A 70,477-nucleotide genomic window follows, 5' to 3' on the forward strand; every position below is an offset into this window, starting at 1 on the left:
CATTGTGGAGTTCAGCAACTGCAGGTCCTAGAAGTGGGGAAGGAATTTTAAAAGAGAAATTGAATTACAATACAGAAGGAATGGCTGAGGGATCACTGAAATATATATATATACAAATTCCAAAGACTGAGTCCATATAGAAACAACTACCTTTCATTTTCAGTATAAGAAAAAAAAAACATTATCTTCCAAAGCATCATAAAATTGTCCCTTCTTCCAGACTCTACTTCTCTCTTGTAGTAGTATAGCAGACCTTTCCAGGTGAGCAGATCACAGAGTCCGAAATGAGCTTCCTCCATCAAGCAAAGTACCTGAACATGACTCTGTCTTCATAAAAGCGCCCCTGTAATAAAGAAATTAAATCCGAAATCAAGAGGGCAGTTGCCTACTGAAATACAAGAAGTCATCAATTTTAACCTAGCAACACATTAAAGGTTGCATCTATACAAGTACGATTCTAGAAATGCTCACCAGATTACGTTTTAAGAAGGAACTGCGCCTCAGGTTCCGCCGAGATCTTAACTCGGATGGCAGGATTCAGAGTCCGGAGTGCGGACTGATGGCGCACGGAGGGTCCATATACTGTGGATCCCTCAGTGATCTTCCGCGTGTTCAAACCGCCAGCGTGTGACTCCCCTGTCCCCGTGACCTCATTGCTCTGCTCTCTCCTCTGTGCAGCTGAGCCCGACTCACGGTAAAATGGAAAAAAATATGCCCTCGACGTGAGATTTATTCTGGAGCGAGCCAGTGTTGCGCATAGCTGCCTTCAAAGCAGTTAACCCAGGTTCGATTCCCAGCCAACGCAGTTGCGAATGTTTTCAAATGCTGTCATGAGCCTTGGATTGTGACTAGCAAAGCGAAGCCTTTTGAAAGAGCTAAAGCACTGCAAAACGGAATTGAAGGAGAATCTTACAGGGGATTCTGAGCAGTGTCTGCATACATGCAGTCAGATAAAGGTGCTGAAAGCTTGAGCTACTCTCAATGTCATGCTGCCCTTCCCCGGAGTAAATCTGTTACATTGAAAGAATGCTTCTGGCAGGCTCAAAAAGGGAACCTTGTTAATTGGAGAAATCAATGATTTCGAATGAATTCTGTATGCGTTAAAAGACAGCTATACACAGAAAACATGCAGGACACTGCTCATGATGTTTCCCGAGCCGAAACACAGTGCGTTTTTTCAAGCCATTTGACAAAGCCCACCCACTGAAAACTGCAGCAGATCGTGTAAAGACGTTCAACTTTGTAACTACTGCACGCACAGGAAGCAGAATAAATTCCTCTTTTCAAACTGTCAAAGGTTTGCTTTGCGAACGCTGCAGGACATCGCACAATCTCTTTTGAATGGGGACAAACGATTTCTTATGGGGCGCAGTAAGTACAGACGTTTAAAATTCTCCACTCATGCCGACGATGCAGCATGAAGAAGTGCAACCTAACGTTTGACAGACAAAAGCCAGGCGCCGCTACGAGCAATATGAAATCATACTGACAGCACACGGCGTTTCGCGCTGACACAAAAGTAATCTCGACAGACGCTGTTCTCTGCATAAAGCTGAAAGAGCTAAAGAGCGTTTCTGTTGAGACGTAACAAGCTCGTTTCTTTCTACCATGATATCACCGTGACCAAATCTGTCTTTAAACACCTTGCGCTGATGTGCTTGGTCCAAAATAAAGGCTAACCTCGATAATCAGCCTAAAGAACGCAGACTACAGCAAAACGACTGACTTTGAAAAGGGAATGAACGTCCGGAAGGAGTAGTGGAACTAGCTTGAGATGCTTCTCCGGACCCCTAACTAAAAGCCAGCGAGAACCAGCAGCGGCGTCCACTCCTGTCGAACCGGGATCCTTCCACAGCCACGCAGCTCGTGGTGTCCTAACCCTCCCGTATCTGATTTTGGACCAAGCACATCAGGGGAGAGCGCGAACGCAGTCCCCCACTACCAGAAATTATGCAGTCGAGATTCCCACATTTGGGGAATTCGCAGGGGTCAGCACAGCCGGAGTGCAATGGTCGAGCCTCGCCCTGGGTGATCCTCCTTCTTGATCAAGGTATCTCCCCTGCCAGGTAAGTATGAGTTGTACAGGCCCCTGCAAGCGGGCCGCACCCACAGCACAAATCGCGCAGCCTAGGCCACCTCCTCGCCCCGCACGCCACCGCCTCCTGCTGGGCCCACTCTTTCACACACTCACACGCCACACTAACACTCAAAAGTGTGGGCAAAACGAGAAAACGAGCGCGCCGTTTCCTACACATCTGCAGTCGCCGTTGCGCATTCGCAGCATGTCCCGGGATGCAATTCGGCCTCATTTGCATAACTCCAGACCGGCAGATCGCCACGCAAGCTCGCGACGTGCGCCTGCCACACACCGAACAAACCTTTTCAGCAATTTCCAAAAAACGGGCCTGCTCGCCTGCCCACAAGGCTCCGTCTCATACCTGCTCTCCAGAGCCTGCTGCCTTCTCTGCTTTTCTCTCGGCACCGCTGCAGTGCACACAACTCCTGCAGCGGGAGGGGGGGAGAAAGTTCCCGCGCTCCGCCGCAGGGAAGGCTCGCTCCGTGCGCACACGTCCTTTCGATGCCAGTCCAACAAGTGCTCCGCATTAGCTGCGTCGGGGCTCCGGCGTGTCGCACCTCACCTCACCTCGCACTGCCCCCTCCTTGAATGTCTGCCGCTGGGCATGCCCCGCTCTCCTCCGCCTTATCTTATCGCGTGTGAGCACCGACAATGGCCACAATGCCGGGGAATGGCACCTGTAACGTGCTGAAATAAACACGCGAAAGCCCCGAAATGTTTCCAGAGTGCTGTGCACTGGAGGTTTTTGTCTTGTGAAGACTTGCCTGGTGCTCCTCCGTGCAGATTGTTTGTCCTCCTCCAGTGCGGGACGAGCCAACACAAGGGAGCGCATTCGCCAACATCCAGGCACGCAATGCGATTTGGAAAGCAGCTCCTTTCCAAAGAGTTGCACACGAACGATCCTTCAGTCCCGCTCGGGGGGCACGGAGCCCCCGCCACACACAGCTTCAAGTAGCGAGTCAAGCACCAAGGCTTTCGCTTATGGCCACACCACCCTGAACACGCCCGATCTCGTCTGATCTTGGAAGCTAAGCAGGGTTGGGCCTGGTTAGTACTTGGATGGGAGACTGCCTGGGAATACCAGGTGCTGTAAGCTTTTGCTCTCCCGGCCAGCAGGGGTCGCCGTTGGTGCCGTAGGCTTTGGGAGGAAAACCTGCAGGATGGAAAGGTGATCTATAGCCTCATCTCTAGAGATGTTTTGTTGCTGTGGCATGTGTGTGACCCATATTAAAAAAAAAAAAACAGTCTGTTAAACGAATATCGAAGCTGCCTCTAAATCTGCAAATGAAGATGAGTCGATAAACCACTCGTTTTTCGTATAACTAGACATATATTCATTTGTTACCGATTTCATTCATTGAGCACGGATACAATAGAGGTACAGCCATTCACTGTTTGACATGTCTGCACTGGGACAGAACCGAGCAATCAGAAAACGGGTGAAACTGTCTTTAGACTCAGCATACAGTACCGAGGCCCCCCATGACCAAATAAAGGCTAACCTCGATAATCAGCCTAAAGAACGCAGACTACAGCAAAACGACTGACTTTGAAAAGGGAATGAACGTCCGGAAGGAGTAGTGGAACTAGCTTGAGATGCTTCTCCGGACCCCTAACTAAAAGCCAGCGAGAACCAGCAGCGGCGTCCACTCCTGTCGAACCGGGATCCTTCCGCAGCCACGCAGCTCGTGGTGTCCTAACGCAGTCCCCCACTACCAGAAATTATGCAGTCGAGATTCCCACATTTGGGGAATTCGCAGGGGTCAGCACAGCCGGAGTGCAATGGCCGAGCCTCGCCCTGGGTGAACTGATTTCGATTTTTCGATTTTTAAGAACTTTATTTTCTTTTCACAATAAAATACAGGACATCACAAATCAGAAAGCTTTACATTAATATACATACTTAAAACAGTATATATGATCACATCTCATTACATTTTGACACGGCAACAGTTACATAGTAACAATTTCTTTTTTTCTGGTGCAAATCACATTCTTTACTTAAACATGATAATGTTTTTCACAGTCTCTTGAGATATTGACCTATGCTCTCTATTTCCCACAGATTTTCTGCTTCCTCCCTCCCTTCTCTCCACAGATCTCTGAGGTAATAGTTCTCTCGGGTGATGAACAGGGCCAGGCTACCTGCTGCCTTGACTGGGACCTCGATGCCTTTGAACAGCCCCATGTTCCTCAGTCTCCACAGGGCGTCTTTCCCACTGTTCACCACGGCCCAGATCCTGTCAAACACGTCAGGAGGAAGTTTGACAGGAGAGATGCCGTATATGACGAAAGCAGCGGTCAGGGTAAATTGGGGCGAGAGAGCCTGCAACCAATCTTCAAACTGTGCCCAGAAGGCCTTAGCAAAAAAACAGGACCACAGGAGATGGGTCACAGTCTCCTCCTCGCCGCAGTCCACCCTAACGCAGCGAGGGCTGGGGGTGAGGCCCCTACGGTACAAGAAAGTTCGTACCGGTAAGCACTGGTGGACGACACTCCAGGCTAAATCTCTGTGAATGTTGCACAGAAACTTAGAGGATGTGTGTTTCCACACCTTCCTTGTTTGGGCTGATGTTAAAATGCCCACAGGCGTCTGCCTATTATTCTGGGGTGCAACGAAATCTTCCAGTTTTTGGACGCTGACATCTCGGAGGGGAATATGGCCAATTGGGTGAGATCTTAGAAAACTTTTAACTGTCCCATAAATTGCAGGGCATGTGTCAGAGAGTGGGACATCCAGCTTGGGTCTGACACCCCACACTCTGAACACCTCCCTACCTACCCAGAGCCTGGAAAAATAAGTCCAGGTACGCGCTGCAGGTGCTGTTGCAAAGCCTCTCAGCACAGAGGCCAGGAAAATGCACAGCAGCTTCGTAGCAATATCTGGGACAGACTTCCCCCCTGAGGGTAGCGGCCTGTACATTATTTCCCTTCTGAGTCTTTCCTGCTTCCCACCCCATAGAAATTGAAACATCAATCTCCTCAGCACCGCCGCAACACGGTGTGGGATTGGGAAGGTAGAAGCCAGAAAAATCAAGACAGGCAAGAGCTCGGCTTTGATGACCAGCAGCTTCCCTGTCATGGTGAGGTCTCGGTCCTTCCATTGCATCAGTTTTTTGTTTAAGATTGGCAATTTGTTCTGCCAATTTACTGTTCCCATCTCTTCTCCAAAATACACCCCCAGGACCTTAATTCTCTTCTCTTGCAGCCTGAGATCATGTCCTTCTTTTGGCTCCCTCCAGTTCTGATAAAAAATCTCACTCTTAGATTTGTTAATTTTTGCAGAGGAAGCCAAGTAGAACTGATCACAGCACTGCAGAGCTCTGCTAATTGAGGCATTGTCAGAGAGGAGCAGGGTGACGTCATCCATGTATAGAGATGTCTTTACCTCTCCTCCCCCACTTCCAGGCACTGGTATCCCATTAATGGCCTGATCCTGGCGCAAGGCACAGGCTAAGGGCTCCATAGCCAAAACGAATAACAAGGGGGATAATGGGCAGCCCTGCCTCACCCCTGAACAGACTTCAAAGGGGCGTGATCTATTGCCATTAACCATGACTCTGCTGTTGCTACCTGTGTACAGCAGGTTAATCCACTTTCTCATGATGGGGCCAAACTTCATGTGCTCAAGTACCGATGTTAAGTACTGCCGGTTTAGGCGGTCAAAGGCCTTTTCTAGGTCTACACCTAAAATGCACAGAGGGAGGGAGCGATCCTCTGAGTACAGACAGACATCCCTCAACAAGGCCAGGTTGTCGCTCATCAGGCGTCCTGCTATCCCACAAGTCTGTTCTTTCCCTACCAGTGAGGCCACTACATTTTGTAGGCGCAGGAAAAGGGCTTTGGACAGGATCTTAGTGTCCACGCCTAACAGGCTGAGGGGTCTCCAGTTCTTTATGTCATTCTTTGCTCCTTTCTTAAACAAGAGAGAGATAGTGCCTTCTCTTAAGGAGTCAGGCAGCAATTCTGTCTTATAGCTTTCCTCGAATAGGAGCAGTAGCGGATCCTGAAGCAGATCCCAAAAGGTGCAATAAAATTCTTTAGGGAGCCCGTCAGCACCCGGAGTTTTCCCCTGCTGTAAGCTCTCCATAGCCTGTCTCAGCTCTTCTACTGTCAAATCCCTCTCAAGTACTTCCCTATCTTCTTCACTCAAAACGTTTTCTAGCTTTGAGGTAAAAAAATGAATTTCTTCATCCTTTACCTCTGTAGAGCTGTACAGTCTTGAGTAGAAGGCCTCGGTGCAGGAGAGGATAGCACTCGGCCCTGTTCTCTCTCGTCCCTCCTCATCAACTACACTTTCCATGACAGACTTGGAGCCTACCACTTTCCTGAAAAAGAGGCGAGTACACTTCTCATTTTCTTCCAAGAACTGCACTCTGCTTCTTAACAGCACTCCTCGACTACTTTCTTCGGCTATGCTCCGGATGTCCCTTTTTAAAAGGGTGATATCCTCGAGCACATCGAAGCCACTGTGCAGCATCGTGTAGAGACGCTGCAGCTGCCTCTGTTTCCTGGCTAGCACTCCTCTCCGTCTGGCAGCAGCCTTCCTTCCCTCAGCCATGAAAAAGGCCTTAGTCCTCACCTTCACCTCCTCCCACCACTCTCCTACTGACCCGTACAGACACTGCAAGGACAACCACTGTGATAGTTTCTCCTTGTAGCGGGATACTACCCCCTCATTCTCTAGCAGCTTTGTGTTGAGTTTCCAGAGGCCTGTTCCAAAGACAGTCCCGCCCTGGAGTTCCACTCTACACCCTAAAGCCTGATGATCTGAGAAGAAGACAGGCTGAAGAGTGACCCCAACAACTTTCACTCTCTCTGAGACAAAGCAATAGTCAATTCTGGAGCTGCTATTCCTCCCTGACCATGTATATCCTGCTGTTGTGGGATATATACATCTATATGTGTCTGAGAGTTTAAAGTCTTGAACTAAGTTTTGCAGGGCCAGTGAGCTGGAATCCAATTTTATCGGAGAGCTAGACTGCCTGTCTGTGTGCTCTAAGATACAATTAAAATCCCCTCCCACTATCACGTCTGTGCTACATAACAATAGGGGAGAGAGTGCCTTGAGTAGCTCCACCCTTCCTCCCACGTCAGTAGGACAATACACATTGATTAGCCGCAGGTTAACGGTCCCCCATTCCACATCCACACACAGCAACCTGCCATCTATGACCCTCTGAATACTTTTCAATTTGAAAGCCCATCCTTTGAAAAGAATGGCCACGCCAGAGGCTCTGTTGTTATTGTCCCCTGACCAAACAGAAGGCCCTTTATCCCACCTATCTTCAAAGCTTTTATACCTCTCTTGATATGCTAAAGCACACTCCTGCAACATCAACACATCTCCCTCTCTCTGCTGGAGGTAATCAAAGACAGACTGGCATTTAACTCTGTCATTGATACCTCTGGTGTTAAGAGAAATTATGTTTAGAGCCATATTACATAAGAAAGTGGAACCAGTCTTTACAAAACACATTTCTCTTCTGTCTCACCTGTTACCTTCTTCTTTTTCTTTTTCTTCTTACCAATTTCCTGCCAGCCATCCTCTGAATGAGCCTTCATCAGGGTGGCAGCAGTAAAAGCATTCACGGAGTCCATTTCAAGGAAGGGGGTAGAGGGAGGGGTGGAGGGGTTCTAGCTGTCCCCATCGCCATGCTCTCCTTCCTCCTCGCTCGGGGAGAAAACAGAGTCATTTTTCCTTTTCCTCAAGTCCAGCTCCTGGGAGCACTGAGGGGAAAGGGGTGCAGCCGATGCACCAGTCTCCTCTTCCCCCTCACCCACCAGCTGCTGCAGATCCTCCGTGATGGACTGGATGGAGGAGAGGAGGGCATCTGTAGCACTTGCAGAGTCTAAGAAAAGCAGCTCCGCTGAATCCTGGGTATCGTCGCTGGACCCGCTCCACCGGGGGGCCCCACACTGGCCCTCGTTCTGAGGAGCAGGAGTGGGGGAGGGGTCCTCGCTGTTCTCTGGGGTTTTCAAACCCTCGTGCTTGTCTGGTGCAGTCTGCGGTTGTGGGAGCGTAGTGGATTTCTCTTCCACCGGCCCCGGAGCCACAGCAGGACTGATCCTGGCTGGAGGCTAAGACTCTTTGTCCAACAAGGGTTCTTTGTTTGACTTGTTGTTTGCTTTGGCTTTTCGGGCCGGTTTGGCTGAAACAAGCACTGCCTCATCCTTTCTCATTTTGAGTTTATTGGCGTAGGCGTGAGGGCAGTTCTTAAAAATGTGTCCTTCCGAGCCACATAAATTGCACTTTGGCAGCATTGAACAGTCAGAGGCTAAATGTCCCTGTTTGCCACAGGTCTTGCAGCATTTCACAGTGCAGGACGATGCCAGGTGTCCCACAGCACCACAGCGCCGACACACCTTTGGTTGTCCCACATAAAAAACATAGCCATTGCAGGCGCCCAGCCGGATTGTAGAGGGCAGGTGCCTTAAGCCTCCATTTACATTGTCCGGTAGCAAGCGACCCTCGAATTTCCTTGCTCCTGTTTTTATACCGTCAACATCTCTAACCTCAGTTCTATGGTGGACGGTGCAGTACTGCTTAAGCCAGGTGTGAATGTCCTCCGTCTTTGCCATTTCCGAGAACATAACAACATGCACCGTTTTCCTCTCTCTCTGTGTCAGAGGCTGCAAGTTGATCTTCTCAAGAGCAGGAACTTTCCCTCTTTTTGCCTCAAACACATCCACACATTGTTCAAACAGAGAATAGGTAGCAAAAACACCCTCAAATGCTTTCTGACCTGGGAGAGCGAAGATGAAATCCAAGTGCCGAGGTTCAAAGCCAAGTTCCTTCTGTAACACTTTTCTGCTGAACTGCATACGATCCATGAAGAGGTCATCCAAAAGCTCAAAACTTACAGCATTCTTGCGGGATCCAAAGGTTGCCATCTCAAACTGCAAAACAAACACTGCTTCCACAAAACAAGAAAACAATCCAACTACTCCAGGCTGATCAAGGTATCTCCCCTGCCAGGTAAGCTGAGAGCCGCAGGCGATGAGCCCGGAGCCGAATGGGCCCCACTGGCTCGTTTGTAAGGCCAGGTGCATTGCCAACCACGACTGGCAGGGCAGAGGACTTGAGGGCGGCCTGGGCTCCTGCAGCTGTCCAGCCACGCACTCTGGTTTCTCTTCATGTCGTACAAATCTTTTGTCTTTTACTAAAGATTTCCATGGAGAGGAGCATGAATGAGTTCCATACAATTTTTGTGCTTCCCTGCCTTCGGGTGGGGCGCAGCTGGGCTGGTCAAAGAGAGAAAACAAAACCGCTCACAATCGCTCTTATTACGGCGACTGTGGCCGTCTGCTCTGCGAGTCCTCGGTCTCCGCCTGTCTGATTGGCGCTCTTTTCTTTGGGGGGCGGGAAGTGTCCGGCCGCAAATATGAAGCGTTACAGCAACGACATGCCATCAGACGATTGATAACGATTTCCATAGGATCCCTGCGGTTGCCTGGCAACCGTCAGCTTTGCGCAGTGGCAGTATCGTAGCCTGTGAGGTTTAGCCGAGGCGCGATTATTGCTAGTTGAAAACTTTTCCCAATCCCCCGCTTCCGCCGGTTTGCAATACAATCGGCGAAAGCAATTTTTGACAGTCTCGTCAGAGACTGAGCAAGGTGTTTAAAGACAGATTTGGTCATGGTGACATCATGGTAGAAAGAAACGAGCTTGTTACGTCTCAACAGAAACGCTCTTTAGCTCTTTCAGCGTTATGCAGAGAACAGCGTCTGTCGAGATCACTTTTGAGTCAGCGCGAAACGCCGTGTGCTGTCAGTTTGATTTCATATTGCTCGTAGCGGCGCCCGGCTTTTGTCTGTCAAACGTTAGGTTGCGCTTCTTCATGCTGCATCGTCGGCATGAGTGGAGCTTTTTAAACGTCTGTACTTACTGCGCCCCATAAGAAATTGTTTGTCCCCGTTCAAAAGAGATTGTGCGATGTCCTGCAGCGTTCGCAAAGCAAACCTTTGACAGTTTGAAAAGAGGAATTTATTCTGCTTCCTGTGCGTGCAGTAGTTACAAAGTTGAACGTATTTACACGATCTGCTGCAGTTTTCAGTGGGCGGGCTTTGTCAGATGGCTTGGAAAAACGCACTGTGTTTCGGCTCGGGAAACATCATGAGCAGTGTCCTGCATGTTTTCTGTGTATAGCTGTCTTTTAACGCATACAGAATTCATTCGAAATCATTGTAAGATTCTCCCTCAGTTCCGTTGTGCAGTGCTTTACCTCTTTCAAAAGGCTTCACTTTCCTAGTCACATTCCAAGGCTCATCGAACCCGGGCTGTTTCCTCCAGCGGTATAGTATTGCAGTGAGACAGCACGATGCCTGCAAGACTATGTCACGCTAAACGCCACAGATTGTGTTTGTCCGTTCGTGTCAGTCGTCCCGCAGCCACGGGAAGTGGGACACAAACATGCTGCAATGCTTTCAGGACGTTAGGATTTGTTTGTGCAACATCCGAGAAGAGTACTTGTGGCTTGAATGTGAACTGTACGTGCCCGCCCCCTTTCCTCTGTAGTGCATGAGTTCCACCCGGCGTGCCCTTCGTCATTGTTCTGTCATCTTGTATTTAAAGGGTTGTATTTCTGCTGCTGAAAATAAGCAACGGTTTTCTCACAACGCCCTTTGTTCCCGACGGAGCCCTTGTCTGTCATGAAATTCTTTAAAACCTCAAGCTAGAAGAAGAAGACGACAAATATGAAGCGTTACAGCAACGACATGCCATGAGTCGATTGATAACGATTTCCATAGGATCCCCGCGGTTGCCTGGCAACCGTCAGCTTTGCGCATTGGCAGTATCGTAGCCTGTGAGGTTTAGCCGAGGCGCGAGTATTTCTAGTTGAAAACTTTTCCCAATACCCCGCTTCCGCCGGTTTGCAATACAATCGGCGAAAGCAATTTTTGACAGTCTCGTCAGAGCGTGACATAGTCTTGCAGGCATCGTGCTGTCTAACTGCAATACTATACCGCTGGAGGAAACAGCCCGGGTTCAATGAGCCTTAGAATGTGACTAGGAAAGTGAAGCCTTTTGAAAGAGGTAATGTCGACGCTTTTTTAACAGAGCACCAAAAAAGCATCTTTTTTGAAGGCCCGGGCACTGAGCATTGTTGGTTCAGTGGTAGAATCCTCGCTTCCCACACGGGAGGCTCTGGTTCGATTCCCAGCCAAAGCAGTGGCTTTTGCAGCGAGCGGCTCCATCACTTGCATCCCCTTGCAACTCGCAACTGAAAACCCACTGAAGCAAAGCAGGTGTTAGCCAGGTCAGTACCCGGATGAGGGTGAGCTACAGGGAAAAACAAAGTTTCCAGCTGGAAGCGGTGTTAATGGTGCCGGTGGGGGGGCGCTCACCCTGAGGTCTGTGCGGGTCCCAATTCCCCAGCATAGTGACGGAGACGCTGTGTTGTAAAAGGGCGCTGTCTCTTGGGTGAGATGTAAAACCGAGGTCACAGCGCTCTGTGGTCATTAAAAATGACCACAAAAACCTTTGATGGTAATTGATGGTCTTCAATAATGCTTCTCCTTTAGGTACATTTTAAATCAGCTGAAAAATGCTGTGAAATGGGGGGTCACTTCACGCCAGTGTAGGATTTGGGTTACAAGAACCATGAAACTGCACGAGAAAGCCCGTACACTGAATTACACGGCTTTCTATTCAAAGGAGGGCAAAAGAAATTCCCTGAGTTCGATTTTTTGCAGCACAGAGAGGATTGCTGTCATGAGGCTGGTTAGCCAACTGGTTAGCTCAGTTGGTTAGAGCGTGGTGCTAATAATGCCAAGGTCGTGGGTTCAATCCCCGTATGGGCCAGGTCCTTTTCTCCTCTCTTACAAAAGCTGTTAGGTTCCTTTCCGTGGTGAGATGGGTTGTCATGCAACGCTGCCACATAGTGCCGACAGACAATTAAATGACAAAAATGAAGAGAGTTAAAGCAGCTGGAAAGGTTTTCTTACAACTTTTGAGCTGACACAGTTTTGGAAAATGTTTTCTTCACGCTGCACTGTACCACATAGGCAGCCAAGAGTCTCCAAAACAAAACAGAATTGACAGTCATATAATGTCCATTAACCCCGGTATTAAACACAGCATCATGTCTGCCATCATAAGAATATGAGTCCAATATTTTAGAATATAGTCAGAATGTCTTCTAACCTTACCTGTGGTGTCTTTAATCCCTATTGCTCAATGCATGGTGTACGTACTGCATACATGTGTCTTGAGAATGAGGAATGGGCCCCTGAGACATTTACCTGTTTCACAAATGATCGTATTTTACTAGAGATTCTGTTTGGGATTCAGATGTGCATTCGGACAGCAATTCCTTTCAAGAAATGATACGTTCTGGATGAGGTCAAAGTTGCTGGAACACTGTATTTAGGATGTGTTTGCAGTGATTGTGTCTCCTGCTTCAACGCAGTGATATATAGATGTGCTCCTGTAATTTATTGGTACATGCCCAGGGCAGTAAGTAGTCTGAGGATTTATTTCCAGACGGCATAGAGCAGTGAAGCAGTGAAGTAGTGCAACACACTGGATCATTATATTATTAGAATCTATTCTACTTAAATTATTACATTATACACAACTTGAGTATTCATTTCGATTTCAAAGAAAAAAAAAACATTACCTTCCAAAGCATCATAAAATTGTCCCTTCCTCCAGACTCTACTTCTCTCTTGTAGTAGTACAGCAGACCTTTCCAGGTGAGCAGATCACAGAGTCCGAAATGAGCTTCCTCCATCAAGCAAAGTACCTGAACATGACTCTGTCATCATAAAAGCGCCCCTGTAATAAAGAAATTAAACCCGAAATCAAGAGGGCAGTTGCCTACTGAAGTTCAAGAAGTCATCAATTTTAACCTAGCAACACATTAAAGGCTGCATCTATACAAGTACGATTCTAGAAATGCTCACCAGATTACGTTTTAAGAAAGAACTGCGCCTCAGGTTCCGCCGAGGTCTTAACTCGGATGGCAGGATTCAGAGTCTGGAGTGTGGAATGATGGCGCACGGAGGATCCACATACTGTGGATCCCTCAGTGATCTTCTGCGTGTTCAAACCGCCAGCGTGTGACTCCCCTGTCCCCCTGACCTCATTGCTCTGCTCTCGCCTCTGTGCAGCTGAGCCCGACTCATGGTAAAGTGGAAAAAAATATGCCCTCAATGTGAGATTTACTCTGGAGTGAGGATAGTTGTTACCTTCTTATCGTTGAAACGGATGTATGTGATGTGGCGACTAGGTTCTTCTCCGTTAGCAGGCTTAAGGTTAAAGAAAAAAACATTGCTGACTCTTTTTTTTTTTGCCAGCCGCGAGCACTGATTAGCGATGTTTGTATTTCATGTTTTGCAAGTTGCATCCATTTTAAGAAAAACAAGTCGTTTAAGACAGGAAATGAATACTTGCATTTAATTAAGTCTAGACGTATGCGGTTGTCCATAATGACCAGTTCTGTTCGAGAACACAGAACAAAAAAAGGCACCGCTGGGATTCGGACCCAGGATTTCCTGTTTACTAGACAGGAGCTTTAACCAACTAAGCCACGGCGCCCCAGGAGCGCTGTCCTTTTGCAGCCACTTGGACACACCACTCAGACACATCTGCATTCGGTGTGTGCTCCGCCTGCTTGCTGAGCAAGTTGCCACCTTTACATACAATAGCAACATCGACACCAAGAGAAAGGATGACAAATGGCTTTTATCTGGAACTTTTCATGTCCAAGGAGCTCAATGTGCTTTCTGTGTACAACAGGGCCACTGAACTCCACACTGGCCATTGAACCACAGCAGTGGCTTGCTGGCTTGACATCTCCCAAGGAAAATGTTGAAATCGCATGTGGAACAGGAAAATGACCCTCGATTACGTGGGAAAAAAAGAAAAAGATCATCTGGAGCGCGCCAACCCATGTCCGGACAGCCCAGTTTCATTGACGAGGTGGCCGAGTGGTTAAGGCGATGGACTGCTAATCCATTGTGCTCTGCACGCATGGGTTCAAATCCCATCCTCGTCGTGCTCCATGTCTGACACTTGTGCCCGTTCGGCGTTGGCCCTCCTGTCGTTTGCTCCGGTTCTAGAGCCGTACATTTTCTAGCGGTGGCTGAACATGGTATAGTAGGCTAACGTCGGTATCGAGCAGTAACAGTAACGGTATTTACATGCCGCTGCTGCCAAGTAGCTCTGGTTTGAGACCGCATTTTCACTCACTTGCAATGCAAACAGAGAAAGCGATTTTTGACAGTCTCTCGAGAGACTGCGCTAGGTGTTTAGGGATAGACTTTGTCAGGTCCCCCTGGGATGGTGGCCTCTCAAATAGTTTGTGATTCCTCTAGAAGTTTATACAGTAGAAGCCTGCTTCGTGGCTTAAATCCAAGCTAAGGAAACGAGTTAGAGGTCTGATGCAGAACTGCGAATTCAATGAAGGGGAACACTACAGTACATTGCACTGTATGTCTGAGGAAAGCTGCCCCCTTCAGTCCCTTGTTGACCGAACAGAGGACTGTAAAGGATACCGCCAAGAAACTTAAGGATGGTGGTTGGAATCCAGCTCCAAAGAAGCCCCTTTGGGTGTTATGTCATCAAAAAGTAAGAAGAGTGAATCTCCCTTTGATCAAAAGCGCAACAGAGCTGTTTTCTGTGGAGCAGGTTTCAGACCCGTAGACCTGTTTTATTTGTAGGGCAGGGCGCATTCCCAAACGCGAATCTCCTGTTTTAGAAATGCTTTGGGCGGCGTGAAGTGAAAATAAGAAGTGGGCTCCAGATGCACATGGAAGCAATCAAGTGTTTCATCCGAGCTGTTTCAAAGACTGCCCAAGAGCTTTCCTTTCACAGAGGCGCAACGATTAATGATGGGGGTGCACCCTTCAATGCGCCTTACGACTCTAGGGAGTGATTGAGACGATTTGTAGCGTGTGCTCATTTCTCTCTATTCCCCGTGTTGCAGTGGTAGGATTACGTAAATTACTGCTTCGACACGTAACGGCATTATAATCAAGTGCAGGAGCTGAGCCACGTCGCCCCAGGAGTGTTGTCCTTTTGCAGCCACTTGGACACACCTTTAGAAAAACATTTTGTTAACAGGCATTCTGCCTCAGCCTAAACACCTATAGCTTGCAAAGCGCATGCTATTAGACAGGCACCTCTGCAAGACCTTAAGAGTCTCTTAAACTAGTGATAGTAAGGTGTTCCCAATGGGCGATGTTCAGCTTTCAAATCATCTCTCCGTGGAAGCGCCGAGATGCAGCTGTTTAAGGCTTAGAAGCAGCTGACTGTTTCACTACCTAGCTGATTACTGTCAGTCAGGGAGCTCAGAGGTGAAAAGCCTGTCTGAGAGACAATTCGCCGTCGATCAGTTCAATATGTTCCGTACCAGCTCGGCGCACCCGAGATCATCTTGGTAGCCGTGTAGCTCAGATGAGTGAGAGCGTGTGTGTGTACCACCGTGACTGGCCCTTCTCAGGTCACAGTAAACCTTCTGCTCAAAAAACGTGAGGTAAAACCTCACTCTGCACAGTAAAACCTCAAAAAAAGTGAGGTTTTATTTAATCTCTGACCAAGGGAAACGTTTCATTTTTTCAAAGAAATGTTTGTTAAAAAATGAAGTCATAGTTCTATGGGATTCAATCATAGACCGTGTGACGTGGAAGTCAGGAACCTAACCCACAGCGCCACCAGCACAGTCACATGCTGAGTGCTGAAAAAGCACTACAGAAACATTATTGACAGACAATGTACAGCGTGTACTATTCTTGTGTTGCGGTACATGAATATAATTATATCGTTATTAATTTCTAATTTATAACTTTATTAACTTTATAAATTAACTTTATAAATTTATTAACGTTATTAATTAATTTCACGACGCACAGACAGGGCACGGGGAGCCGCCGCCTGCAAACACAGCTCCAGGCAGGACTCCACTCCGCAGGAGCCGCAGAGCAGAGGAGATGGGCAGAGACCTGAGCTGCTGTTGCTGCAGACGCTGTCTTTTCTGCACTCGGGGTAGGAGGGAATGTTGAGTTGCCCTTAGAAATGAAGCAGAGCACTTCAACGGCACGGGTGTGTGTGTGTGCGCCCTGGTGATTCTGGGAGACAGATTGAACCTGGGCTTAAAGAGAGGGGGCTTAGCCCTCTTCCATTTGCTAGTTCAAAGTTGTACAACCCATTTGTATCTGCTAGGCGGCGCAGTCGTCGTGCACAAAGAACGCTTTGAAAAGCGTCAAAGGCAAGTCATTCCGAGTTGGTCGTTTGTGTTCAGACGTTCAGACGCGAAATGCTGAAATGATCTCTCGGCTCCTCGGTTGTCATTTCTGCTCCGTAAAGGAATCACAGCACGCATCGGCTTCCAGCACGGTGGGTCGGGACACGATGCCGGGGGTCGGAGAGAGCGATGTCTTCCTCGTTAGTATAGGACCTGTCCCCACCTGTCACGCGGGAGACCGGGGTACATCAGGACGCGCATTGAAGTGAAAGCAGGATGCGCTGCGACATGCACTGTGCAGATCCCGCCACACTAAGAGGTGAGTGGGTCTGTTCGATCACAGCGCTAGGCGAATCCCCAATCCCCTTTTGTGCGTGGCGACAAAAGAAGTCTGAAGTCTGTTTCCACCCGGGGACCTTTCGCGTGTGAGGCGAACGTGATAACCACTACACTACGGAAACGGTGGTAAGATGTGCCCAGCGGCCCAGCGCTGAGCTTCGCCAATGCGATTCAGCTGCTTCCAGTGCCTTTATTGGAGTGCGCTGATGGACCGTGCTCTCTCTCCAGAGTCCAGCACGCCTGTCATGGACGGAGCAGGAAAGTCGGCGCCACATTCTACAGCCCTCTCTACGCAATCGACGAAATCGGGCTACTGAAGTGCAGAAAATCGCCTCTCCAGAAAGTGCAAATATCATCTTGGAGAGTATAAATACTATTGCCGAAGGTCAGCCCTGTCTACCAGAGTAACCCTCCCACCTCCTGCAGCGATGGTCAGCTCGTCTCACACACGAGAAGTTTCGGCTGGAAACAAGCGCCCCCTCTTCTCGCACGTTTTGCACGTTCGAGTAGTTTTAATGTGGCTCCTTCGTACACGGTGCTGATCTTTTGGAAAGCAGGAAAGCAAGGTGGTCATTAAAATTTTGTACCACGACAAGGGTGATTGGAAATATTTTACAACGGGGCCCACACCACCTAATTCTAAAATACTTTTTGTTCTACTGCATGAAGAGCATTTTTATGGGGTTTTAAATATTAAAGCTTTTGTGGGGGCGGCATATTTTTGCACTAACTACCATTCGGTGTATAGCCACAAGAACGCACACGCCTGTGTTAAAGCTGGTAAAACCTGTTTAGATCCCCAGTGTTGCGAAATTGATGCAGAAATTCAGAATTGCCCGGCCTGTACTAGGCTGGGAAAACGATTTTTAAATTAAAAAAAAAATAAATAATGAGATATAATGATGTGTTCCTGCTTAACTTAGACATTGCACGACTTTAAAACATATAAAAACAGGTTTCGAGAGTTAAAAACCACTTTTTATGCGTGAAAAATGGGTGATTTTTCTTCCTCGTGATCAGCTCAGAATCTTTGTGTACGCTGTAAGGTTTTTACTTCTTAATTAAACGTTTAAAATACACGAATTTCATAAAGACAACACACGTTTCGAAGAGAAAAAATCCCATTCTTTTCTCTTCCTGGTGTGTGAAACTGATCAGCAGGTCTTTTTTTCCCAATCAGAGGCTCTGAAAATAGCGTTGCGCCCACAGCGCTCTGTCAGAGAGGGGCGCGGCACCGAGAGAGGGAGGAGCTGCGGAGCGCAGCAGTACAGAACGAACGTTCTACTGCCTGGAGTGCTTATGGCAGCGATCGCGTCTGCATTTATAACTTAGTTTTTAAAATTAATCAAGCAATATGAACTATCTCTTTTTACTTTTAAGTCACTTAATTATCATTAAGCACAGCTTTCTCACCACTTAGACTACTTTTTGATACCATCCTTAGACAAAGCAGAAACTTCTTGTTCTGTCTAATGACATTACAAGTGGAAAGATTACAGATTTTAATCGTCTTTAATTTTGTTACGTTATACATTTTAGAAACGTTTCATCCATACAAACACCACAAAACTATTCTCGATTGTATTTCTGAATGGTATGTTACACTTAGTTCACTGTTTTAAATACATCTAATTAAGAAAGTTAGGTGTTAGCATAAACTATTTGCAATTAATATTAAATTTAGCACTGTAATAATTTGTTGCACTTTCCTCCGCATCTTGTAAAAATATATTTTCATTGTTCAAATATACATTAAATCTGACTATCATATAATAAGTTAAATACAAAACTAAAGAAAAAATAGGGTTAAATATAATTCAAAATATTTTGCTAACAATGTTAACTGTTTATAAATAATAAATTGTATTAACTAAAGAGTAGGATGGCACAGTTGTTAGTATGCTTTTTGTTTTGTTTCTTTTTCATAAATACAACAGTAGTACCTGATGTCTCAGTGGCTTTCAAAATTAAATTTTGCATGCAAACCTGTGAACTAGAAAGATAACTAAGATATCCATTCATTTATAATGGTGGCAAAGTGGTTAGCATTGCTATCTTGGAGCACTGGGGTCCCAGGTCCCATCCTGTGTGTGTGGGGTTTGCATGTTCTCTCTGGGTTACATGGTTTTTCTCCATATGTGTGATATGACTCCCTCTCGCACTCCAAAACATACTGGTAAGTTAATTGGTTTATGGGAAAACTGGCCCTGGTGTGTGTGTGTTTGTGTCTGTCTGTCCTGTGATAGACTGGCGCTATGTCCAGGGTGTATTCTGCCTTGTGTCAGTTGCTTACTGGGATAGGCTCCAAATCCTCTGTACTGGATAAAGAGATTAGAAATGGATGGAAGTTAAGGTGTGGATTGAACTATACAAAGTGTTAGAAACCCACTATGAAATGGCAGCATCTCACTGAGAATAAAATATTTTATAGTGCTGGCTTTACAGCCTTTCCACCTCTCTTGCACATCAGTATCCATACCTAGTTATTTAAACAAATTGCCTCTAATTATAAACATCTTAATATGCTGGCTCTGTGGATCCGCATCAGCGATGTTTGCCCATTCCTTCAATTCATGTGCATCCAACACACAGTTCAATGCTAGCAACTACACAAAATCTAAAATACAATCCTCATTTCAGTATCTATGTAAACATACAGTCTGTTAACTTCATCATCTTCATCAAAAGTATGCCTAACCCCATTAGGAAGTGTTCTTGTTATCAGTGTATTCCTCAGCTATCCCAAAATTATCTTCTTACCAACATCTCTAGTTTTTTATCCTGCAATAACTCAGCCAACACTTAAATCTCGAAAAGCTGCTTGTGTTCATTTCTTTAAATCACAAATATCATGTGTAAATACTGTCCATGTAATACTCTGCATTGTGGAATAATAGTTTATTTTAAAGGGAACAAGAGAAACTAAGAACTAGAGAAATCAAGAAAGGCTTTTTTTTCTAGAATTAATAAATCCACATCCTGTTCACTGGGGAAATTAAATCCACACTGAGCAATCTTCAATATGTTCAGAATATGACAGCTAGAATCCTATCAGGGATGCATTACACCTGTTTTCAAGTCCTTGCATTGGTTACCTATCAGGTTTCGAGTCAACTTCAAAATCCTCATCCTCATTCAGTACCTACAGTATATGGCTTATTATCTGTCTACTCCCCACCTTTGTCCGTCTGACTCTGGTCTTCTAGCTGTCCTCAAGAACATCTACATTCTGTGGGTGACAGGGTCTTCTCTAGCTGCACCCCAGAGCTCTCAATTTGTGTTCCCAGTGATATCAGTCACGTACCCTGAGTGCATTTAAATCTAACCTCAGAACCTTTCTTTTCAGAAGACTTAGTGTCTGTATCTGCTTCATTTTCTAATTTTGGTAGCACCTCTAACTGCTTGTCTTTCTTATATGTATTTACTTTGTAATCTGTGGTCCTTTTATCTGTTTTTATATCTACTGTATTGCTTTGAGATGCCACTTTTAAAGGTGATATATAAAATAAAGTTTTTTATTATTGTTATAGAGAAACATGATCAGTTTTCCCTGCTCCAGATAAAAAGATCTAAAGCATACTAGTTTGTCACCCTTCTCATTCCCTTTGCTAAATAACTTTTCATACTAATCTGATCAATCTAACTGCCTGTTTTCTGTGCTTTCTCTATCCTGCTAGATTTGCAATTATTCTGAACATTTTCTTCTTGAAATAACTCATTTCTAAATACCTTTTTTCACTTTTAACATCTTGCAGCAACGCTGCGACAAAATATACACTTAGCACAGTTCATCCTGCTACCAACATTGAATAACAAAATCTTAAGATTTCTATATTTATGTCTTTATTTAGTGGTTTCATTAGTGACAAAGGCTAAACTTTCTTGGAAAAATGTCTTTTATGTGTTGCAGAAAAAACTGACTTGCTTTAACAAAGTATGTTTACAAATCCTTTCACCTGGCAATCTACCTGAATCTACCTGAATGCCCAACTATCTGAGAAGCCCTCCATGAAACCATGGTTGCTATTAATTCATTTAGGGCTTATTGACAGAATTGCTGTTTTTATGCATGCTAATTTTCTGATTCCTCACTCTGTTTCATGTTTATAGAAAAGACTTTATTGATCGTGAAGGGAAATTGATGTACATGATGAACATGTTTGCATGTTCTTTTGTAACATACACCTTTTTGTGATTTTTGTTGTATATCTAAGCAAGTGTTCCTGCATCCCTCTTCTGCACTTTAGTCATGGCTTTTTTTCTGTTTGCTTATTTCAAAGCAACACCTGCTCCATTTCTAAAACTTTTTACTCATGTGCATTTTTGTATTTTTTACACCTCTAGCACTTTAACATCCTGAATTTTCATTTGCCTTAATTTGTAGAATGAACTTGAGTTTTAGCCTAAAGAAGTTTTCATTATCTTTTGTTTCTTGTGCTACAACTGTTATTATTGATCACCGAATTATTGTTCTTGACATGACTTCATTCAGCCTTTCCTGAACGTCTATGACAGGCAGAGAGAGTGCTGTTTCTGGTGCGATCTTGTGCAGCTGACATTTCACTGTTTTAAACGAACAAGAAATTAGATTGCTCATAGATCACTTATCCTATATAAACACAGCGTAATTGCCCTCCGAAAATCCTCTTTTTCTTGTTCGTTTTAGAGACCTTGATCGAAACTGATTTTAGATGTCAGAAAGGATTTCTTTTCTCTGTGTTTCCTACATTGCTTTGTCGAGATTTTAACTTTATATCTAACTTTATATCTAGGGTCAGATTTCAACTATAAATCGTACAGTAATTAATAGCAGTAAATACTGATGTTTTGCGCCCTCTTACCACAAAAATATATCTGTTTTGTAGTTGGGATGAACTTTATTTCGTACGCGTAGCTACTGCCATTCGGACACGGACGGTTAAACATGGCGGCAAATCAGACACCCAGAGACGGGGGGGGGGGCGTCTTCTCGCCTCCATAACTAAAATGCCAAATAGGAGTGGCTTAAGCGACATACACAGTCATGTAACTGACAGTTTGAGGTAGCCTATCGTGTAAATTTCGCTTTGTTGCTGATAGGTTAAGCTTTCGAAACTCTGCCCCAAAGTCATGTGACTGATTTTTCGCCCTGTTTCGTTGGTTAAACGCAATGATCACAAGCACCACCATGGTAACTGGGATGTGTAGTTTTTAGTTTTGTTTGAATTATAACTGTACGTACTGTCTTCGTATTTGGCAAGGGCTTTAAAGAGAGGGCGCGCCAAAAATTTTCGGTGCCGTCGTCTCCGCTTTAAAGGTACCCCTGTCGCGGAAGAATTTGATCTCGGGACGTTTGCCCAGCGTACTGTAAGGTCTTTTGTCGTAGCTCTCAGTGTTATCCTTTGCAGCCTAAGCATGCTGACGCAGCTACCTTTCTCTTAACGCGCCTCAATCATTATTCACCAAAACGATCAGCAGAATAAGTCGCCTTTGTGGTGATGTCACTCCTCTGCTTCACAAATGTCCTTAGTGACGGGCCATTTCTTTCTGCCATTTTTCCGGAGCGGTTATTGATTGCTCCATCATTTCCCTCTTACTTTCCATCACTTACTTCATCACTTCATCACTTCCATCACTTACTTTCCATCACTAGATTGAAAAAAAAAACAGAAACAGGCTGACAGGACGACAATCAAATTGCAAAAACTCATCAAAGCACTCGATAGAGTATTTGAATCCACAAGTCGCTACGAGCAACTTTGTCCTGGCTTGCATGAAAGTCGGAAAATGTCAAAAAGAAAAAGATGGTGGCTTTTTCATATTCGTTCTTTTATTTTTAGTTCGTTGCTTCTTCTGTCCATTGTCCTCCTGCCTGGCTCTTGACCTGTTTGAACGCACACAGTAGACTTTCATGCAGGGGATTTGTCCTGAGCCTCTGTGAAAGACCCACCCACCCCCATAAATAACTGCTCTAGAAACACATGAATGCAAAACTAAACCACAGCTTAAAGAGGAGCTTGTCATGACCGCCAGGCAGTTAAGACCAACTCTTAAGCGATCTAATCAGCACCAGCAGTGGGTGATTATTAACAAACGCCGCTGCACGAGTTAACCCACCTGCACACACTCCACCGTGCGGTACGCAGTGCTATTTTTACCATCTTTACCTGCTTCCCGCTGGTATTGAGTCTACTCCTTGAGAGCTCTACCTGGCGTTTTTTCCATTACCTCGTTTATTCTGGATATTGGACTCCCCTTCTGCCTTTTCGACTTTGGACCTCGCCTCTCACCTCGGACTGTTTGCCACCAGTGTTCTCCCTGGATTACGACTTACCTTACGCCTCTTGACCACGAAACAAAGCAAAGCAGAGCAAAACAAAACGAACAAACGAGGAAGCAGAATAAATTCCTCTTTTCAAACTGTCAAAGGTTTGCTTTGCGAACACTGCAGGACATCGCACAATCTCTTTTGAACGGGGACAAACGATTTCTTATGGGGCACAGTAAGTACAGACGTTTAAAAAGCTCCACTCATGCCGACGATGCAGCATGAAGAAGCGCAACCTAACGTTTGCATTCCTAGCAAATTCCTTTTATTTTTGGATAAATAAAGACAGTCTTGTTTAACAAACAACACACACAACATTTTACATTGTCAATTCAATTCAAATCAATGTATTTCTATATAGCGCCTTTCACAACAAGGTTGTCCCAAGGCACTTAACAATGCAAGTTGTTAAGAGCCTTGTGTCTAATATACCGCCTAGGTAACGTGCTGTCTCTTTGAGGCAAATGTTTAAATCCTCTGAGTTAAGTGCTGAAGTTATAGTAGTCCTATCAGTATTGTTGCCTCCGATCAACAGATCCTCATTTTTCTCAGAGTTGAGTAACAAAAAGTTTTCACACATCCAAGTATTTCCTTCCTTAATGCATTTAACTAAACTGATAATAGAAGAGTTGTCGTTTGGTGTAAACAAAATGTTTATTTGAGTGTCATCAGCATATGAATGAAAGTTCATATTATTTTTTCATATTATCCTACCTAGCAGCAGCATGTAGAGAGAGAGAGCAATATTGGTCCCGGCACTGATCCGTCTGGTACCCCAAATTGAACTGGTGACGTTGATGAAGCAGTACAATTATTAGATATTTGAACATAATGAAAACGATTAGTAAAATGTGAAGTAAACCACTGAAGGACAGTTCCAGATAAGCCAACCTCAAACTCAAGCCTGTGTAACAAAACAGAGAGGTCAACCGTGTCAAAGGCAGCTCTAAGATCTAGAAGCACAAGCACTGTTTCATTCCCCGCATCAGTAGCTAAGAGAATATCATTTACGACTCTTGTTAATGCAGTTTCAGAAACCAGACTGAAATTTCTCAAGTATATTATTTGAATCCAGATACGATTGACATTGGGCAACAACTATTCTCCCAAGTCTTTTAGATTGAAATGGGACCTTTGAGACAGGCCTGTAGTTGTTAAGAACTTGTGGATCCAAAGTTGACTTCTTAAGGAGCGGTCTAACAACCGCTACCTTAAATTGATCAGGTACAACGCCTGACTCAAGCGATGCATTCATCATACTAATTATAGGTCCTGCCAGTCCTTCGAGGGAATCTTTGACTAGCTGAGTGGGGATGGGATCTAGCGAACAGGTGGTTGACTTTGTCTTACGTCTGTGTTCATGAGTCCACCATAAGAAGAAATCTGAACAGGAGTGGTGATCATGCGAGGTCACCACGGAGGAAACCACTGCTCTCCCCCCAAAAAAAACCACCACTGCCCCTCTCAGGTTTGCTAAAGACCACATGGATGTTCCACAGCAACTCCTGGAACAATGTTCTGTGGACAGACGTGACAAAAGTTGAACTTGTTGGTAAACGTGCACAGCGTTATGTTTGGAGATAACAAAACACTGCATACCAACTCCAAAACCTCATCCCACCTGGGAAGCATGGCGGAGGCTGTACGGCTTGCAATCATCGAGGGACCGATGAATTCCAAGATGTATCAGGAAATTCTACAGCAGAATGTCAGGGTGTCTGCCTGTGATCTAAAACTCGAAAGACGCTGGGTCATGCAGCATGACAAAAACAAAGGAGTACATCAACAACAGAGTGGCTGAAACAGAAGAAATTCCGTATTTTGGGATGGCCAAGTAAGAGTCCTGACCCCAATCCCATTGAAGTGCTGTGGCGTGATCTGAAGCAGGCCGTTCAGCGCAAGACATCCCAAAAATATACATGAACTGAAATAGTTTTGCATAGAGGAATAGGCCAAAATACCTCCTAACCGCTGCTCAGGTCTGACCAGCCGCTACAGAAAGTGGGGGTTGAGGTTGTTGTCATAAAGGAGGTTCCACTAGCTCCTTAATATAAGGGTTCACGTACTTTTTCCATCAATGACCTTGATTGTTTAAACCATTTGGTCAATAAAGAAACAGCAATGTCAAATGTTGGGCGTGTGTTGTTTGTTAAATCAGACTCTCTTTATTAATTATTATGACTTAGATAAAGATAAGATCACATGTTAGGAGCCATTCATGCAGAAATCCACATCATTCTGAAGGGCTGTTTACAAAAGTTTTTCTCCCAACTGTGTGAGAGAAAAACAGAGACGCTCACTGAGTAAGGTGGGGTTGCAGCTTTGCAAATCACAAGGACATTTGTACGCTCAAAATGGGACAGGAGCACCCCAGATGGGACTGGAACCCAAAATCCCTGGCTTAGGAGACCAGTGCCTTATCCATTAGGCCACTGGGGAACACTGGGTTGGGTCGATCATGCTGATGAAGAGCCAGTTTTTTTTTCCTTTGCTTTTTCAAAGGGATCCCCAAAATTAGGAAAGTTAGGCAGCAGAAGGTTTACTGTGACCTGAGAAGGACCGGCATCCAATCACGGTGGTACACACACACACGCTCTCACTCATCTGAGCTACACGGCTACCAAGATGATCTCAGGTGCGCCGAGCTGGTACGGAACATATTGAACTGATCGACGGCGAATTGTCTCTCAGACAGGCTTTTCACCTCTGAGCTCCCTGACTGACAGTAATCTGCTAGGTAGTGAAACACTCAGCTGCTTCTAAGCCTTAAACAGCTGCATCTCGGCGCTTCCACAGAGAGATGATTTGAAAGCCAAACATTGCCCATTGGGAACACCTTACTATCACTAGTTTAAGAGACTCTTAAGGTCTTGCAGAGGTGCCTGTCTAATAGCATGCGCTTTGCAAGCTATAGATGTTTAGGCTGAGGCAGAATGCCTGTTAACAAAATGTTTTTCTAAAGGGGCCTCGCACTCTTTTCCAAGCAATGGTCACCATCCCCACCGAGTGTCACAATGTAGTCATGTCCTAGGACATCACCTGTTAGTCTCCATTTGTCTGCCACCAACACTTAGGTTACGGGGTCACAACCGCACCCCGGAGACCAGAGGAGCCGTTGGCGTTCTTGCGGCGCAGATTGGGCTGAAGGTGGGGCGCTTGAATCTCGCTGTTGGAGGCCGTCTGAAACTGACCCAAGCCTTTCCCTTGAATTAAATGTAAATAAGAAATGAATCCCAGATGCACATGGAATCAATCACGTGTTTCCTTTGAGCCGTTTCACAGACTGCTCCAGAGTTTACCTTGCACAGATGCGCAAAGATTAATGATGGGGGTGCACCCTCCAGGCGTCTTACAACTGTAGGGACTGATTAGAGACAATTCGTAGCTTGTGCTCATTTCCCTCTATTCCCCGTGTTGCAGTGGTAGGATGACGTAAATTCCTGCTTCGACACGTAACGGCATTATAATCAAGTGCAGGAGCTGAGGGCTTTAGTTTTGTTTCGTTTTCCATGGCGTTCGTAAGCGCGCAAATCAAAGGCAATTCCTGCGTCTAACACGAATGTAAATGCTTTTGAAAGTGCAGTGTGGTGCAGCTTGTAAAATCCTTGTCCACATTTGTGGTTTGTTGATGTTGTTTCTGTCTGCCAAAGTTGCATTTTGACATCCGGACGGGGAGACTTTATCATTTGAACGTGAAGCCAGCCTTAAACCCTCTGAGGCGTGTCTGTCTGCCGGCATGTATCTTGTGAAAGGTATTATTTTTTAATGGAGAGCGACTTTAAAAAAGTTTCCGCAGCCACCTCGCACTCTGTGTTAGATTATAGGAGGAATGCGGCGGCGGCGAGCTCGCTGTAGTCGTGGCCGAGTAGTTAAGGTGATAGACTTGAAATCCATTGGAGACTCCCCGCTCAGGTTCGAATCCTGCCGACTACGGCGTCTGCCGCACGTCGCCTTGTGCCTGTGCGGCAAAGGTGAAGTGCTGCTTCTCCTTTCCTGGTACTATAAAAATGCTACATCGCTTGGTCCTGCTTCCATGGAAAGCAGTTCTTCAGGTAATTCTACTCTCTTACCAAAGCTGTTAGGTGTCTTTCCGTGATGAGATGGGTTGTCATGCAACGCTGCCACATAGTGCCGACAGACAAGTGTGTTGTGGGAGAAGAGAAAAGTGTTTGAAGATTTAAGAGTGTCTTAGGTGGAGCCAAAATCAAGTGTCACAAATGCAAGTGGGAAGATTTCCAATGTTTAATATGGTCAAAATAAGCGGAAGTTATCTGCTGGTCCGGCACAGTCTACCATGCTTTTGTCATATACTGTAAAGTGGTGTCGAACTGGGTGTCGAACTGGAGCCTCACATTTGCATATGTGAGGCTCCAGTTATACATCGAGTGTCACATTAAATGACAAAAATGAAGAGAGTTAAAGCAGCTGGAGAGGTTTTCTTACAACTTTTGAGCTGACACAGTTTTGGAAAATGTTTCCTTCACGCTGGCTGCACTGAACAACATAGTCAGCCAAGAGTCTCCAAAACAAAACAGAATGGACAGATAGGAGAAAATTCCCACTCGTCCTGAAGTTCCCAAAATCCAGCACTGAGCGTAAACAAAGTGTCTAAGTAGCATGGGAATGCTAACCCTAACCCTAGCTGGAGTTTGAGAAATCCAGCACTGAGCGTAAAAAGATGAGTCAAAGTAACGTCTAATCGGATTAGTTTCCTTAGAGCTGGTTCAGAGTTTGCTCAAGAGTTTACCTTTCACAGATGCGCAAAGAAGAATGTTGGGGGTGCACGCTTCAAGGCGCCTTACAGCTGTAGGAAGTGATTCGAGACGATTCGTGGCGTGTGCTCGTTCCCATATACCGTACGCCCCGGGGTGCGGTGCTAGGATGACGTACTATACCGCTTGGGCACGTAACGGCGTTATATGCAAGTGCGGGACGTGAGGGTTTTCGTTTGTTCGTTTTGTATTGCTCTGCTTTGCTTTGTTTTGCTTTCCATCGCGTTGGTAAGAGCGTAAATAAAAAGGCGATTGTTGCGTCTACCACTAACGTAAGAGCTATTTCAAGTGCGGCGTGGTGCGGCTTTTGAAATGCTTGTGGGCATTTCTCTGTTGTTGATTCTTTTTTTGTGTGTAACAAAGTGGCATTTTCATGTCCGGGGAGACTTTATCATTCCGACATGAAGCCACCCTTAAGTCCTCTGAGGCGTGTCTGTCTGCAAGGCTTGTATTTTGTAAATGTTTTTTTGAAACGGAGAACGACTTTGAAATAGGCTTCCGCCGGCGCCTCGCGATCCAGGTAAGATTGTAGCAAGAACGCAGCGGCAACAGGGCTTGCTGTAGTCGTGGCCGAGTGGTTAAGGCGATGGACTAGAAATCCATTGGTGTCTCCCCGCGCAGGTTCGAATCCTGTTGACTACGTCGTCCACCTCCTGTCGTTGTGTTCCGGCGCAAGCAAAGAAGCGCGCCTCTTTACTGTTCCTGGTGGTTTTAAAACGCCAAATCGCTTGTACCCGCTGCCTTGGAATTAAATTCTTCAGCGTCTGCGAATGGCATTTTGCAGCTGGAAGCAGATGTCGACGCTTTTTGCACAGAGCACCAAAAAAGCGTCTTTTTTGAAGGCCCAGGCACTGAGCATTGGTGGTTCAGTGGTAGAATTCTCGCCTGCCACGCGGGAGGCTCGGGTTCGATTCCCGGCCAATGCAGTGGCTTTTGCAGTGAGCGGCTCCATCACTTGCATCCCCTTGCAACTCGCAACTGAAAACCCACTGAAGCTAAGCAGGTGTGAGCCAGGTCAGTACCCGGATGAGGGTGAGCTACAGGAAAAAACAAAGCTTCCAGCTGGAAGCGGTGTTAATGGTGCCGGCGGGGGGGCGCTCACCCTGAGGTCTGTGCAGGTCCCAATTCCCCAATATAGTGACGGAGATTCTGTGTTGTAAAAAGGCGCTGTCTTTTGGATGAGATGTAAAACCGAGGTCACAGCGCTCTGTGGTCATTAAAAATGACCACCAAAACCTTTGACAAAAGCTCTTGGTAATTGATGGTCTTCAATAATGCTTCTCCTTTAGGTACATTTTAAATCAGCTGACAAATGCTGTGAAATGGGGGGGCACTTCAGGCTAGTGTAGGATTTGGGTTACAAGAACCATGAAACTGCACGAGAAAGCCCGTACACTGAATTACACGGTTTTCTATTCAAAGGAGGACAAAAGATATTCTCTGCAAACACATCCTAGATACAGTGTTCCAGCACCTTTGACCTCATCCAGAACGTGTCATTTCTTGAAAGGGATTGCTGTCCGAATGCACATCTGAATCCCAAACAGAATCTCTAGTAAAATACGATCATTTGTGAAACAGGCAAATGACTGTCTCAGGGGCCCATTCCTCATTGTCAGACACATGTATGCAATGCTTTCACCGTGCATTGAGCAATAGGGATTAAAAAAAACGCAGGTAAGGTTAGATATCATGTTCTATGATAATTTCTTTCAGCATTAGGGACTAAATATACTAAATGTATGATGCTAAAATGTTATTTTCACATATATTAATGTAATAAATGATTGCTTATGCTTTATAAACAAATCTAATTAAAATAAAAGCTTAAGTTTTGTATTTATCTTGTACCATAGAACATGATTTGCTTTGTATTTCAAGCCCACAAAGTGTCCAAATGATGCACTACATGATATAAGGAAGATTATCACATGCATATCGGTATTATCTTTCTTATGAAAATGCATTCCTTTCATTACCTTTCACTTTTTAATATGAACTCAAATTGTGTATAATGTAATAATTTAAGTAGAATAGATTCAGGTAGGAAATATAGAGTCATGATGTTTATGGCTGACATCATTTCACATGGGTGAATTTTAAGCTAAGAAATAAAAACATTTACAATTAAGATACCATTGCTTAATTTTAAATGCCTTTAAAAAATAAATACCTCCTGAGAATAATTTGCCACTCCCATATCCTTGGTAAGGTACTGTTTGAATCCAATCAGGAGAGGAGCATCCAGGGAGTGCTTTCTATAGAGTCCAGCTTGGGCCACTCTCTTCCGGCCTGCTGATACTTTTTAACTACTCAGGGCCTGTAAGGATATAAAACACCGGTTTAAACATTTTATACCTATAAGACAAATTAGAATTTTAGTAAAAAATAGATACATCTGAAAAATAAAAAGTCTTACTGCTGATAGAGTTCTTCAGAGCTCACATCTTCCCCTTCCTTATCCGCTTCTGTTTCAGTTTCTAGAGCAGCCTCTGGCATCTCTTCCTCCTGGACAGCGGCCTCTTGCTCAGGGCCGCTGGAATGCAGGTAGATTCTTTTCAACATGCTTTTACATAATATGTTGTAACAATGATTTCAAAAAGAAACTACAGAAGCCTTACAGATTAAAAATATCTCACCTTGCCAATGTGTCTTCAGGCTTCCCATGTACAAAAAGGCCCAAGGACTCTAGCAGTCTTACAACCACTATCCTGTTTGCCTCACCAGACACGATCTCTATTCTGTGGTAATCCACGATGACCCCGTTCTTCAGGTGATTCATCATGTCCTCCCTCGCCTGTTGAGAGGCCATCCTGATCTGTTCTGCCGTGGCGTGCTTCATACACGCCCTCTTCAAGTGAGCAGGAAGCTGATCAAGAGTATTCAGGCACATCTTGCACACCAGGGGAATCCTCGCGGGTTTCCTTTGAAAATAAATCATACCATCTGTGTATAGAAACAAGCTAAGACTGATTTCTTAAATTATCCTTAATTTTCTCTCTCATAGTTTGAGCATAATGATTTTATTGCATTTATATAAGAATTGCTCATTGCTCCTAAATAAATAATGGTTTCATAAAAAAGTGAACACTTACTTGGTCTCAGTCACAGACTTTCCAATAGAAGCCATTGTGGAGTTCAGCCACTGCAGGTCCTAGAAGTGGGGAAGGAATTTTAAAAGAGAAATTGAATTACAATACAGAAGGAATGGCTGAGGGATCACTGAAATATTTATATACAAATTCCAAAGACTGAGTCCATATAGAAACAACTACCTTTCATTTTCAGTATAAGAAAAAAAAAACATTATCTTCCAAAGCATCATAAAATTGTCCCTTCTTCCAGACTCTACTTCTCTCTTGTAGTAGTATAGCAGACCTTTCCAGGTGAGCAGATCACAGAGTCCGAAATGAGCTTCCTCCATCAAGCAAAGTACCTGAACATGACTCTGTCTTCATAAAAGCGCCCCTGTAATAAAGAAATTAAATCCGAAATCAAGAGGGCAGTTGCCTACTGAAATACAAGAAGTCATCAATTTTAACCTAGCAACACATTAAAGGCTGCATCTATACAAGTACGATTCTAGAAATGCTCACCAGATTACGTTTTAAGAAGGAACTGCGCCTCAGGTTCCGCCGAGGTCTTAACTCGGATGGCAGGATTCAAAGTCCGGAGTGCGGACTGATGGCGCACGGAGGGTCCATATACTGTGGATCCCTCAGTGATCTTCCGCGTATTCAAACCGCCAGCGTGTGACTCCCCTGTCCCCGTGACCTCATTGCTCTGCTCTCTCCTCTGTGCAGCTGAGCCTGACTCACGGTAAAATGGAAAAAAATATGCCCTCAACGTGAGATTTACTCTGGAGCGAGCCAGTGTTGCGCATAGCTGCCTTCAAAGCAGTTAACCCAGGTTCGATTCCCGGCCAACGCAGTTGCGACTGTTTTCAAATGCTGTCATGAGCCTTGGATTGTGACTAGCAAAGCGAAGCCTTTTGAAAGAGCTAAAGCACTGCAAAACGGAATTGAAGGAGAATCTTACAGGGGATTCTGAGCAGTGTCTGCATACATGCAGTTAGATAAAGGTGCTGAAAGCTTGAGCTACTCTCAATGTCATGCTGCCCTTCCCCGGAGTAAATCTGTTACATTGAAAGAATGCTTCTGGCAGGTTCAAAAAGGGACCCTTGTTAATTGGAGAAATCAATGATTTCGAATGAATTCTGTATGCGTTAAAAGACAGCTATACACAGAAAACATGCAGGACACTGCTCATGATGTTTCCCGAGCCGAAACACAGTGCGTTTTTCCAAGCCATTTGACAAAGCCCAAACACTGAAAACTGCAGCAGATCGTGTAAAGACGTTCAACTTTGTAACTACTGCACGCACAGGAAGCAGAATAAATTCCTCTTTTCAAACTGTCAAAGGTTTGCTTTGCGAACGCTGCAGGACATCGCACAATCTCTTTTGAATGGGGACAAACGATTTCTTATGGGGCGCAGTAAGTACAGACGTTTAAAATGCTCCACTCATGCCGACGATGCAGCATGAAGAAGCGCAACCTAACGTTTGACAGACAAAAGCCAGGCCCCGCTACGAGCAATATGAAATCATACTGACAGCACACGGCGTTTCGCGCTGACACAAAAGTAATCTCGACAGACGCTGTTCTCTGCATAAAGCTGAAAGAGCTAAAGCTCGTTTCTTTCTACCATGATATCACCGTGACCAAATCTGTCTTTAAACACCTTGCTCAGTCTCTGACGAGACTGTCAAAAATTGCTTTCGCCGATTGTATTGCAAACCGGCGGAAGCGGGGTATTGGGCAAAGTTTTCAACTAGCAATAATCGCGCCTCGGCTAAACCTCACAGGCTACGATACTGCCACTGCGCAAAGTTGACGGTTGCTAGGCAACCGCGGGGATCCTATGGAAATCGTTATCGATCGTCTCATGGCATGTCGTTGCTATAACGCTTCATATTTGTCGTCTTCTTCTTCTTCTAGCTTGAGGTTTTGAAGAATTTCATGACAGACAAGGGCTCCGTTGGGAACAAAGGGCGTTGTGAGAAAACCGTTGCTTATTTTCAGCAGCAGAAATACAACCCTTTAAATACAAGATGACAGAACAATGACGAAGGGCATGCCGGGAGGAACTCATGCACTACAGAGGAAAGGGGGCGAGCACGTACAGTTCACATTCAAGCCACAAGTACTCTTCTTGGATGTTGCACAAACAAATCCTAACGTCTTGAAAGCATTGCAGCATGTTTGTGTCCCACTTCCCGTGGCTTCGGGACGACTGACAAGAACGGACAAACACAATCTGTGGCGTTTAGCGTGACATAGTCTTGCAGGCATCGTGCTGTCTCACTGCAATACTATACCGCTGGAGGAAACAGTCCATCTGGCCATGAAACTCATTTGAACGTCTAGCTACAGCAACTAACAATATCATGATTTATTCAGGATGTGTGGAATCAGCACGTCCCGGAGACAGCTTCCGAAATCGTGAGCATTCTCTGGTGGTAGGGGCGTTCAAGATGGCGCTCAGGTGGGAGGTAAAGTTTAGTGGTTGGGGAGTTTTTTTGAGTTTTTCATGACCTGAATGTTAATTTTTGCTTTTTTTGACTACAGAAAAATAAGGACTTAACACTAGTTGTTTAAACTTCAGTTATAATTGAAAGAAAAAAAAACGATTATTTTTTAGGTTTAAAAAGTCCGATATGAGTAACACTGGGAAAAGAAAAGAGAGTGCTGGGTCTTCGAAGGAGAACTCTAAGATACCTCAATCGTATATTGGTGCCGCGCGCCCGGCCGACGTGTTGGACCGGTGCGCTTTACGTGCTGAAATAAACATGCGACAGCCCCGAAATGTTTCCAGAGTGCTGTGCACTGAAGACTTGCCTGGTGCTCCTCCGTGCAGATTGTTTGTCCTCCTCCAGTGCGGGACGAGCCAACACAAGGGAGCGCATTCGCCAACATCCAGGCACGCAATGCGATTTGGAAAGCAGCTCCTTTCCAAAGAGTTGCACACGAACGATCCTTCAGTCCCGCTCGGGGGGCACGGAGCCCCCGCCACACACAGCTTCAAGTAGCGAGTCAAGCACCAAGGCTTTCGGTTATGGCCCCACCACCCTGAACACGTCTGATCTCGGAAGCTAAGCAGGGTTGGGCCTGGTTAGTACTTGGATGGGAGACCCCCTGGGAATACCAGGTGCTGTAAGCGTTTGTTCTCCCGGCCACAGCACAAATCGCGCAGCCTAGGACACCTCCTCGCCCCGCACGCCACCGCCTCCTGCTGGGCCCACTCTTTCACACACTCACACGCCACACTAACACTCAAAAGTGTGGGCAAAACGAGAAAACGAGCGCGCCGTTTCCTAAACATCTGCAGTCGCCGTTGCGCATTCGCAGCATGTCCCGGGATGCAATTCGGCCTCATTTGCATAACTCCAGACCAGCAGATCGCCACGCAAGCTCGCGACGTGCGCCTGCCACACACCGAACAAACCTTTTCAGCAATTTCCAAAAAACGGGCCTGCTCGCCTGCCCACAAGGCTCCGTCTCTTACCTGCTCTCCAGAGCCTGCTACCTTCTGTGCTTTTCTCTCGGCACCGCTGCAGTGCACACAACTCCTGCAGCGGGAGGGGGGGAGAAAGTTCCCGCGCTCCGCCGCAGGGAAGGCTCGCTCCGTGCGCACACGTCCTTTCGATGCCAGTCCAACAAGTGCTCCGCATTAGCTGCGTCGGGGCTCCGGCGTGTCGCACCTCACCTCACCTCGCACTGCCCCCTCCTTGAATGTCTGCCGCTGGGCATGCCCCGCTCTCCTCCGCCTTATCTTATCGCGTGTGAGCACCGACAATGGCCACAATGCCGGGGAATGGCACCTGTAAAGTGTTAATTGGGGCACAGGAACAACCCGTCTCGTCTCGGGGGGGGCCGGCTTCAGAGACAATACAGCAAACACAGCGGGGCGGTGGAAGAAGACGACACCACACATGCGGGTACATTCAGCCCCGGCGGGAACGAGACATTTGTCGGTCTTTTCAAGTGCCGAGAGCCGAGCAATCCTTCACTTGTATCGTTTCTCCCCGGTGGCTAGATCTGGCCCTGCGACGGCGACTGCAGATGTGTAGGAAACGGCGCGCTCGTTTTCTCGTTTTGCCCACACTTTTGAGTGTTAGTGTGGCGTGTGAGTGTGGGAGCCTGGCCGGCACCCGGATGGGAGATTCCCCCCCAGAAAAGCTCCGGTTGCTGCTGCTCCTGCAAGAGGTGTGACTGGGACCAGTAGGGAGCGCTCACCCTGCGGGCTGTGTGGCTCTCTTACGCCCCAGCCTCCTGATGGCGACACTCTGCTGCACAAACAGGCGCCGTCCTTCGGGGGAGGCGTCAAACCGAGGTCCCGACCCTCCTTGGCCATTAGGAAACCCCAGGGCGTCTCTCAAAAAGAGACGCCGGGGGTGTCCCTCTGGTGTAAGTGCTCCCCTTTACCCATCAGTCGGGGTCTCCTCCTAATCCCCGTCTCACCTGTAACAATCAATGACGAGGCCCCCCTGTCCGTGAGATTTAGTACTCACGCAAGAGACCGGGGGCAGAGCGCAAACGCGGTCCCCCGCCCCCCACAAAGTGCGCGGTCCGGATTCCCTCTCGGGGCCCTGCAACACAGCGGAAGGGCAGCGAGAAGGAGCCTCTTGCTCTGACGCCGCAAGGCCACAAGAGGGCGGAGGCGCCGCGCGCCCGGCCGACGTGTTGGACCTGTGCGCTTTACGTGCTGAAATAAACACGCGAAAGCCCCGAAATGTTTCCAGAGTGCTGTGCACTGGAGGTTTTTGTCTTGTGAAGACTTGCCTGGTGCTCCTCCGTGCAGATTGTTTGTCCTCCTCCAGTGCGGGACGAGCCAACACAAGGGAGCGCATTCGCCAACATCCAGGCACGCAATGCGATTTGGAAAGCAGCTCCTTTCCAAAGAGTTGCACACGAACGATCCTTCAGTCCCGCTCGGGGGGCACGGAGCCCCCGCCACACACAGCTTCAAGTAGCGAGTCAAGCACCAAGGCTTTTGCTTATGGCCACACCACCCTGAACACGCCCGATCTCGTCTGATCTCAGAAGCTAAGCAGGGTTGGGCCTGGTTAGTACTTGGATGGGAGACCGCCTGGGAATACCAGGTGCTGTAAGCTTTTGCTCTCCTGGCCAGCAGGGGTCGCCGTTGGTGCCGTAGGCTTTGGGAGGAAAACCTGCAGGATGGAAAGGTGATCTTTAGCCTCATCTCTAGAGATGTTTTGTTGCTGTGGCATGTGTGTGACCCATATTCAAAAGAAAAAAACCCGTCTGTAAAACAAATATCGAAGCTGCCTCTAAATCTGCAAATGAAGATGAGTCGATAAACCACTCGTTTTTCGTATAACTAGACATATATTCATTTGTTACCGATTTCATTCATTGAGCACGGATACAATAGAGGTACAGCCATTCACTGTTTGACATGTCTGCACTGGTACAGAACCGAGCAATCAGAAAACGGGTGAAACTGTCTTTAGACTCAGCATACAGTACCGAGGCCCCCCATGACCAAATAAAGGCTAACCTCGATAATCAGCCTAAAGAACGCAGACTACAGCAAAACGACTGACTTTGAAAAGGGAATGAACGTCCGGAAGGAGTAGTGGAACTAGCTTGAGATGCTTCTCCGGACCCCTAACTAAAAGCCAGCGAGAACCAGCAGCGGCGTCCACTCCTTTCGAAACGGGATCCTTCTGCAGCCACGCAGCTCGTGGTGTCCTAACCCTCCCGTATCTGATTTTGGACCAAGCACATCAGGGGAGAGCGCGAACGCAGTCCCCCACTACCAGAAATGATGCAGTCGAGATTCCCACATTTGGGGATTTCGCAGGGGTCAGCACAGCCGGAGTGCAATGGCCGAGCCTCGCCCTGGGTGAACCTCCTTCTTGATCAAGGTATCTCCCCTGCCAGGTAAGTATGAGTTGTACAGGCCCCTGCAAGCGGCCCGCACCCACAGCACAAATCGCGCAGCCTAGGCCACCTCCTCGCCCCGCACGCCACCGCCTCCTGCTGGGCCCACTCTTTCACACACTCACACGCCACACTAACACTCAAAAGTGTGGGCAAAACGAGAAAACGAGCGCGCCGTTTCCTACACATCTGCAGTCGCCGTTGCGCATTCGCAGCATGTCCCGGGATGCAATTCGGCCTCATTTGCATAACTCCAGACCAGCAGATCGCCACGCAAGCTCGCGACGTGCGCCTGCCACACACCGAACAAACCTTTTCAGCAATTTCCAAAAAACGGGCCTGCTCGCCTGCCCACAAGGCTCCGTCTCTTACCTGCTCTCCAGAGCCTGCTACCTTCTGTGCTTTTCTCTCGGCACCGCTGCAGTGCACACAACTCCTGCAGCGGGAGGGGGGGAGAAAGTTCCCGCGCTCCGCCGCAGGGAAGGCTCGCTCCGTGCGCACACGTCCTTTCGATGCCAGTCCAACAAGTGCTCCGCATTAGCTGCGTCGGGGCTCCGGCGTGTCGCACCTCACCTCACCTCGCACTGCCCCCTCCTTGAATGTCTGCCGCTGGGCATGCCCCGCTCTCCTCCGCCTTATCTTATCGCGTGTGAGCACCGACAATGGCCACAATGCCGGGGAATGGCACCTGTAAAGTGTTAATTGGGGCACAGGAACAGCCCGTCTCGTCTCGGGGGGGGCCGGCTTCAGAGACAATACAGCAAACACAGCGGGGCGGGGGAAGAAGACGACACCACACATGCGGGTACATTCAGCCCCGGCGGGAACGAGACATTTGTCGGTCTTTTCAAGTGCCGAGAGCCGAGCAATCCTTCACTTGTATCGTTTCTCCCCGGTGGCTAGATCTGGCCCTGCGACTCTCGACTGGGCTCACCCCCGGGGCAGCCCAGCAGGTGTGAGCCTGGCCGGCACCCGGATGGGAGATTCCCCCCCGGAAAAGCTCCGGTTGCTGCTGCTCCTGCAAGAGGTGTGACTGGGACCAGTAGGGAGCGCTCACCCTGCGGGCTGTGTGGCTCTCTTACGCCCCAGCCTCCTGATGGCGACACTCTGCTGCACAAACAGGCGCCGTCCTTCGGGGGAGGCGTCAAACCGAGGTTCTGACCCTCCTTGGCCATTAGGAAACCCCAGGGCGTCTCTCAAAAAGAGACGCCGGGGGTGTCCCTCTGGTGTAAGTGCTCCCCTTTACCCATCAGTCGGTGTCTCCTCCTAATCCCCGTCTCACCTGTAACAATCAATGACAAGGCCCCCCTGTCCGTGAGATTTAGTACTCGCGCAAGAGACCGGGGGCAGAGCGCAAACGCGGTCCCCCGCCCCCCACAAAGTGCGCGGTCCGGATTCCCTCTCGGGGCCCTGCAACACAGCGGAAGGGCAGCGAGAAGGAGCCTCTTGCTCTGACGCCGCAAGGCCACAAGAGGGCGGAGGCGCTGCGCGCCCGGCCGACGTGTTGGACCGGTGCGCTTTACGTGCTGAAATAAACACGCGAAAGCCCCGAAATGTTTCCAGAGTGCTGTGCACTGGAGGTTTTTGTCTTGTGAAGACTTGCCTGGTCCTCCTCCAGTGCGGGACGAGCCAACACAAGGGAGCGCATTCGCCAACATCCAGGCACGCAATGCGATTTGGAAAGCAGCTCCTTTCCAAAGAGTTGCACACGAACGATCCTTCAGTCCCGCTCGGGGGGCACGGAGCCCCCGCCACACACAGCTTCAAGTAGCGAGTCAAGCACCAAGGCTTTCGCTTATGGCCACACCACCCTGAACACGTCTGATCTCGGAAGCTAAGCAGGGTTGGGTCTCGGTCTCCGCCTGTCTGATTGGCGCTCTTTTCTTTGGGGGGCAGGAAGTGTCCGGCTGCAGGGGATCTTGGGACCTCGCTTTGCATAGCGGCTTCCCAGAGTGCGTCGTTTCCGGCACAGTATGGCCAGGTGTTTTCCGAGTTATCGCACGGATTGGGCACGCTCGCAAACCGAGAGCCGCAGGCGATGAGCCCGGAGCTGAACGGGCCCCACTGGCTCATTTGTAAGGCCAGGTGCATTGCCAACCACGACCGGCAGGGCAGAGGCCTTGAAGGCGGCCTGGGCTCCTACAGCTGTTCAGCTATGTACTCTGGTTTCTCTTCATCTCATACAAATCTTTCGCCTTTTACTAAAAATTTCCGTGGAGAGGAGCATGAATGAGTTCCATGCAATTTTTATGCTTATCTGACTTCTAGTGGGGCGTAGCTGGGCTAGTCAAAGAGAGAAAACACAAATATGAAGCATTTCAGCAATGACATGCCATGAGACGATTGATAACGATTTCCCTAGGATCCCCGTGGTTGCCTGGCAACCGTTAGCTTTGCGCAGTGGCAGTATCGTAGCCTGTGAGGTTTAGTCGAGGCGCGATTATTGCTAGTTGAAAACTTTTCCCAAAACCCCGCTTCCGCCTGTTTGCAATGCAATCGGCGAAAGCAATTTTTGACAGTCTCGTCAGAGAATGAGGAAGGTGTTTAAAGACAGATTTTGTCATGGTAACATCATGGTAGAAAGAAACGAGCTTGTTACGTCTCAACAGAACCGCTCTTTAGCTCTTTCAGCGTTATGCAGAGAACAGCGTCTGTCGAGATCACTTTTGAGTCAGCGCGAAACGCCGTGTGCTGTCAGTTTGATTTCATATTGCTCGTAGCGGCGCCCGGCTTTTGTCTGTCAAACTTTAGGTTGCGCTTCTTCATGCTGCATCGTCGGCATGAGTGGAGCTTTTTAAACGTCTGTACTTAATGCGCCCCATAAGAAATGGTTTGTCCCCGTTCAAAAGAGATTGTGCGATGTCCTGCAGCATTCGCAAAGCAAACCTTTGACAGTTTGAAAAGATGAATTTATTCTGCTTTCTGTGCGTGCAGTAGTTACAAAGTTGAACGTCTTTACACGATCTGCTGCAGTTTTCAGTGGGCGGGCTTTGTCAAATGGCTTGGAAAAACGCACTGTGTTTCGGCTCGGGAAACATCATGAGCAGTGTCCTGCATGTTTTCTGTGTATAGCTGTTGTGGGCATTTCTCTGTTGTTGATTCTTTTTTTGTGTGTAACAAAGTGGCATTTTCATGTCCGGACGGGGAGACTTTATCATTCCGACATGAAGCCACCCTTAAGTCCTCTGAGGTGTGTCTGTCTGCAAGGCTTGTATTTTGGAAATGTTTTTTTGAAACGGAGAACGACTTTGAAAGGCTTCCGCCGGCGCCTCGCGATCCAGGTAAGATTGTAGCAAGAACGCAGCGGGGGCGGGGTTTGCTGTAGTCGTGGCCGAGTGGCTAAGGCGATGGACTATAAATCCATTGGGGTCTCCCCGCGCAGGTTCGAATCCTGCCGACTACGTTGTCTGCCTTCAGTCGGTGTGTTCCGGCGCAAGCAAAGAAGCGCGCCTCTTTGCTGTTCCTGGTGGTTTTAAAACGCCCAATCGCTTGTACCCGCTGCCTTGGAAATAAATTATTCAGCGTCCGCGAATGGCATTTTGCAGCTGGAAGCAGATGTCGACGCTTTTTGCACAGAGCACCAAAAAAGCGTCTTTTTTGAAGGTACAGGCACTGAGCATTGGTGGTTCATTGTTAGAACTCTCGCCTGCCATGCAGGAGGCTTGGTTTCGATTCCTGGCCAATGCAGTGGCTTTTGCAGCGAACGGCTCCATCACTTGCATCCCAACTTTTGCAACTCGCAACTGAAAACCCACTGAAGCTAAGCAGGTGTGAGCCAGGTCAGTACCTGGATAAGGGTGAGCTACAGGGAAAAACAAAGCTTCCAGCTGGAAGCGGTGTTAATGGGGCCAGCGGGGAGGCGCTCACTCTGAGGTCTGTGCGGGTCCCAATCTCCCAATATAGTGACGGAGAAGCTGTGTTGTAAAAGGGCGCTGTCTTTTGGATGAGATGTAAAACCGAGGTCATAGTGGTCTGTGGTCATTAAAAATAACCACCAAAACCTTTGACAAAAGCTCTTGGTAATTGATGGTCTTCAATAATGCTTCTCCTTTAGGTACATTTTAAATCAGCTGAAAAATGCTGTGAAATGGGGGGGCACTTCAGGCCAGTGTAGGATATGGGTTACAAGAACCATGAAACTGCACGGGAAAGCCCGTACACTGAATTACACGGCTTTCTATTGAAAGGAGGACAAAAGAAATTCCCTGAGTTTGATTTTTTGCAGCACAGAGAGGAGCACTGTCGTGAGGCCGGTTAGCTCAGTTGGTTAGAGCGTGGTGCTAATAGCGCCAAGGTTGCGGGTTTGATCCCCTTACGGGCTGGGTCCTTTTCTCCTCTCTTACCAAAGCTGTTAGGTTCCTTTCCGTGGTGAGATGGGTTGTCATGCAACTCTGCCACACAGTGCCGACAGACAAGAGTGTTGCGGGAGAAGAGAAAAGTTTTTGAAGATTTAAGAGTGTCTTAGGTGGAGCCAAAATCAAGTGTCACAAATGCAAGTGGGAGGATTTCCAATGTTTAATATGGTAAAAATAAGCGGAAGTTATCTGCCGGTCCGGCACAGTCTGCCATGCTTTTGTCATATACTGTAAAGTGGTGTCGAACTGGGTGTCGAACTGGAGCCTCACCATTTGCATATGTGAGGATCCAGTTATACATCGATTGTCACATTAAATGACAAAAATGAAGAGAGTTAAAGCAGCTGGAGAGGTTTTCTTACAACTTTTGAGCTGACACAGTTTTGGAAAATGTTTCCTTCACGCTGCACTGTACCACATAGGCAGCCAAGAGTCCCCAAAACAAAACAGAATTGACAGTCATATAATGTCCATTAACCCTGGTTTTAAATGCAGCATCATGTCTGCCATCATAAGAATATGAGTCCAATATTTTTGTATATAGTCAGAATGACTTCTAACCCTACCTGTGGTGTCTTTAATCCCTATTGCTCAATGCATGGTGTATGTACTGCATTCATGTGTCTTGAGAATGAGGAATGGGCCCCTGAGACAGTCATTTGCCTGTTTCACAAATGATCGTATTTTACTAGAGATTATGTTTGGGATTCAGATGTGCATTCGGACAGCAATCCCTTTCAAGAAATGATACGTTCTGGATGAGGTCAAGGGTGCTGGAACACTGTATTTAGGATGTGTTTGCAGTTATTGTGTGTCTCCTGCTTCAACGCAGTGATATATAGATGTGCTCCTGTAATTTATTGGTACAAGCCCAGGGCAGTAAGCAGTCTGAGGATTTATTTCCAGACGGCATAGAACAGTGAAGCAGTGAAGTAGTGCAACACACTGGATCATTATTTGAATCTATTCTACTTAAATTATTACATTTTACACAACTTGAGTTCATTTTAAAAATTAAAAGGTAATGAAAGGAATGCATATTCATGAGGAAGATTATACAGATATGCATGTGATAATCTTCCTTTTATCATGTAGTGCGTCATTTGGACACTTTGTGGGCTTGAAATACAAAGAAAATCATGTTCTATGGTACAAGATAAATACAAAACTTAAGATTTTATTTTAATTAGATTTGTTTATAAAGCATAAGCAATCATTTAATACATTAATATATGTGAAAATGACATTTTAGCATCATATTACATACAGGTCTCTAGCTTCAACACAGTGATATATATATATGCTCAGTGATTTATTGGTACATGCCCAGGTCAATAATCAGAATGAGGATTTATTTCCAGACGGCCTACAGGTAGTGTTGTGAAATACTTCAACAAACTGGATCGCAGATTTAGACCCCCTGCACTCTTACTCCTTAAAAACCAAAGAAATGAAGATATGTAGCAATCACATTGCAACAGGGCTGACAGTGACTTAATGCTTATACTAGTGGACTTCTGGTACCTTTAGGGTACGGTGTTCCCTGAAGGGCTCTCAAACCCCGCATTTCAGATGCCTAGCTGTTTCGCTGATGTGTTGCACCTCAGAATCACTTTTAAACCTTACCTCTGGTATCTTTAATCCCTATTGCTCAACGCATGGTGAAAGTATTGCATAAATGTGTCTGAAAATGAGCAATGGGCACCTGAGAGACTCATTTGCCTGTTTCACAAATGATCATATTTGACTAGAGATTCTGTTTGGGATTCAGTTGTGCATTCTGACAGCAATCCCTTTCAAAAAACGATACATTCTGGATGAGGTCAAGGTGCAGGAACACTGTATTTAGGATGTGTTTGCACTTATTCTGTGTCTCTAGCTTCAACACAGCAATATATGTATATGCTCACTGATTTTTTGGTACATGCCCAGGGCAATAATCATTATGAGGAATTATTTCCAGATGTGCTAGGGGTAGTGTTGTGAAATACTTCAACACACTGGATCGCAGGTTTAAACCGCCTGCACTCTTACTCCTTAAATACCAACAAATGCAGATGTGTAGCAATCATATTGTAGCAGACACTCATTTGCCTGTTTCACAAATGATCATATTTTACTAGAGATTCTGTTTGGGATCCGGATGTGCATTCTGACCGCAATCTCCTTATCGCGGCTTTGCCCTTCTTGGCTCTTTGGACAATATCTCCATTTTGTGGTCGTTGTTGGTAATGTCTAGACAACATCTCCGTCTTGTGGTCGTTGTTGGTAATGTCTTCTTATGCCCTTTTTTATTTTAATTCTCTATTAGTTGATTCTAGAATCTCTACAATGGAGTTGAAAACATCAGTTTTATAGCAGACAATATGACATTATTTATAGTCCATTTAGAAACTTATTACCCTGTTTTTAACATAATAACAAATTAAAATTGATTAAAACTAAGTTTGGAACACCAGGGAACATAACAAATGATTTTTAGGAAAACCATGAGGTTCTCTGTGTCCGATGCCTGCAAGGGGAGAAAGCTAGAATCCTTTGATTTTTTCAAAATTTGAAAATAAACATCATATAACAACAGCTTTCATTCCTAGGAATGAAAAATAACCATTTTTGAAGACATAGTAGTTTCTAAAACACTACAATAAAGTTAAAAACATCAGTTTTATATTACATTATTTTTAGTGAAATTAGTCATTTTTTGCACTATTTTTAATAAAATATCTAATTAAAAGTGATTAAAATTAAGTTTGGAACAACAAGGAACACAAAAAAAAAGATTTTTAGGAAAACCATGAGGTCCTCTGTGCCCGATGCCTGCAAGGGGAGAAAGCTAGAATCCTAAAAAAAAGTTATCAACTCTAGAGCCTAAGAGGAAAACAAGACAAATGTATACCTCCAAATAATTTTATGTGCTTCAGAAGAGCCCAGGAAAGTTTTTTGCATACATGAAACCACGCCCGTTTGCACATAAGCAGACATGGTTGCACACACGACTGCATGAAAGCACACGTGCATGCGAAGTCATCCTGTTGAGCATTTGAAAAGCCGCACAACGCCACACTTGAAATAGCTCTTACATTAGTGGTAGACACAGGAATCGCCGCAGGAATCAAAATTGAACCTAGTTGCCACATCACATACATCCTGTTCAACGATAAAAAGGTAACATCTATCCTCGCTCCAGAGTAAATCTCACGTTGAGGGCATATTTTTTTCCACTTTACCATGAGTCGGGCTCGGCTGCACAGAGGCAAGAGCAGAGCAATGAGGTCACGGGGACAGGGGAGTCACACGCTGGCGGTTTGAACACGCGGAAGATCACTGCGGGATCCACAGTATGTGGACCCTCCGTGCGCCATCAGTCCACACTCCGGGCTCTGAATCCTACCATCCGAGTTAAGATCTCGGCGGAACCTGAGGCGCAGTTCCTTCTTAAAACGTAATCTGGTGAGGATTTCTAGAATCGTACTTGTATAGATGCAGCCTTTAATGTGTTGCTAGGTTAAAATTGATGACTTCTTGAACTTCAGTAGGCAGCTGCCCTCTTGAATTATGGATTTAATTTCTTTATTACAGGGGCGCTTTTATGAAGACAGAGTCATGTTCAGGTACTTTGCTTGATGGAGGAAGCTCATTACGGATTCTGTGATCTGCACACCTGGAGTCTGGAAGAAGGGACAATTTTATGATGCTTTGGAAGATAATGTTTTTTTTTTCTTTGAAATCGAAATGAATCAGAATATCAGTGCAAAAGACAAACTCTTGGTTTGGTTTAAAGAGATATGGTTTTAAAACAGACAAAATGTAGAAAACAGGTGTTTCTCACTTTTGGAAAAGAATGGACCGGGGGTATTTTACTAGTTGCAGTGCTGATCTCACTGGGTTACAGTCCTGCAGTGTCACACGAGGGCCAGTGGCGCAATGGATAAAGCGTCTGACTACGGATCAGGAGATTGCAGGTTCGACTCCTGTCTGGCTTGGCTGGTTTTTAAACGCATCGGGCTACTCCCCTTAGTAGTCTGTGCTACTTACTGCATTGTAATCGTACTCAGTAAGAGATTTCCTTCATGTAAATGAACTGCACCTGACAGCTTTAGAAAATCACCTGGGCTCAGTACGGTGCTGAGAGCTCAGCGTTGCTGTTGTTCTAATTAGCACGCACTGCATCGGCTATGAACCCGAACTTTTCAATTATTCCGATCAGTAAGTCAACACGTAGTCCACATGAAAGGTAGAAATATTCTCTTGTCTGTCTCTTGTTTGTATAGAACTGAATGTCCCTGACAATGTACTGTTAGTTTTAATTGAAGAACGGCATTTGTGTTCAAATATACCAGACAAGTTTACGTAACTGCTCATGCGACACTCAGTTGTAATTAGTCAAGAAATAAAGTCGAACAACAGCTGCGGGTTTGATTCTGAACGTATGAGATTGCAGCACCTTTTACTTTCATTGACAAATGATAAAGATTCGAAGAAAGATCCTTCAGACCAGCAAGCAAACCCACGGCTATTTCGGTTTTCTATCTAGGCAACGTTGGTGTCTGCTATAGCATACATGAAAGCGTGATGCAATTTCTGTGGCTACATTTGTTGCACGTCATGCACAGTAAGAGTGTTTCTAACACCAAATAAAAAGTCAACAATTAGCGATCACGCCTTCTCCTCAGTTAACCCACTGAAACCCTTGCTGTTAACAGTTCTTTACTGCGTGCTTTAAGAGCACCTACACATCGTGTCGGTTCTTACAGCTTTATTCGTAGGTTTTCAAAGGCATAAGTAGAGCACCAGAGGTGCGAACGCAAAAAGTGTGGTTATCTGAAGAATTGCTTTCCATGGCAGCGGGGCCAAGCGATTTAGCGTTTTTATTGTACCGGGAAAGGAGAAGCGGCACTTTGACTTTGCCGCTCAGGCACAAGGCGACGTGCGGCAGACGCTGGAGTCGGCAAATTCCGAACCGGCGCAGAGAGTCCCCAACCCATTTCGAGTCCATCGCCTTAACCACTCGGCCACGACAAAAGCGAGCTCATTGCCGCCGCATTCCTCCTATAATCTAACACGGAGTGCGAGGTGGCTGCGGAAACCTTTTTAAAGTCACTCTCCGTTAAAAAAAAAATACCTTTCACAAGATTCGTGCCGGCAGACAGACACGCCTCAGAGGGTTTAAGGCTGGCTTCACGTTCAAATGATAAAGTCCCCCAGTCCGGATGTCAAAATGCAACTTTGGCAGACAGAAAAAACATCAACAAACCACAAATGTGGACAAGGATTTTACAAGCTGCACCACACTGCACTTTCAAAAGCATTCGTGCAGACATGAATTCCTGTTAGACGCAGGAATTGCCTTTGATTTGCGCGCTTACGAACGCCATGGAAAACGAAACAAAACAAAAGCCCTCAGCTCCTGCAATTGATTATAATGCCATTACGTGTCGAAGCAGTAATTTACGTCATTCTACCACCGCAACACGGGGAATAGAGGGAAATGAGCACACGCTACGAATCCTCTCAATCACTCCCTAGCGTCGTAAGGCGCATTGAAGGGTGCACCCCCATCATTAATCGTTGCGCCTCTGTGAAAGGAAAGCTCTTGAGCAGTCTTTGAAACAGCTCGGATCAAACACTTGATTGCTTCCATGTGCATCTGGAGCCCATTTCTTATTTTCACTTCACGCCGCCCAAAGCATTTCTAAAACAGGAGATTCGCATTTGGGAATGCGCCCTGCCCTACAAATAAAACAGGTCTACAGGTCTGAAACCTGCTCCACGGAAAACAGTTCTGTTGCGCTTTTGATCAAAGGGAGATTCGCTGTTCTTACTTTTTGATGACATAACACCCAAAGGGGCTTCTTTGGAGCTGGATTCCAACCGGCATCCTAAAGTTTCTTGGCGGTATCTTTTACAGTCCTCTGTTCGGTCGACAAGGGACAGAAGGGGGCAGCTTTCCTCACACATACAGTGCAATGTACTGTAGTGTTCCCGTTCATTGAATTTGCAGTTCTGCATCAGACCTCTAACTCGTTTCCTTAGCTTGGATTTAAGCCACGAAGCAGGCTTCTACTGTATAAACGTCTATAGGAATCACAAACTATTTGAGAGGCCATCATCCCAGGGGGAACTGACAAAGTCTATCCCTAAACACCTAGCGCAGTCTCTCGAGAGACTGTCAAAAATCGCTTTCTCCTTTTGCGTTGCAAGTAAGTGAAAACGCAGTCTCAACCCAGAGCCACTTGGCAGCAGCGGCACGTAAATACTGTTACTGTTACTGCTCGATACCGACGTTAACCTACTATACCATGTTCAGCCACCGCTAGAAAATGTACGGCTCTAGTACCGGAGCAAACGGCAGGAAGGCCAACGTCGAACGGGCACACGTGTCAGACATGGAGAGCAACGAGGATGGGATTAGAACCCATGCGTTCTTTCCACCGTGGGGCCCGTTCAGCTCCGGGCTCATCGCCTGTGGCTCTTGGCTTGCGGGCGTGCCCAATCCGTGCGATAACTCGGAAAACACCCGGCCACACTGTGCCGGAAACGACGCACTCTGGGAAGCCGCTATGCAAAGCGAGGTCCGAAGATCCCCTGCGGCCGGACACTTCCCGCCCCCCAAAGAAGAGAGCGCCAATCAGACGGGCGGAGACCGAGGACTCGCAGAGCAGACGGCCACAGTCGCCATAACAAGAGCGATTGTAAGCGTTGTTGTTTTCTCTCTTTGACCAGCCCAGCTGCGCCCCACCCGAAGGCAGGGAAGCACAAAAATTGCATGGAGCTCATTCATGCTCCTCTCCACGGAAATCTTTAGTAAAAAGCGAAAGATTTGTACGAAATGAAGAGAAACCAAAGTGCGTGGCTGCACAGCTGCAGGAGCCCAGGCCGCCTTCAAAGCCTCTGCCCTGACGGTCGTGGTTGGCAATGCACCTGGCCTTACAAACGAGCCAGTGGGGCCCGTTCAGCTCCGGGCTCATCGCCTGTGGCTCTCGGCTTGCGGGCGTGCCCAATCCGTGCGGGCGTGCCCAATCCGGAAGCCTATTTCAAAGTCGTTCTCTGTTTCAAAAAAACATTTCCAAAATACAAGCCTTGCAGACAGACACGCCTCAGAGGATTTAAGGGTGGCTTCATGTCAGAATGATAAAGTCTCCCCGTCCGGACATGAAAATGCCACTTTGTTACACACAAAAAAAGAATCACCAACAGAGAAATGCCCACAAGCATTTGAAAAGCCACACCACGTCGCACTTGAAATAGCTGTTACATGGTAGACGCAGGAATCGCCTTTTTATTTACGCTCTTACCAACGCGATGGAAAGCAAAACAAAGCAAAGCAGAGCAGAGCAAAACAAAACGAACAAACGAAAACCCTCATGTCCCGCACTCGCATATAACGTCGTTACGTGCCCAAGCGGTATTGTACCTCATCCTAGCACCGCACCCCAGGGCGTACGGTATATGGAAACGAGCACACGCCACGAATCGTCTCGAATCACTCCCTACAGCTGTAAGGCGCCTTGAAGCGTGCACCCCCAACTTTCTTCTTTGCCCATCTGTGAAAGGTAAACTCTTGAGCAAACTCTGAACCAGCTCTAAGCAAACTAACCCGATTAGACGTTACTTTGACTCATCTTTTTACGCTCAGTGCTGGATTGCTCAAACTCCAGCTAGGGTTAGGGTTAGCATTCCCACGCTACTTAGACACTTTGTTTACGCTCAGTGCTGGATTATGGGAATTTCAGGACGAGTGGGTATTTTCTCCTATCTGTCAATTCTGTTTTGTTTTGGAGACTCTTGGCTGCCTATGTTGTACAGTGCAGCGTGAAGGAAACATTTTCCAAAACTGTGTCAGCTCAAAAGTTGTAAGAAAACCTCTCCAGCTACTTTAACTCTCTTCATTTTCGTCATTTAATGTGACACTCGATGTATAACTGTATAACATCAGTTATTCTGTGCGATTGATTCTCATTTCATTCTAAACTCGCCCGCCCAGGGACGCCATTAAATGTAGAGGTTTATGGGTTTACTGAGACAATTATTAATTGTAGCAATAAACACGAGGTTTTTCGTTGGGGCTTTTAGAAAATCAATCGTCAGAACAACTAACAACGCACACACATATGCAAATGGTGAGGCTCCAGTTCGACACCCTGTTCGACACCACTTTACAGTATCTGACAAAAGGATGGCAGACTGTGCCGGACCGGCAGATAACTTCCGCTTATTTTTACCATATTAAACATTGGAAATCCAACCACTTGCATTTGTGACACTTGATTTTGGCTCCACCTAAGACACTCTTAAATCTTCAAACACTTTTCTCTTCTCCCGCAACACTCTTGTCTGTCGGCACTATGTGGCAGCGTTGCATGACAACCCCTCTCACCACGGAAAGGAACCTAACAGCTTTGGTACGAGAGGAGAAAATGACCTGGTCCGTACAGGGATCGAACCCGCAACTTTGGCGTTATTAGCACCACGCTCTAACCAACTGAGCTAACCGGCCTTACACCAGCAATCCTCTCTGTGCTGCAAAAAATCGAACTCAGGGAATTTCTTTTGTCCTCCTTTGAATAGAAAGCCGTGTAATTCAGTGTATGGGCTTTCTCGTGCAGTTTCATGGTTCTTGTAACCCAAATCCTACACTGGCCTGAAGTGCCCCCCCATTTCACAGCATTTTTCAGCTGATTTAAAATTTACCTAAAGGAGAAGCATTTTTGAAGACCATCAATTACCAAGAGCTTTTGTCAAAGGTTTTGGTGGTCATTTTTAATGACCACAGAGCGCTGTGACCTCGGTTTTACATCTCATCCAAAAGACAGCGCCCTCTTACAACACAGCATCTCCGTCACTATACTGGGGCATTGGGACCCGCAAAGACCTCAGGGTGAGCACCCCACCGCCGGCACCATTAACACCGCTTCCAGCTGGAAACTTTGTTTTTCCCTGTAGCTCACCCTCATCCGGGTACTGACCTGGCTCACACCTGCTTAGCTTCAGTGGGTTTTCAGTTGCGAGTTGCAAGGGGATGCAAGTGATGGAGCCGCTCGCTGCAAAAGCCACTGCATTGGCTGGGAATCGAACCCGAGCCTCCCGCGTGGCAGGCGAGAATTCTACCACTGAACCACCAATGCTCAGTGCCTGTACCGTCAAAAAAGACGCTTTTTTGGTGCTCTGTGCAAAACGCGTCGACATCTGCTTCCAGCTGCAAAATGCCATTTGCAGACGCTGAAGAATTTGTTTCCAAGGCAGCAGGGCCAAGCAATTTAGCATATTTATAGTACCAGGAAAGGAGAAGCGGCACTTTGCTTTTGCCACGCAGGCACAAGGACATGTGTGGCAGACGCCGGAATCGGCAGGATTCGAACCTGCGCAAGGAGCTCTCAACGGATTTCAAGTCCATCGCCTCAACCACTCGGCCACGACTACAGCGAGCTCACCCCCGCCGCATTCCTCCTATAATCTAACACGGAGTGTGAGGTGGCTGCGGAAACGTTTTCAAAGTCACTCTCCATTAAAAAAAAATAAATACCTTTGACAAAATACGTGCCGGCACACAGACACGCCTCAGAGGGTTTAAGGCTGGCTTCACGTTCAAATGATAAAGTATCCCCGTCTGGATGTCAAAATGCAACTTTGGCAGACAGAAAAAACATAAACAAACCACAAATGTGGACAAGGATTTTACAAGCTGCACCACAATGCACTTTCCAAAGCATTTACATTCCTGTTAGACGCAGGAATTGCCTTTGATTTGCGCGCTTACAAACGCCATGGAAAACGAAACAAAACTAAAGCCCTCAGCTCCTGCACTTGATTATAATGCCGTTACGAGTCGAATCAGGAATTTATGTCATCCTACCACTGCAACACGGGGAATAGAGGGAAATGAGCACACGCTACGAATCGTCTCAATCACTCCCTAGAGTCGTAAGGCGCATTGAAGGGTCCCATGTAAGTTATGGGGCAGTAACATCACACTTTTCAAAACGTGTTTTTCAGCCCGAAATAAACACGTTTTTTCAGACAGCTGAATATACTTGTAACAGCAAGGCTCAGAAGAGCCAACACACTCAGCCCTTAACCCCAGTGTGCAGAAAGGGTCAAAACGTGTTTTTCAGCAGAAATAAACATGTTTCTGCAAGTTTGGTCAACCCCATGTAAGTTATGGGGCAGTAACATCACAGTTTTCAAAACGTGTTTTTCAGCCCGAAATAAACGCGTTTTTTCAGACAACTGAATCTACTTGTAACAGCAATGCTCAGAAGTGCCCACACACTCAACCCTTAACCCCAGTGTGCAGAAAGGGTCAAAACGTGTTTTTCAGCAGAAATAAACATGTTTCTGCAAGTTTGGTCAACCCCATGTAAGTTATCGGGCAGTGACATCACACTTTTCAAAACGTGTATTTCAGCCCGAAATAAACGCGTTTTTTCAGGCAACTGAATCTCCTTGTAACAGCAAGGCTCAGAAGAGCCCACACACTCAGCCCTTAACCCCAGTGTACAGAAAGTGTCAAAACGTGTTTTTCAGCAGAAATAAACATGTTTCTGCAAGTTTGGTCAACCCCATGTAAGTTATGGGGCAGTAACATCACACTTTTCAAAACGTGTTTTTCAGCCCGAAATAAACACGTTTTTTCAGACAGCTGAATCTACTTGTAACAGCAAGGCTCAGAAGTGCCAACACACTCAGCCCTTAACCCCAGTGTGCAGAAAGGGTCAAAACGTGTTTTTCAGCAGAAATAAACATGTTTCTGCAAGTTTGGTCAACCCCATGTAAGTTATGGGGCAGTAACATCACACTTTTCAAAACGTGTTTTTCAGCCAGAAATAAACGCGTTTTTTCAGGCAACTGAATCTACTTGTAACAGCAAGGCTCAGAAGTGCCCACACACTCAACCCTTAACCCCAGTGTACAGAAAGTGTCAAAACGTGTTTTTCAGCAGAAATAAACATGTTTCTGCAAGTTTGGTCAACCCCATGTAAGTTATGGGGCAGTAACATCACACTTTTCAAAACGTGTTTTTCAGCCCGAAATAAACGCGTTTTTTCAGGCAACTGAATCTCCTTGTAACAGCAAGGCTCAAAAGAGCCCACACACTCAGCCCTTAACCCCAGTGTGCAGAAATTGTCAAAACGTGTTTTTCAGCAGAAATAAACATGTTTCTGCAAGTTTGGTCAACCCCATGTAAGTTATGGGGCAGTAACATCACACTTTTCAAAACGTGTTTTTCAACCCGAAATAAACACGTTTTTTCAGACAGCTGAATCTACTTGTAACAGCAAGGCTCAGAAGTGCCAACACACTCAGCCCTTAACCCCAGTGTGCAGAAAGGGTCAAAACGTGTTTTTCAGCAGAAATAAACATGTTTCTGCAAGTTTGGTCAACCCCATGTAAGTTATGGGGCAGTAACATCACACTTTTCAAAACGTGTTTTTCAGCCCGAAATAAACGCGTTTTTTCAGACAACTGAATCTACTTGTAACAGCAAGGCTCAGAAGTGCCCACACACTCAACCCTTAACCCCAGTGTGCAGAAAGGGTCAAAACGTGTTTTTCAGCAGAAATAAACATGTTTCTGCAAGTTTGGTCAACCCCATGTAAGTTATGGGGCAGTAACATCACAGTTTTCAAAACGTGTTTTTTCATTCTGAATTAAACACGTTTTTTCAGACAGCTGAATCTACTTGTAACAGCAAGGCTCAGAAGAGCCAACACACTCAGCCCTTAACCCCAGTGTGCAGAAAGGGTCAAAACGTGTTTTTCAGCAGAAATAAACATGTTTCTGTAAGTTTGGTCAACCCCATGTAAGTTATGGGGCAGTAACATCATACTTTTCAAAACGTGTTTTTCAGCCCGAAATAAACGCGTTTTTTCAGACAACTGAATATACTTGTAACAGCAAGGCTCAGAAGTGCCCACACACTCAGCCCTTAACCCCAGTGTGCAGAAAGGGTCAAAACGTGTTTTTCAGCAGAAATAAACATGTTTCTGCAAGTTTGGTCAACCCCATGTAAGTTATGGGGCAGTAACATCACACTTTTCAAAACGTGTTTTTCAGCCAGAAATAAACGCGTTTTTTCAGGCAACTGAATCTACTTGTAACAGCAAGGCTCAGAAGTGCCCACACACTCAACCCTTAACCCCAGTGTACAGAAAGTGTCAAAACGAGTTTTTCAGCAGAAATAAACATGTTTCTGCAAGTTTGGTCAACCCCATGTAAGTTATGGGGCAGTAACATCACACTTTTCAAAACGTGTTTTTCAGCCCGAAATAAACGCGTTTTTTCAGGCAACTGAATCTCCTTGTAACAGCAAGGCTCAAAAGAGCCCACACACTCAGCCCTTAACCCCAGTGTGCAGAAATTGTCAAAACGTGTTTTTCAGCAGAAATAAACATGTTTCTGCAAGTTTGGTCAACCCCATGTAAGTTATGGGGCAGTAACATCACACTTTTCAAAACGTGTTTTTCAACCCGAAATAAACACGTTTTTTCAGACAGCTGAATCTACTTGTAACAGCAAGGCTCAGAAGAGCCAACACACTCAGCCCTTAACCCCAGTGTGCAGAAAGGGTCAAAACGTGTTTTTCAGCAGAAATAAACATGTTTCTGTAAGTTTGGTCAACCCCATGTAAGTTATGGGGCAGTAACATCATACTTTTCAAAACGTGTTTTTCAGCCCGAAATAAACGCGTTTTTTCAGACAACTGAATATACTTGTAACAGCAAGGCTCAGAAGTGCCCACACACTCAGCCCTTAACCCCAGTGTGCAGAAAGGGTCAAAACGTGTTTTTCAGCAGAAATAAACATGTTTCTGCAAGTTTGGTCAACCCCATGTAAGTTATGGGGCAGTAACATCACACTTTTCAAAACGTGTTTTTCAGCCAGAAATAAACGCGTTTTTTCAGGCAACTGAATCTACTTGTAACAGCAAGGCTCAAAAGAGCCCACACACTCAGCCCTTAACCCCAGTGTGCAGAAATTGTCAAAACGTGTTTTTCAGCAGAAATAAACATGTTTCTGCAAGTTTGGTCAACCCCATGTAAGTTATGGGGCAGTAACATCACACTTTTCAAAACGTGTTTTTCAACCCGAAATAAACACGTTTTTTCAGACAGCTGAATCTACTTGTAACAGCAAGGCTCAGAAGTGCCAACACACTCAGCCCTTAACCCCAGTGTGCAGAAAGGGTCAAAACGTGTTTTTCAGCAGAAATAAACATGTTTCTGCAAGTTTGGTCAACCCCATGTAAGTTATGGGGCAGTAACATCACACTTTTCAAAACGTGTTTTTCAGCCCGAAATAAACGCGTTTTTTCAGACAACTGAATCTACTTGTAACAGCAAGGCTCAGAAGTGCCCACACACTCAACCCTTAACCCCAGTGTGCAGAAAGGGTCAAAACGTGTTTTTCAGCAGAAATAAACATGTTTCTGCAAGTTTGGTCAACCCCATGTAAGTTATGGGGCAGTAACATCACAGTTTTCAAAACGTGTTTTTCAGCCCGAAATAAACGCGTTTTTTCAGACAACTGAATCTACTTGTAACAGCAATGCTCAGAAGTGCCCACACACTCAACCCTTAACCCCAGTGTGCAGAAAGGGTCAAAACGTGTTTTTCAGCAGAAATAAACATGTTTCTGCAAGTTTGGTCAACCCCACGTAAGTTATCGGGCAGTGACATCACACTTTTCAAAACGTGTATTTCAGCCCGAAATAAACGCGTTTTTTCAGGCAACTGAATCTCCTTGTAACAGCAAGGCTCAGAAGAGCCCACACACTCAGCCCTTAACCCCAGTGTACAGAAAGTGTCAAAACGTGTTTTTCAGCAGAAATAAACATGTTTCTGCAAGTTTGGTCAACCCCATGTAAGTTATGGGGCAGTAACATCACACTTTTCAAAACGTGTTTTTCAGCCAGAAATAAACGCGTTTTTTCAGGCAACTGAATCTACTTGTAACAGCAAGGCTCAAAAGAGCCCACACACTCAGCCCTTAACCCCAGTGTGCAGAAATTGTCAAAACGTGTTTTTCAGCAGAAATAAACATGTTTCTGCAAGTTTGGTCAACCCCATGTAAGTTATGGGGCAGTAACATCACACTTTTCAAAACGTGTTTTTCAACCCGAAATAAACACGTTTTTTCAGACAGCTGAATCTACTTGTAACAGCAAGGCTCAGAAGTGCCAACACACTCAGCCCTTAACCCCAGTGTGCAGAAAGGGTCAAAACGTGTTTTTCAGCAGAAATAAACATGTTTCTGCAAGTTTGGTCAACCCCATGTAAGTTATGGGGCAGTAACATCACACTTTTCAAAACGTGTTTTTCAGCCCGAAATAAACGCGTTTTTTCAGACAACTGAATCTACTTGTAACAGCAAGGCTCAGAAGTGCCCACACACTCAACCCTTAACCCCAGTGTGCAGAAAGGGTCAAAACGTGTTTTTCAGCAGAAATAAACATGTTTCTGCAAGTTTGGTCAACCCCATGTAAGTTATGGGGCAGTAACATCACAGTTTTCAAAACGTGTTTTTCAGCCCGAAATAAACGCGTTTTTTCAGACAACTGAATCTACTTGTAACAGCAATGCTCAGAAGTGCCCACACACTCAACCCTTAACCCCAGTGTGCAGAAAGGGTCAAAACGTGTTTTTCAGCAGAAATAAACATGTTTCTGCAAGTTTGGTCAACCCCATGTAAGTTATCGGGCAGTGACATCACACTTTTCAAAACGTGTATTTCAGCCCGAAATAAACGCGTTTTTTCAGGCAACTGAATCTCCTTGTAACAGCAAGGCTCAGAAGAGCCCACACACTCAGCCCTTAACCCCAGTGTACAGAAAGTGTCAAAACGTGTTTTTCAGCAGAAATAAACATGTTTCTGCAAGTTTGGTCAACCCCATGTAAGTTATGGGGCAGTAACATCACACTTTTCAAAACGTGTTTTTCAGCCCGAAATAAACACGTTTTTTCAGACAGCTGAATCTACTTGTAACAGCAAGGCTCAGAAGTGCCAACACACTCAGCCCTTAACCCCAGTGTGCAGAAAGGGTCAAAACGTGTTTTTCAGCAGAAATAAACATGTTTCTGCAAGTTTGGTCAACCCCATGTAAGTTATGGGGCAGTAACATCACACTTTTCAAAACGTGTTTTTCAGCCAGAAATAAACGCGTTTTTTCAGGCAACTGAATCTACTTGTAACAGCAAGGCTCAGAAGTGCCCACACACTCAACCCTTAACCCCAGTGTACAGAAAGTGTCAAAACGTGTTTTTCAGCAGAAATAAACATGTTTCTGCAAGTTTGGTCAACCCCATGTAAGTTATGGGGCAGTAACATCACAGTTTTCAAAACGTCTTTTTTCATTCTGAATTAAACACGTTTTTTCAGACAGCTGAATCTACTTGTAACAGCAAGGCTCAGAAGAGCCAACACACTCAGCCCTTAACCCCAGTGTGCAGAAAGGGTCAAAACGTGTTTTTCAGCAGAAATAAACATGTTTCTGTAAGTTTGGTCAACCCCATGTAAGTTATGGGGCAGTAACATCATACTTTTCAAAACGTGTTTTTCAGCCCGAAATAAACACGTTTTTTCAGACAACTGAATATACTTGTAACAGCAAGGCTCAGAAGTGCCCACACACTCAGCCCTTAACCCCAGTGTGCAGAAAGGGTCAAAACGTGTTTTTCAGCAGAAATAAACATGTTTCTGCAAGTTTGGTCAACCCCATGTAAGTTATGGGGCAGTAACATCACACTTTTCAAAACGTGTTTTTCAGCCCGAAATAAACGCGTTTTTTCAGACAACTGAATCTACTTGTAACAGCAAGGCTCAGAAGTGCCCACACACTCAACCCTTAACCCCAGTGTGCAGAAAGGGTCAAAACGTGTTTTTCAGCAGAAATAAACATGTTTCTGCAAGTTTGGTCAACCCCATGTAAGTTATGGGGCAGTAACATCACAGTTTTCAAAACGTGTTTTTTCATTCTGAATTAAACACGTTTTTTCAGACAGCTGAATCTACTTGTAACAGCAAGGCTCAGAAGAGCCAACACACTCAGCCCTTAACCCCAGTGTGCAGAAAGGGTCAAAACGTGTTTTTCAGCAGAAATAAACATGTTTCTGTAAGTTTGGTCAACCCCATGTAAGTTATGGGGCAGTAACATCATACTTTTCAAAACGTGTTTTTCAGCCCGAAATAAACGCGTTTTTTCAGACAACTGAATCTACTTGTAACAGCAAGGCTCAGAAGTGCCCACACACTCAACCCTTAACCCCAGTGTACAGAAAGTGTCAAAACGTGTTTTTCAGCAGAAATAAACATGTTTCTGCAAGTTTGGTCAACCCCATGTAAGTTATGGGGCAGTAACATCACACTTTTCAAAACGTGTTTTTCAGCCAGAAATAAACGCGTTTTTTCAGGCAACTGAATCTACTTGTAACAGCAAGGCTCAGAAGTGCCCACACACTCAACCCTTAACCCCAGTGTACAGAAAGTGTCAAAACGTGTTTTTCAGCAGAAATAAACATGTTTCTGCAAGTTTGGTCAACCCCATGTAAGTTATGGGGCAGTAACATCACACTTTTCAAAACGTGTTTTTCAACCCGAAATAAACACGTTTTTTCAGACAGCTGAATCTACTTGTAACAGCAAGGCTCAGAAGAGCCAACACACTCAGCCCTTAACCCCAGTGTGCAGAAAGGGTCAAAACGTGTTTTTCAGCAGAAATAAACATGTTTCTGTAAGTTTGGTCAACCCCATGTAAGTTATGGGGCAGTAACATCATACTTTTCAAAACGTGTTTTTCAGCCCGAAATAAACGCGTTTTTTCAGACAACTGAATATACTTGTAACAGCAAGGCTCAGAAGTGCCCACACACTCAGCCCTTAACCCCAGTGTGCAGAAAGGGTCAAAACGTGTTTTTCAGCAGAAATAAACATGTTTCTGCAAGTTTGGTCAACCCCATGTAAGTTATGGGGCAGTAACATCACACTTTTCAAAACGTGTTTTTCAGCCAGAAATAAACGCGTTTTTTCAGGCAACTGAATCTACTTGTAACAGCAAGGCTCAGAAGTGCCCACACACTCAACCCTTAACCCCAGTGTACAGAAAGTGTCAAAACGTGTTTTTCAGCAGAAATAAACATGTTTCTGCAAGTTTGGTCAATCCCATGTAAGTTATGGGGCAGTAACATCACACTTTTCAAAACGTGTTTTTCAGCCCGAAATAAACGCGTTTTTTCAGGCAACTGAATCTCCTTGTAACAGCAAGGCTCAAAAGAGCCCACACACTCAGCCCTTAACCCCAGTGTGCAGAAATTGTCAAAACGTGTTTTTCAGCAGAAATAAACATGTTTCTGCAAGTTTGGTCAACCCCATGTAAGTTATGGGGCAGTAACATCACACTTTTCAAAACGTGTTTTTCAACCCGAAATAAACACGTTTTTTCAGACAGCTGAATCTACTTGTAACAGCAAGGCTCAGAAGTGCCAACACACTCAGCCCTTAACCCCAGTGTGCAGAAAGGGTCAAAACGTGTTTTTCAGCAGAAATAAACATGTTTCTGCAAGTTTGGTCAACCCCATGTAAGTTATGGGGCAGTAACATCACACTTTTCAAAACGTGTTTTTCAGCCCGAAATAAACGCGTTTTTTCAGACAACTGAATCTACTTGTAACAGCAAGGCTCAGAAGTGCCCACACACTCAACCCTTAACCCCAGTGTGCAGAAAGGGTCAAAACGTGTTTTTCAGCAGAAATAAACATGTTTCTGCAAGTTTGGTCAACCCCATGTAAGTTATGGGGCAGTAACATCACAGTTTTCAAAACGTGTTTTTTCATTCTGAATTAAACACGTTTTTTCAGACAGCTGAATCTACTTGTAACAGCAAGGCTCAGAAGAGCCAACACACTCAGCCCTTAACCCCAGTGTGCAGAAAGGGTCAAAACGTGTTTTTCAGCAGAAATAAACATGTTTCTGTAAGTTTGGTCAACCCCATGTAAGTTATGGGGCAGTAACATCATACTTTTCAAAACGTGTTTTTCAGCCCGAAATAAACGCGTTTTTTCAGGCAACTGAATCTCCTTGTAACAGCAAGGCTCAAAAGAGCCCACACACTCAGCCCTTAACCAGAGTGTGCAGAAATTGTCAAAACGTGTTTTTCAGCAGAAATAAACATGTTTCTGCAAGTTTGGTCAACCCCATGTAAGTTATGGGGCAGTAACATCACACTTTTCAAAACGTGTTTTTCAGCCCGAAATAAACACGTTTTTTCAGACAGCTGAATCTACTTGTAACAGCAAGGCTCAGAAGTGCCAACACACTCAGCCCTTAACCCCAGTGTGCAGAAAGGGTCAAAACGTGTTTTTCAGCAGAAATAAACATGTTTCTGCAAGTTTGGTCAACCCCATGTAAGTTATGGGGCAGTAACATCACAGTTTTCAAAACGTGTTTTTCAGCCCGAAATAAACGCGTTTTTTCAGACAACTGAATCTACTTGTAACAGCAATGCTCAGAAGTGCCCACACACTCAACCCTTAACCCCAGTGTGCAGAAAGGGTCAAAACGTGTTTTTCAGCAGAAATAAACATGTTTCTGCAAGTTTGGTCAACCCCATGTAAGTTATCGGGCAGTGACATCACACTTTTCAAAACGTGTATTTCAGCCCGAAATAAACGCGTTTTTTCAGGCAACTGAATCTCCTTGTAACAGCTAGGCTCAGAAGAGCCCACACACTCAGCCCTTAACCCCAGTGTACAGAAAGTGTCAAAACGTGTTTTTCAGCAGAAATAAACATGTTTCTGCAAGTTTGGTCAACCCCATGTAAGTTATGGGGCAGTAACATCACACTTTTCAAAACGTGTTTTTCAGCCCGAAATAAACACGTTTTTTCAGACAGCTGAATATACTTGTAACAGCAAGGCTCAGAAGTGCCAACACACTCAGCCCTTAACCCCAGTGTGCAGAAAGGGTCAAAACGTGTTTTTCAGCAGAAATAAACATGTTTCTGCAAGTTTGGTCAACCCCATGTAAGTTATGGGGCAGTAACATCACACTTTTCAAAACGTGTTTTTCAGCCAGAAATAAACGCGTTTTTTCAGGCAACTGAATCTCCTTGTAACAGCAAGGCTCAAAAGAGCCCACACACTCAGCCCTTAACCAGAGTGTGCAGAAATTGTCAAAACGTGTTTTTCAGCAGAAATAAACATGTTTCTGCAAGTTTGGTCAACCCCATGTAAGTTATGGGGCAGTAACATCACAGTTTTCAAAACGTCTTTTTTCATTCTGAATTAAACACGTTTTTTCAGACAGCTGAATCTACTTGTAACAGCAAGGCTCAGAAGAGCCAACACACTCAGCCCTTAACCCCAGTGTGCAGAAAGGGTCAAAACGTGTTTTTCAGCAGAAATAAACATGTTTCTGTAAGTTTGGTCAACCCCATGTAAGTTATGGGGCAGTAACATCATACTTTTCAAAACGTGTTTTTCAGCCCGAAATAAACACGTTTTTTCAGACAACTGAATATACTTGTAACAGCAAGGCTCAGAAGTGCCCACACACTCAGCCCTTAACCCCAGTGTGCAGAAAGGGTCAAAACGTGTTTTTCAGCAGAAATAAACATGTTTCTGCAAGTTTGGTCAACCCCATGTAAGTTATGGGGCAGTAACATCACACTTTTCAAAACGTGTTTTTCAGCCCGAAATAAACGCGTTTTTTCAGACAACTGAATCTACTTGTAACAGCAAGGCTCAGAAGTGCCCACACACTCAACCCTTAACCCCAGTGTGCAGAAAGGGTCAAAACGTGTTTTTCAGCAGAAATAAACATGTTTCTGCAAGTTTGGTCAACCCCATGTAAGTTATGGGGCAGTAACATCACAGTTTTCAAAACGTGTTTTTTCATTCTGAATTAAACACGTTTTTTCAGACAGCTGAATCTACTTGTAACAGCAAGGCTCAGAAGAGCCAACACACTCAGCCCTTAACCCCAGTGTGCAGAAAGGGTCAAAACGTGTTTTTCAGCAGAAATAAACATGTTTCTGTAAGTTTGGTCAACCCCATGTAAGTTATGGGGCAGTAACATCATACTTTTCAAAACGTGTTTTTCAGCCCGAAATAAACGCGTTTTTTCAGGCAACTGAATCTCCTTGTAACAGCAAGGCTCAAAAGAGCCCACACACTCAGCCCTTAACCAGAGTGTGCAGAAATTGTCAAAACGTGTTTTTCAGCAGAAATAAACATGTTTCTGCAAGTTTGGTCAACCCCATGTAAGTTATGGGGCAGTAACATCACACTTTTCAAAACGTGTTTTTCAGCCCGAAATAAACACGTTTTTTCAGACAGCTGAATCTACTTGTAACAGCAAGGCTCAGAAGTGCCAACACACTCAGCCCTTAACCCCAGTGTGCAGAAAGGGTCAAAACGTGTTTTTCAGCAGAAATAAACATGTTTCTGCAAGTTTGGTCAACCCCATGTAAGTTATGGGGCAGTAACATCACAGTTTTCAAAACGTGTTTTTCAGCCCGAAATAAACGCGTTTTTTCAGACAACTGAATCTACTTGTAACAGCAATGCTCAGAAGTGCCCACACACTCAACCCTTAACCCCAGTGTGCAGAAAGGGTCAAAACGTGTTTTTCAGCAGAAATAAACATGTTTCTGCAAGTTTGGTCAACCCCATGTAAGTTATCGGGCAGTGACATCACACTTTTCAAAACGTGTATTTCAGCCCGAAATAAACGCGTTTTTTCAGGCAACTGAATCTCCTTGTAACAGCTAGGCTCAGAAGAGCCCACACACTCAGCCCTTAACCCCAGTGTACAGAAAGTGTCAAAACGTGTTTTTCAGCAGAAATAAACATGTTTCTGCAAGTTTGGTCAACCCCATGTAAGTTATGGGGCAGTAACATCACACTTTTCAAAACGTGTTTTTCAGCCCGAAATAAACACGTTTTTTCAGACAGCTGAATATACTTGTAACAGCAAGGCTCAGAAGTGCCAACACACTCAGCCCTTAACCCCAGTGTGCAGAAAGGGTCAAAACGTGTTTTTCAGCAGAAATAAACATGTTTCTGCAAGTTTGGTCAACCCCATGTAAGTTATGGGGCAGTAACATCACACTTTTCAAAACGTGTTTTTCAGCCAGAAATAAACGCGTTTTTTCAGGCAACTGAATCTCCTTGTAACAGCAAGGCTCAAAAGAGCCCACACACTCAGCCCTTAACCAGAGTGTGCAGAAATTGTCAAAACGTGTTTTTCAGCAGAAATAAACATGTTTCTGCAAGTTTGGTCAACCCCATGTAAGTTATGGGGCAGTAACATCACAGTTTTCAAAACGTCTTTTTTCATTCTGAATTAAACACGTTTTTTCAGACAGCTGAATCTACTTGTAACAGCAAGGCTCAGAAGAGCCAACACACTCAGCCCTTAACCCCAGTGTGCAGAAAGGGTCAAAACGTGTTTTTCAGCAGAAATAAACATGTTTCTGTAAGTTTGGTCAACCCCATGTAAGTTATGGGGCAGTAACATCATACTTTTCAAAACGTGTTTTTCAGCCCGAAATAAACACGTTTTTTCAGACAACTGAATATACTTGTAACAGCAAGGCTCAGAAGTGCCCACACACTCAGCCCTTAACCCCAGTGTGCAGAAAGGGTCAAAACGTGTTTTTCAGCAGAAATAAACATGTTTCTGCAAGTTTGGTCAACCCCATGTAAGTTATGGGGCAGTAACATCACACTTTTCAAAACGTGTTTTTCAGCCCGAAATAAACGCGTTTTTTCAGACAACTGAATCTACTTGTAACAGCAAGGCTCAGAAGTGCCCACACACTCAACCCTTAACCCCAGTGTACAGAAAGTGTCAAAACGTGTTTTTCAGCAGAAATAAACATGTTTCTGCAAGTTTGGTCAACCCCATGTAAGTTATGGGGCAGTAACATCACACTTTTCAAAACGTGTTTTTCAGCCCGAAATAAACGCGTTTTTTCAGGCAACTGAATCTCCTTGTAACAGCAAGGCTCAAAAGAGCCCACACACTCAGCCCTTAACCCCAGTGTGCAGAAATTGTCAAAACGTGTTTTTCAGCAGAAATAAACATGTTTCTGCAAGTTTGGTCAACCCCATGTAAGTTATGGGGCAGTAACATCACACTTTTCAAAACGTGTTTTTCAACCCGAAATAAACACGTTTTTTCAGACAGCTGAATCTACTTGTAACAGCAAGGCTCAGAAGAGCCAACACACTCAGCCCTTAACCCCAGTGTGCAGAAAGGGTCAAAACGTGTTTTTCAGCAGAAATAAACATGTTTCTGCAAGTTTGGTCAACCCCATGTAAGTTATGGGGCAGTAACATCACACTTTTCAAAACGTGTTTTTCAGCCAGAAATAAACGCGTTTTTTCAGGCAACTGAATATACTTGTAACAGCAAGGCTCAGAAGTGCCCACACACTCAACCCTTAACCCCAGTGTACAGAAAGTGTCAAAACGTGTTTTTCAGCAGAAATAAACATGTTTCTGCAAGTTTGGTCAATCCCATGTAAGTTATGGGGCAGTAACATCACACTTTTCAAAACGTGTTTTTCAGCCCGAAATAAACGCGTTTTTTCAGGCAACTGAATCTCCTTGTAACAGCAAGGCTCAAAAGAGCCCACACACTCAGCCCTTAACCCCAGTGTGCAGAAATTGTCAAAACGTGTTTTTCAGCAGAAATAAACATGTTTCTGCAAGTTTGGTCAACCCCATGTAAGTTATGGGGCAGTAACATCACACTTTTCAAAACGTGTTTTTCAACCCGAAATAAACACGTTTTTTCAGACAGCTGAATCTACTTGTAACAGCAAGGCTCAGAAGTGCCAACACACTCAGCCCTTAACCCCAGTGTGCAGAAAGGGTCAAAACGTGTTTTTCAGCAGAAATAAACATGTTTCTGCAAGTTTGGTCAACCCCATGTAAGTTATGGGGCAGTAACATCACACTTTTCAAAACGTGTTTTTCAGCCCGAAATAAACGCGTTTTTTCAGACAACTGAATCTACTTGTAACAGCAAGGCTCAGAAGTGCCCACACACTCAACCCTTAACCCCAGTGTGCAGAAAGGGTCAAAACGTGTTTTTCAGCAGAAATAAACATGTTTCTGCAAGTTTGGTCAACCCCATGTAAGTTATGGGGCAGTAACATCACAGTTTTCAAAACGTGTTTTTTCATTCTGAATTAAACACGTTTTTTCAGACAGCTGAATCTACTTGTAACAGCAAGGCTCAGAAGAGCCAACACACTCAGCCCTTAACCCCAGTGTGCAGAAAGGGTCAAAACGTGTTTTTCAGCAGAAATAAACATGTTTCTGTAAGTTTGGTCAACCCCATGTAAGTTATGGGGCAGTAACATCATACTTTTCAAAACGTGTTTTTCAGCCCGAAATAAACGCGTTTTTTCAGGCAACTGAATCTCCTTGTAACAGCAAGGCTCAAAAGAGCCCACACACTCAGCCCTTAACCAGAGTGTGCAGAAATTGTCAAAACGTGTTTTTCAGCAGAAATAAACATGTTTCTGCAAGTTTGGTCAACCCCATGTAAGTTATGGGGCAGTAACATCACACTTTTCAAAACGTGTTTTTCAGCCCGAAATAAACACGTTTTTTCAGACAGCTGAATCTACTTGTAACAGCAAGGCTCAGAAGTGCCAACACACTCAGCCCTTAACCCCAGTGTGCAGAAAGGGTCAAAACGTGTTTTTCAGCAGAAATAAACATGTTTCTGCAAGTTTGGTCAACCCCATGTAAGTTATGGGGCAGTAACATCACAGTTTTCAAAACGTGTTTTTCAGCCCGAAATAAACGCGTTTTTTCAGACAACTGAATCTACTTGTAACAGCAATGCTCAGAAGTGCCCACACACTCAACCCTTAACCCCAGTGTGCAGAAAGGGTCAAAACGTGTTTTTCAGCAGAAATAAACATGTTTCTGCAAGTTTGGTCAACCCCATGTAAGTTATCGGGCAGTGACATCACACTTTTCAAAACGTGTATTTCAGCCCGAAATAAACGCGTTTTTTCAGGCAACTGAATCTCCTTGTAACAGCTAGGCTCAGAAGAGCCCACACACTCAGCCCTTAACCCCAGTGTACAGAAAGTGTCAAAACGTGTTTTTCAGCAGAAATAAACATGTTTCTGCAAGTTTGGTCAACCCCATGTAAGTTATGGGGCAGTAACATCACACTTTTCAAAACGTGTTTTTCAGCCCGAAATAAACACGTTTTTTCAGACAGCTGAATATACTTGTAACAGCAAGGCTCAGAAGTGCCAACACACTCAGCCCTTAACCCCAGTGTGCAGAAAGGGTCAAAACGTGTTTTTCAGCAGAAATAAACATGTTTCTGCAAGTTTGGTCAACCCCATGTAAGTTATGGGGCAGTAACATCACACTTTTCAAAACGTGTTTTTCAGTCAGAAATAAACGCGTTTTTTCAGGCAACTGAATCTCCTTGTAACAGCAAGGCTCAAAAGAGCCCACACACTCAGCCCTTAACCAGAGTGTGCAGAAATTGTCAAAACGTGTTTTTCAGCAGAAATAAACATGTTTCTGCAAGTTTTGTCAACCCCATGTAAGTTATGGGGCAGTAACATCACACTTTTCAAAACGTGTTTTTCAGCCAGAAATAAACGCGTTTTTTCAGGCAACTGAATCTACTTGTAACAGCAAGGCTCAGAAGTGCCCACACACTCAACCCTTAACCCCAGTGTACAGAAAGTGTCAAAACGTGTTTTTCAGCAGAAATAAACATGTTTCTGCAAGTTTGGTCAACCCCATGTAAGTTATGGGGCAGTAACATCACACTTTTCAAAACGTGTTTTTCAGCCCGAAATAAACGCGTTTTTTCAGGCAACTGAATCTCCTTGTAACAGCAAGGCTCAAAAGAGCCCACACACTCAGCCCTTAACCCCAGTGTGCAGAAATTGTCAAAACGTGTTTTTCAGCAGAAATAAACATGTTTCTGCAAGTTTGGTCAACCCCATGTAAGTTATGGGGCAGTAATATCACACTTTTCAAAACGTGTTTTTCAGCCCGAAATAAACGCGTTTTTTCAGACAACTGAATATACTTGTAACAGCAAGGCTCAGAAGTGCCCACACACTCAACCCTTAACCCCAGTGTGCAGAAAGGGTCAAAACGTGTTTTTCAGCAGAAATAAACATGTTTCTGCAAGTTTGGTCAACCCCATGTAAGTTATGGGGCAGTAACATCACACTTTTCAAAACGTGTTTTACAGCCCGAAATAAACGCGTTTTTTCAGACAACTGAATCTACTTGTAACAGCAAGGCTCAGAAGTGCCCACACACTCAACCCTTAACCCCAGTGTGCAGAAAGGGTCAAAACGTGTTTTTCAGCAGAAATAAACATGTTTCTGCAAGTTTGGTCAACCCCATGTAAGTTATGGGGCAGTAACATCACACTTTTCAAAACGTGTTTTTCAGCCCGACATAAACGCGTTTTTTCAGACAACTGAATATACTTGTAACAGCAAGGCTCAGAAGTGCCCACACACTCAACCCTTAACCCCAGTGTGCAGAAAGGGTCAAAACGTGTTTTTCAGCAGAAATAAACATGTTTCTGCAAGTTTGGTCAACCCCATGTAAGTTATGGGGCAGTAACATCACACTTTTCAAAACGTGTTTTTCAGCCCGAAATAAACGCGTTTTTTCAGACAACTGAATCTACTTGTAACAGCAAGGCTCAGAAGTGCCCACACACTCAACCCTTAACCCCAGTGTACAGAAAGTGTCAAAACGTGTTTTTCAGCAGAAATAAACATGTTTCTGCAAGTTTGGTCAACCCCATGTAAGTTATGGGGCAGTAACATCACACTTTTCAAAACGTGTTTTTCAGCCCGAAATAAACGCGTTTTTTCAGGCAACTGAATCTACTTGTAACAGCAAGGCTCAGAAGTGCCCACACACTCAACCCTTAACCCCAGTGTACAGAAAGTGTCAAAACGTGTTTTTCAGCAGAAATAAACATGTTTCTGCAAGTTTGGTCAACCCCATGTAAGTTATGGGGCAGTAACATCACACTTTTCAAAACGTGTTTTTCAGCCCGAAATAAACACGTTTTTTCAGACAGCTGAATCTACTTGTAACAGCAAGGCTCAGAAGTGCCAACACACTCAGCCCTTAACCCCAGTGTGCAGAAAGGGTCAAAACGTGTTTTTCAGCAGAAATAAACATGTTTCTGCAAGTTTGGTCAACCCCATGTAAGTTATGGGGCAGTAACATCACAGTTTTCAAAACGTGTTTTTCAGCCCGAAATAAACGCGTTTTTTTCAGACAACTGAATCTACTTGTAACAGCAATGCTCAGAAGTGCCCACACACTCAACCCTTAACCCCAGTGTGCAGAAAGGGTCAAAACGTGTTTTTCAGCAGAAATAAACATGTTTCTGCAAGTTTGGTCAACCCCATGTAAGTTATGGGGCAGTAACATCACACTTTTCAAAACGTGTATTTCAGCCCGAAATAAACGCGTTTTTTCAGGCAACTGAATCTCCTTGTAACAGCAAGGCTCAGAAGAGCCCACACACTCAGCCCTTAACCCCAGTGTACAGAAAGTGTCAAAACGTGTTTTTCAGCAGAAATAAACATGTTTCTGCAAGTTTGGTCAACCCCATGTAAGTTATGGGGCAGTAACATCACACTTTTCAAAACGTGTTTTTCAGCCCGAAATAAACACGTTTTTTCAGACAGCTGAATATACTTGTAACAGCAAGGCTCAGAAGTGCTAACACACTCAGCCCTTAACCCCAGTGTGCAGAAATTGTCAAAACGTGTTTTTCAGCAGAAATAAACATGTTTCTGTAAGTTTGGTCAACCCCATGTAAGTTATGGGGCAGTAACATCACACTTTTCAAAACGTGTTTTTCAGCCCGAAATAAACGCGTTTTTTCAGACAACTGAATATACTTGTAACAGCAAGGCTCAGAAGTGCCCACACACTCAACCCTTAACCCCAGTGTGCAGAAAGGGTCAAAACGTGTTTTTCAGCAGAAATAAACATGTTTCTGCAAGTTTGGTCAACCCCATGTAAGTTATGGGGCAGTATCATCACACTTTTCAAAACGTGTTTTACAGCCCGAAATAAACGCGTTTTTTCAGACAACTGAATCTACTTGTAACAGCAAGGCTCAGAAGTGCCCACACACTCAACCCTTAACCCCAGTGTACAGAAAGTGTCAAAACGTGTTTTTCAGCAGAAATAAACATGTTTCTGCAAGTTTGGTCAACCCCATGTAAGTTATGGGGCAGTAACATCACACTTTTCAAAACGTGTTTTTCAGCCCGAAATAAACACGTTTTTTCAGACAGCTGAATCTACTTGTAACAGCAAGGCTCAGAAGTGCCAACACACTCAGCCCTTAACCCCAGTGTGCAGAAAGGGTCAAAACGTGTTTTTCAGCAGAAATAAACATGTTTCTGCAAGTTTGGTCAACCCCATGTAAGTTATGGGGCAGTAACATCACACTTTTCAAAACGTGTTTTTCAGCCCGAAATAAACGCGTTTTTTCAGACAACTGAATCTACTTGTAACAGCAATGCTCAGAAGTGCCCACACACTCAACCCTTAACCCCAGTGTGCAGAAAGGGTCAAAACGTGTTTTTCAGCAGAAATAAACATGTTTCTGCAAGTTTGGTCAACCCCATGTAAGTTATCGGGCAGTGACATCACACTTTTCAAAACGTGTATTTCAGCCCGAAATAAACGCGTTTTTTCAGGCAACTGAATCTCCTTGTAACAGCAAGGCTCAGAAGAGCCCACACACTCAGCCCTTAACCCCAGTGTACAGAAAGTGTCAAAACGTGTTTTTCAGCAGAAATAAACATGTTTCTGCAAGTTTGGTCAACCCCATGTAAGTTATGGGGCAGTAACATCACACTTTTCAAAACGTGTTTTTCAGCCCAAAATAAACACGTTTTTTCAGACAGCTGAATATACTTGTAACAGCAAGGCTCAGAAGTGCCAACACACTCAGCCCTTAACCCCAGTGTGCAGAAAGGGTCAAAACGTGTTTTTCAGCAGAAATAAACATGTTTCTGCAAGTTTGGTCAACCCCATGTAAGTTATGGGGCAGTAACATCACACTTTTCAAAACGTGTTTTTCAGCCAGAAATAAACGCGTTTTTTCAGGCAACTGAATCTACTTGTAACAGCAAGGCTCAGAAGTGCCCACACACTCAACCCTTAACCCCAGTGTACAGAAAGTGTCAAAACGTGTTTTTCAGCAGAAATAAACATGTTTCTGCAAGTTTGGTCAACCCCATGTAAGTTATGGGGCAGTAACATCACACTTTTCAAAACGTGTTTTTCAGCCCGAAATAAACGCGTTTTTTCAGGCAACTGAATCTCCTTGTAACAGCAAGGCTCAAAAGAGCCCACACACTCAGCCCTTAACCCCAGTGTGCAGAAATTGTCAAAACGTGTTTTTCAGCAGAAATAAACATGTTTCTGCAAGTTTGGTCAACCCCATGTAAGTTATGGGGCAGTAACATCACACTTTTCAAAACGTGTTTTTCAGCCCGAAATAAACGCGTTTTTTCAAATAACTGAATCTACTTGTAACAGCAAGGCTCAGAAGTGCCCACACACTCAACCCTTAACCCCAGTGTGCAGAAAGGGTCAAAACGTGTTTTTCAGCAGAAATAAACATGTTTCTGCAAGTTTGGTCAACCCCATGTAAGTTATGGGGCAGTAACATCACACTTTTCAAAACGTGTTTTTCAGCCCGAAATAAACACGTTTTTTCAGACAGCTGAATATACTTGTAACAGCAAGGCTCAGAAGTACCAACACACTCAGCCCTTAACCCCAGTGTGCAGAAAGGGTCAAAACGTGTTTTTCAGCAGAAATAAACATGTTTCTGCAAGTTTGGTCAACCCCATGTAAGTTATGGGGCAGTAACATCACACTTTTCAAAACGTGTTTTTCAGCCAGAAATAAACGCGTTTTTTCAGGCAACTGAATCTACTTGTAACAGCAAGGCTCAGAAGTGCCCACACACTCAACCCTTAACCCCAGTGTACAGAAAGTGTCAAAACGTGTTTTTCAGCAGAAATAAACATGTTTCTGCAAGTTTGGTCAACCCCATGTAAGTTATGGGGCAGTAACATCACACTTTTCAATACGTGTTTTTTCATTCTGAATTAAACACGTTTTTTCAGACAGCTGAATCTACTTGTAACAGCAAGGCTCAGAAGAGCCAACACACTCAGCCCTTAACCCCAGTGTGCAGAAAGGGTCAAAACGTGTTTTTCAGCAGAAATAAACATGTTTCTGCAAGTTTGGTCAACCCCATGTAAGTTATGGGGCAGTAACATCACACTTTTCAAAACGTGTTTTTCAGCCAGAAATAAACGCGTTTTTTCAGGCAACTGAATCTACTTGTAACAGCAAGGCTCAGAAGAGCCCACACACTCAGCCCTTAACCCCAGTGTACAGAAAGTGT

General features: G+C 45.2%; 15 non-coding genes and 1 pseudogene across 15 annotated transcripts; 11 read left to right on the plus strand and 5 right to left on the minus strand.

Moving 5' to 3' along the window:
- Positions 1-1,910: 1,910 nt before the first annotated feature.
- On the minus strand, positions 1,911-2,074 carry LOC138225172 (U1 spliceosomal RNA). Its single transcript, XR_011183757.1, has one exon. It is a non-coding gene; the product is annotated as a U1 spliceosomal RNA (small nuclear RNA).
- A 980-nt stretch (positions 2,075-3,054) lies between these two features.
- LOC138225190 (5S ribosomal RNA) lies at positions 3,055-3,173 on the plus strand. The gene has a single exon (XR_011183774.1). It is a non-coding gene; the product is annotated as a 5S ribosomal RNA (ribosomal RNA).
- A 6,023-nt stretch (positions 3,174-9,196) lies between these two features.
- On the plus strand, positions 9,197-9,313 carry LOC138225183 (U5 spliceosomal RNA). Its single transcript, XR_011183767.1, has one exon. It is a non-coding gene; the product is annotated as a U5 spliceosomal RNA (small nuclear RNA).
- A 230-nt stretch (positions 9,314-9,543) lies between these two features.
- LOC138225174 (U4 spliceosomal RNA) lies at positions 9,544-9,685 on the plus strand. The gene has a single exon (XR_011183759.1). It is a non-coding gene; the product is annotated as a U4 spliceosomal RNA (small nuclear RNA).
- Positions 9,686-10,855: 1,170 nt separating this feature from the next.
- On the plus strand, positions 10,856-10,997 carry LOC138225179 (U4 spliceosomal RNA). The gene has a single exon (XR_011183764.1). It is a non-coding gene; the product is annotated as a U4 spliceosomal RNA (small nuclear RNA).
- A 2,548-nt stretch (positions 10,998-13,545) lies between these two features.
- On the minus strand, positions 13,546-13,619 carry trnat-agu (transfer RNA threonine (anticodon AGU)). The gene has a single exon. It is a non-coding gene; the product is annotated as a tRNA-Thr (tRNA).
- Positions 13,620-13,997: 378 nt separating this feature from the next.
- trnas-gcu (transfer RNA serine (anticodon GCU)) lies at positions 13,998-14,079 on the plus strand. The gene has a single exon. It is a non-coding gene; the product is annotated as a tRNA-Ser (tRNA).
- Positions 14,080-28,539: 14,460 nt separating this feature from the next.
- On the plus strand, positions 28,540-28,610 carry trnag-gcc (transfer RNA glycine (anticodon GCC)). Its single transcript has one exon. It is a non-coding gene; the product is annotated as a tRNA-Gly (tRNA).
- A 3,826-nt stretch (positions 28,611-32,436) lies between these two features.
- LOC138225175 (U4 spliceosomal RNA) lies at positions 32,437-32,578 on the minus strand. Its single transcript, XR_011183760.1, has one exon. It is a non-coding gene; the product is annotated as a U4 spliceosomal RNA (small nuclear RNA).
- A 1,219-nt stretch (positions 32,579-33,797) lies between these two features.
- On the plus strand, positions 33,798-33,906 carry LOC138225199 (5S ribosomal RNA; annotated as a pseudogene).
- Positions 33,907-35,741: 1,835 nt separating this feature from the next.
- On the plus strand, positions 35,742-35,860 carry LOC138225170 (5S ribosomal RNA). The gene has a single exon (XR_011183755.1). It is a non-coding gene; the product is annotated as a 5S ribosomal RNA (ribosomal RNA).
- Positions 35,861-36,497: 637 nt separating this feature from the next.
- On the minus strand, positions 36,498-36,661 carry LOC138225171 (U1 spliceosomal RNA). Its single transcript, XR_011183756.1, has one exon. It is a non-coding gene; the product is annotated as a U1 spliceosomal RNA (small nuclear RNA).
- Positions 36,662-38,810: 2,149 nt separating this feature from the next.
- On the plus strand, positions 38,811-38,924 carry LOC138225185 (U5 spliceosomal RNA). The gene has a single exon (XR_011183769.1). It is a non-coding gene; the product is annotated as a U5 spliceosomal RNA (small nuclear RNA).
- Positions 38,925-39,042: 118 nt separating this feature from the next.
- Positions 39,043-39,184, plus strand: LOC138225177 (U4 spliceosomal RNA). Its single transcript, XR_011183762.1, has one exon. It is a non-coding gene; the product is annotated as a U4 spliceosomal RNA (small nuclear RNA).
- Positions 39,185-39,974: 790 nt separating this feature from the next.
- trnay-aua (transfer RNA tyrosine (anticodon AUA)) lies at positions 39,975-40,056 on the plus strand. Its single transcript has one exon. It is a non-coding gene; the product is annotated as a tRNA-Tyr (tRNA).
- A 7,684-nt stretch (positions 40,057-47,740) lies between these two features.
- On the minus strand, positions 47,741-47,857 carry LOC138225184 (U5 spliceosomal RNA). The gene has a single exon (XR_011183768.1). It is a non-coding gene; the product is annotated as a U5 spliceosomal RNA (small nuclear RNA).
- Between the last annotated feature and the right edge of the window lie 22,620 nt (positions 47,858-70,477).

The sequence above is a fragment of the Lepisosteus oculatus genome, chromosome 26 (assembly GCF_040954835.1).
Source record: "Lepisosteus oculatus isolate fLepOcu1 chromosome 26, fLepOcu1.hap2, whole genome shotgun sequence".
Taxonomy (NCBI): Eukaryota; Metazoa; Chordata; class Actinopteri; order Semionotiformes; family Lepisosteidae; genus Lepisosteus; species Lepisosteus oculatus.